The sequence below is a fragment of the Pholcus phalangioides genome, unplaced genomic scaffold, assembly GCF_987345545.1.
Source record: "Pholcus phalangioides strain wild (caught in Gottingen) unplaced genomic scaffold, Ppha-v1.0 ptg000001l_1, whole genome shotgun sequence".
In the NCBI taxonomy this organism is placed as follows: Eukaryota; Metazoa; Arthropoda; class Arachnida; order Araneae; family Pholcidae; genus Pholcus; species Pholcus phalangioides.
In genome coordinates this window covers 1,078,499-1,150,587 of record NW_028301594.1, presented here as the reverse complement: position 1 = coordinate 1,150,587, position 72,089 = coordinate 1,078,499, and the positions used below count along the sequence as shown (strand labels likewise).

Sequence of the window (72,089 nt, the reverse complement as noted above, 5' to 3'; positions counted from 1 at the left end):
AGGGGTCATTGAAGTATTACGTCAGCATCTAGGGGGAGGGGGATTTCGGATTTGCTGACTTTAGATTAAAGGGGGGGGGTTGGGTTTGAAGGTTACTCACGTCATCAACCACACCTTTTTGAAGATATGAAATATTTTAAGCTGCTGACGAAATTTTCCTGACAAGGGGGAGGGGGGTCAGTGTTTTGCTGACTTTTGCTGACAAGGGGGGGGGGGTCAAAAATGTCTGAAAATCTGCTTACGTAATACTTGAACGGCCCCTTATCCGAGGATGATGTCATTCTCCGCTTTCCATACAAAGATTTTTAACAGCTGGCTAATGCGAGGATATATTTTGGAAAGAGATAAAATCCAACTGCTCCTGTGGGGAATCGAACCCACATCCTTTCACTTTCCAGGTGCACTGACCACTGGGTTCCTAGATCACTAGTCACAATTGCTTACAATGCCAGATAGTGACCACTAGTCTAGTAGTCTTGGCGTTCACCAGGATAATAAAAGGACATGGGTTCGATTCCCCCTCAGGGACAGTTGAATTTTCTCTTTCCAAAACATATCTTCGCATTAGCCAGCTGTTAAAAACCTTTGTATGGATAGCGGAGAGCAGATAATCCCCTGGGAACAAGAGCGATCTGAATATAATCGAAAGCAAGAAAGATATAGCATTTTAATCCACCGCTGAAGGCTAGCAGATAGCAGTACATTTTACCATTGTCCTATTTATAAGTGTATGAAATACACCATTTAAGTGAATTTTTTTTCCGCAGATTATTTTTATCTATGTACGGTAACAAATGCGTATAAGTATAAAATACGGTAACTATCACCGACAAAAACACACGTAGTTTTCCTTTGTTCCAGTAATAAAATATTTTAGGTACAGCAATACTGGTTGAACTGGAAAAAAATGGGGCATTTTCATCAAAATAAAATACGTATAAAAAAAATTAATGTAACTCAAATTACGCTTCAAGCGATGTTGATACAACAGTATATCTTTAATCTTAATTTTTAAATTTCTAAGTGAGCGAAATTGTTGTTTATAGTTCCACCGCGACCATTTGAAGCCACTATCGTATACATAGGACGATGGTAAAATATGAGTAAAACCACCGTGTATTATCCTGGTTAATGAATGGTATCACGTTGACATAAATTCTATAAGATGGACTTTCTAGACGGTAAATTTTACACATGCACCACGGTTTTCCAAATAAATTATTACTTCTTTGGTTTTGGAAAGAACGAATTCCCCAAGAGAGAAATGAAGAAGAAACAGTAATTTCGTTGTTCCAAATCAAATAATTCCAATGGTATTAGCAAACATTGTTTTGAGAAGTCGTCTTTGTATGATTTCTTGTTTCTGTCTTGGGGATATAAAATAAAACATATCACCCTTTACGTACACACACGCATTACTCAAACAAAAAAGTTAAACATTGAAATACTTACAAAAGGGGGAAAACTATTCTTTTACTTCTTAGAACAAAAAAAAAGAACTCTTTTGAAAGACTCGCGTTCGACGTAATTAATCAATTTTTCAATTAAAGAAATGATTCTTGTGAGAAAGTATTCAAATTGAAAAGGATAAGTTTTCTTTTCGAGCTAAATCCCTTATCTTATAATTAACTTTATCTTCTAATTAACTGAAATTATTTTTCTTCTTTCGAGCTATTTAACTCCAAAATTAAGTATAAAAATGATACCTTTTCATGCAAGAAGTATAATTTATTAAATATTATTTTTCGTATTATTTTTCTTCGTTTTCATTCTTTTTCTCCCGTGATTTTTATGTAATTGATTTCATTTTGATATTATTATTAATTTGTTTTGAAAATATAATTTGAGTTTTAAAAGTTAAAAGTTATTAGTCAGTAGTTAAAAGTAATGAATCTCCGGTAATAAAATAAGGCCTTATTTTATTCAGCTTAGAATTCGCAGTCTGTAGGGAATTCATTTGATCCTTTTTTTTTACCAGATTAGTATTTTCATTGACACGGGGGAATTAGTCCGAGACCAACATACTATAGCCAGTTCCGAATGTCTTTTGTTGCTGTATGAACTCATAAAAGATAGATCCTTCCTGGCATGGGAATATTCAAATCGATCTCTAGTAGCCTAGAGAGCAAGAAACTGGTCGATTGAATGACTGGAAATGCTCTTCCCCCCATGACGCTGCTAAAATATTTCAAAACACAAGAGACTGAGCAAAAATGACACAGTTTTCAGTTCTTTACCTTCATACGATCAAAGTAATTTTCATCAACACAGACGAGACATTTATTAATGTATATTATGTCCATGAGAAGAAGCACGAAAGGTATCGTATCACCTAAATGTGAAACAGAGCACTACACAAATTGATATTTCAGAATCACGATACTCGAGTAGTGTGGAGACTAGCACCCGAAGTCGTTCGTCAACCGGTCACGTGGGTATTTTCGTTGCCAATACCCCCAATATCCTTAACTGAATGGTTCAATTGAAATATAGGTGTTGGATTGCCTAGATAATGAGTCTTATGGTATATGTTCGACTTCAGTGAGACTAGAATCTATGTGTTCTATACAACACGTGATTACAGTGGAACCACTTTATAACAGACACTCAAGGGATCGAATATTTTGTCCGTGAACAAAGGGTGTCCCTTAATACGTAGTGAATTATATTTGGGCGACCCAAATTAAGCCGTACTTCAAGGATTTAAAAGGTGTTCGTTAACGGAAGTGTAAAAGGAGGAGTGTTTGTTCCGCTGTACATCATAATATCATGCATTAACCTAAACCATTCATGCTGAACCCATCGTCGGGGGCCAAATGTGGACCTCGGAGTCATCTGATGTGCCCCGCGACAGGTAACCAACCCACTCAAGTGACCCGCAAAATATTATAAAATCACTTAAATGGCTCGTGCCACACTTCCAAATTGACTAAGTAGTACGCGGCACACTTCTAGATCATTTAAAGTGGCTCCAAGCACGTTTTCAAATCCCTTAAGCGACCCGCTGTACACCTCCAATTCACAAAAGTAACTCGTGGTACATTTGCAGATTATTTAAGTGGCTAGCGACACATTTCCAGATTACTGGAGTGGCCCGCGACGTACTTCCAGATCACTTTAGTGGCTCACAAAACATTCGCATATCACTCAAGCTGCCCGCGACACGTTTACATCTCACTTAAGAGGCCTGCGGTATTTTTGGACTATTTTGGTACTTCATGGTACATTTTTAGATAATGTATAAGAGCTGCTGTTAACATATTTCTAGATCACTCCAGTGATCCGTGACAAGTTCTCAAACCATACAAGAGAGTTTTGCGACATGTTTCCAAACCAAAGACGTGTGGGTGTGGCCGGCATTCCCTAACCTAACCAGGATTCTTTTCCATTTTTAAGCAGTTGATATTTAGAATTCACCGTTGGGACATGAGCTATTTTCATGTGAAATACTCGCACTATAATAATTCACAATTTCGCTCCAATTACACATTTTGTTGTGCAGCTGGAAATACGTACTACTACTACTGCGCCAAACACCAACTCTGGCCATATCACTATATTGCAGTTTACTGCGTCATTTGTTAATGAGTAGGGTTGGAAATGAAGGTGCCATCCATCAGTGGTCGTCTCAAGCTCATTAGAGAAAATATGTTGTCTATATTCTTTCCTCGAGGTTTGAACCTGAGACTGCGACGGAAACCTTCACGATGTTAGACGAGGATCTTGCCAACACGCCGCTCGGGCACAGCTGGAAATACCATAAATTTCTGTATTATCTGGGGCCCATGGGAGTTATTCAAATTAGTGAGTGAAATGTTATTTTTATAGGTTAATTATCATCCAATTTCGATGAGTCAGGATTTCGATTTTGCAGAGAATATCGTTTGGAATTCAATTAATATACCAGTTTCACAAAAAGAAGAGAAACGAGAGTGGAGAAACGTGCATTTCACGGAGTGCTGTAAAATTCGAAAAGAAATGGGGAATTCTTTCTATCCGTGAGTTTTTTTTTCCCAACCTCGAGCTCAACGGACTGAAATATTTCAAGGAAATACACTCGCGCGTTCCAAACATATATTGCTTCTAGAAAGTACTTCGGGGGAAAAAAAAAATGTTTTTCTTTTATTATTCTTCAGCGTAGCTAAGATTTTAGTCAGCGAGAAGATAAAAGTTTCATTTTTATCATGACATGTTATTTCCGGAAGAACATGAGAGTTTCATGTTATGCATAAAATTGCTTCACTTCAAAGAATGTTTCATATTTTTTTCACATCTTTCCGTCGAATGTATAGTTATAGAACTCGGAGGCAGATATGGGTTAGATTTAAGGCTCGGGGACAAGATTCCGGGAGCATTTTAATATTATTTTCTACCCTTTGACATTTTCGCACGGTTTATTTTGAGAATTTTCTTCTTTTTTTCCATTGGAGAATTTTCTAAATGTTTTTTTCTTAGTCTAATTCTTGATTTCCGCAATTGAAACATTTCCCTTGTATTAAATACTTATTTTTACCAATGTTTTTAAATATGAATGACGTGAAATAAAATAAAAATAAATTATGTCGTGGAAAAAATTCTTAATGGTTTTTGAAAACATTTTTCATGAAACATTCACCGGAATAATCAATAATTCAAAAAAAATGTATGTCTCTCGTTCGGAAAACTATAGCATATGTTTGGTTGTATTACTATTATTTTTTTCTTAAAAGTTGTATTGAAATTTTGGACTTTGCACATCATACGTTAATTTTGGTTAAGTATAAATATAGAATAGAAAATTTCTGAATTTATTATTATCTTTTTATGATGAAACTTCAATTATCATTACTCCGAATCACCTTTGAGGCATTCTGAAATTTCTGAATCGATATTGATAATTTTCAAAATATTGTGAAGGAATATTTGCTACATTCATAAGAAACATTGTTTTCTCAGTGGCATTTACGAGACATCTCGCCTCCTTAAAACCCTCTTATTTCGTCAATAGTGAGCACAAAGAACTTATCATTGCCTCACTAAAAGTTAATTGCATAGTTTGGTTCCATGTGCGCCATCCATTTTTGTCCTGTTAAGGTATTAAGATTTGGAAGATTTATTTTATATGTGTGAGTGCACAAAAAAAAACAATCAAGCTATATACCGCAATTCGGACTAACTTGAATGTTTAGTGAAAAAAAAGAAAAAACAAAATTATCGCTCCCAAATTGATTACACAGTTATTTTCCATCTTCAAGCCTTATGTTGACAACACGTCGCAAATACAGTATATAGTGAACTTTCTTTTAGCTTTCTTGTCCCTAATTATACAAACGTGTAAAAAGTGTGTTTAAGGTAATTTAAATGCAGAAAAAAAGCTATATATTCATGTAATTTTACAAAGAGCAAGTTTATAGATAACAAATTTAATGCAAATAGCTCTCTTTTACATGACTGCGCAAGTGGATATGTCGCTTAATCCTCTCAGCAGCAATGACGAGATATCTCGTCTAACTCGTTGCTTCGTATCTTGCCAATTACGAGATATTTCGCCTCCCTACAACCTTCTTATTTTGGCAATACCGAGCCTCGGGATCTTTGTAAAGCAGACTTTTTTTTTCACTAACATGTTTTCTATCCTCCCCCCCCCCCCAAACTGTCCTGTCAGCCTAATTACTAGTACGCGGAGCCAGCTTTTGTTCAAAATTTGACAACAGACTGAGAGAGACGGTTCCCTCCCCCTTCCCTTCAGGGGGTAGTATAGGAATATGCTTACAGTATAAATTATTGAATAATCCAGGGTAATTCTATTCCTCGGTTGTTTTTATTTATTTTTTATAATTCTCGGAATTGTGGGGAAATCCACATCATCTCCGCACAAAAATCGGGAAAAATATTTTTCTTGAAAAAAGATGTGGCATTTTACAGAAAAGGATTAGTGACTTCCACTGCAAAACTTACAATGCAGGTCAGCGAAATTCTGAAAACCGTCAGAGGGTCAGCTTTTTCAGACCCTGATGCTGCAAATACGTGGTTTTACGAAGGATTGCTTTTTCTCACTGTAGAGTTTTTCCCTTTGACATCCGGGAGTTTAGCGCTGACTTAAAATGTTGTGTAAGTTTTCGGTTAGAAATATATGATGAGTATGAACTTTGAGACCTTTCATCAGAAGTCAGCATTTAAAGTTGAACTTTAGGAGGTTTTCAAGATGGCTTCCGGGAGGAAGTGCCTCCACGAAAAGTGTGATTTACTACATAAAATTTAGGAATGAACTTCTGAAAATTATTGTGTGTGTGAAAACGAATATATTCTCCATCACCTTAAATGAAAAAAATTGGAACAAATGGATTATTACAAGATTCATCGAAACACAGGTTATTTGTGGAGATGAAGATTACAAGGAAGAAAATTCGTCACTGCCCCCACGGGGACTCGGACCCCGGTCTCTCGCTTGCCGGACGAGTGCTCTACCATCTAAGCTATGGAATCATATAGAATGTTTCAACCTTGGAGTGTATATATATGTTGAAAGGCGCCGTGAATGAACGGCGTCAACGCCAGTCTTTTCATGAATCATGTATTGACAGGTGGAGAGGAAATTTCTACATGCAAATGGATTATTTCTTCACAAAAAAATTGCGAATTTTTGAAAAAACTGAAAAAAATAAATATTTGCTGACATATTTATGTTATGTCAGCAATGACATAACATAATTGTATTTTTGTTTTTAATGCATTTTTCAAGTATCAAAAATGCAAAAAAATTTTGAAAATTCCCAAAAATTGAATCCTAAAATTAGATGCTTTTTACAAAGTCTGAATGGGTTATGTAATTTTTCTTTTTTTTTAATCACAGTGATCCCGGGTTCGAACCCCACCGTCGCTACAGTGGTGGTCAGCTGAAATTGGTTTTCTGTGATTCCCAACTTCAAATCGCGAATGCGAGCCGATCTCCCCTTTAAAAAGTCTCACCACAGAGAGTAACACACCTACAAACAGTACAAATGTTATTCAATCATAACGCATCACTGACTTCACATCTGAAATACAGATGGCGGCACTGAAAAATCAAACACAATACTACATACGCAGACTGTTAGGTACACACACCGTTACACTTCCGGCACAACTCACTAGGTAGTAAATCACCCATAGATGGTGATAGACCTCAGTTGTGCTCGGCTTAAAAGAAAGAAAAGATCGAACTCGTACTTTTCTACGCATTGAAAGCTTTCTCATTTTTATGATCCAGGAACCTTTCACAATATTCAAAGCACATTTATTTGATTGAATGAGAGTATTACTTAAAGTTTGCAAAACATATTCTAAGGCTTGACACAGAACACATTCTTTATATAACGAGAATAAATCGGTTTTTCTCCCAAAGCGAAAACTTTCATTTTCTGGACATTCTCTCAAGGAAAAGCGTAGAAAGTTTTTAGTCGAAATATTTATCATGTAGGAATTACTTGTTTGGAAATTCTTTGTGAACGAAACTGTTAATGGATTGCGCTTGGGGGTGGAAATATTTTACGTTAGTTCTCTATTCACGAAACGTTGAAATAATTCTTTACTCGGATATTTCGAACGGTTTTTTTTTACTTTCACGGTATAAAAAATATAGATGAGAAAGAACTTATTTACAGGTTCAACAACAAGAAAAATGGATTCCTTCGTTCTACATGAAATATGATGGAGAAATTCCACAGCGTAAGAGGTATACAGCGGAAACATTTCTGTTTAATAATGTATAAAATAATGTGAATAAATATTTTTGTATGTTTTCTTTTAAATGGAAGATTTAAAGCGAGAAGTTTTCTTCTGGCAATTTTATTTTTCTTAGTGATGCTTAGAATTTTTATCATTATTTAGATTTACAAAGCTTCCGTATTTAGTAACGACAATCTCAATTTTAAAAGTTCCCATCCGTGTCCGCATCGTATTTTTTTTTTAAATAAAGAAATTATTGTCCGTATTATTCAAAAACTGATATTTTCAAGCATAATGTCACTCCCCGCTACCCATATGAAGGTTTTCAACAACTGGCTGGTGCAAAGATGAATTCAGGAAAGAAAGAATAATTCAATTGTCTTTGCGGGGAATCGAACTTTGCGGAGAATCCACACGTCCTCTAACTTACCGGGTGGGAGCACTAGACTACAAAGGCAATGAATTTGAATCTTTCCTTTTATAGAGCTCGTGTACGCTCGCTGGACATGGACGTACCGTACATGGACGGACGGACCTACAACTCAAGAAAAAGTTCACAATTGCTGACACTGCCACCACATGGCGGCTTATCCAAGGATGTGTGTGATGTCACTCTGACAATTCCCCGCAAGGACAGCTGAATTTTCTTTCTTTCTTGAATTCATCTTCGCATTAGCCAATTGTTGACTATTTGATATTTTGTATGACACAAAGGGAAATGCGAAAATAGTGCTGTTGGGTTTTAACATATAGATTGGCCCTACGTTCTATTTTCTATTCCAGAATTGGTTATTTTCACTTTATTGTAAATTCAAGTACAGATAATGATACTTTTACTTTTTGTTGGGTGCCAAGTGGCTATGATGGTATATGTACCAGTTTTTTCTATGAAATATAGTCAGCCGTGGATCTTCGTACTTTGTTGATTGAAAATTTGTGGTAACTACACATTTTCTCGAAGTTGTTCAAGTGTGTAACATTGGATGGCCACGTTTCAATATTACGATCAGAAAACAAATATCACCAGCATTTGCCACATTTATTGCTTCTTTACTACCAGTGGTATGACAAAATTTAATTCTATCGCGTTCTCCATTGACACCGGGACAGATTCTTCAAACCTGAGAGAGAATTCATCCCTACAGCATCTATTCGGAACTTAAGGACTTTCAAGAAATTCATACAACATATACACAGATTTTTTTAAATGTCCGAAAAATAATTTACAGTCTATGGTCCATTGTATACCATGGTTAAAACACCGATTGTACCAATTTTTATTTTATTTTTTGTATTTCAGCTTTTAGTATCATTTCAGTACAAAATAAGGCTTCCTGCTTTTTTTTAAATCTACAAAGTGGTAATTCCGTGTCGGTGTTAATTTTTGAAAGTGTGTGTGTGTGTTAATTTGCTGTCCAAGGGTTCTTCACGCATTTTAATTTTCTGCCATGGATATTACTTACTCTCTCACACCCTTCTTTCGGTTAAGCGTAATTTTAGCTCTACTGAGGCCAAGTGGAAACCGGGTATACATTAAAAATGTCTATTTCGAGGTCAATAGCTGTGAAACATGTTTTCATTCTGCAACACTGAACCAACAGAAACATGGAAATACGCGTTTTTTTCGTGTATACAAACCCTTTAAAAATATAGTTACCCTACTTGAGATCTTAAAACGATTTTGTTACCGTACTAAAATGTAGTCAACCCCAGGGGCAATGTTCGTGGCTTTTAATTTCCTACAAAATAGCCTCACTCTTCGCAACTGCATTATTGCTGATGCGATATTTTCTGTTACAATGCTTTTTTAAATGTGCAAGCATTTTATTGGTTTTATTCTTGTTGAATATACTGTGCCACTGTCATCTCTAAAAATATGTTTTGTATATTGCCAGCTGGCTATGACCCTATGTATGGGTCAGCGCCATATTTATTTATGTAAAATATAAAAAAAATTATGCGTTCGTGCCTATGTGTTTTCTCTATGCGAATCTATAATTTTTCTAAATCACTCTAATGAATTGAATTGCTGTGTTGATGGTGTGTCAAGATTTAATATTTCAGTTAAAAATATGCCAGCGGCACCATTTACATTGGTATTTGTAAAACGAAACAAAAGATTACTAATGCTTTCTATATAGGAGCGAATTTATTTGAAATGTTTTCGATAACTTGAAAATATCAATTTCTGTAATAAAACGTATTTTTTTCGTAGTCAAGTTGAGATCTTCAATAGTCATCATCTAAATTTTAAAGGATTGATCATTTCACTAATGATCAAGAGAAGACTGAAAAGACATTCAGTAATTAGCTGCACGTACCAAAAGTTGAACGTGTGTACCCCGAAGTGATATTCGTTAAGTGGCAATCACCATGGTCGCCGTTGCGATCGTAAAAACTCATGAATATGCAATTAGCATAATGATTTTCGTGCTATATCATCAGCAGCGTTTCAGACACCACTAAATGTGTGTTTTCGTGCCTTGATCAGCCTCATCGTGATAATCGCATGTTATTAGTAATACCGTTAAGTCAATGGAAACGAAACGAGTGTGTTGTGTAAAATATCAATTGGGGTGGCGAAATTTATTTCTAAGACAATGGGAGACAAAAGTTGCTCTAAGCTAAAATATTTCAGACATGTGTTCAAAATTCGTTGCTAATGAAAGATCCTAATAATTGAATGGAAAATTTATATTAAAATGAGATTAAAAACACGCCCTATTTAATGAATGTCAATAACTAAAAAAATAACGTCTATCAACTTCCCCAAGATAGATTTACCCATTTAAAGTTATAGAATACGTCTAGGTCGTTTCCGCCCCGAGGCCTCTAATCATTCACTTTAACAGACCTGACTGTTTTTCCTCCCAGCATCAGCTATCCTGGGGGGAAACTTCGGAGGGAACCAGCTATATACTATGTAGATGGTCCGACTATTCTTTTGCCGCTATACCTAGGTTCGACGATCGATTTGCACGTCAGAGCCACTACTGTCCTCTGCCAGAGTTTCCTCTAGCTTCGGCCTGCCCAGGCATAGTTCACCATCTTTCGGGACCCAACGTGTACGCTCTGCTTCAAGGTCCCCAAAGAATTATGGGCAATCCAGGCCGTCGGTGCGCCCCGCCGTGTCCGACTGTTTATGCTCACTTTCGTTCTGCCCGTGGGCTTGATTGAGTCCCACTGATTCGCACGCATGTTAGACTCCTTGGTCCGGGTATTCAATAAGATAAATTTACCCGGTAACAAATTCAATAAACATTCACCGGCCTATCACAGATTGAAATTTATGAATTTTGTCATTATTATTTCTTTCCAAAGACTTGAAACGTTTTTTGAGACAGCCATTTTATCATGTAAAATGCTCAAAAATGAAGAATTGGAATCACCTGTTTTTAGATATTTTTCATATTTTATTTTTACTATTGACTGTTCTTTCAACACGACACTCATATATTAAGAAAAATCCAGACATCTGCCGTTTGCTTTCCAAAATATGGAAAACAGATGGCGGGCGCGGTAGCCCAGGTCGATAAGATGCTCGCCTAAAGTACCAAAGGATGTTTAGACGTATCACGAGTTCGATACCCGGTTCGTCCTTGTCAGAAAAATTTCCTGGCGCAGGGGTGCAACAAAAACGTCGACATGACCGCAGAAAAAAATTGCTACCGCAGGGAGTACTCCATCGAAGGATTAGCGCACCAACCACCTCAATGAGTATAAAATAAGCCTGCCGTTCGGAATCGACATTAAATTGCAGGTGCCGGTCTAATTAGCCCTCGTGTGCAGAAAATGACCGTAGTGCGACAGCGACAAAAATGATCAAATGAATAAGTGGTGGCAGCACCACCAGAACAGAAAAAAACATGAATCCTATAATTATGTTAGGGTAACATACACGCATAATACGCGTTCAACTAGACATCAACTGGCTGTACCAGCATTCACTAAAGCTAATATTGTGACAGGAATAAGAATACATATGTATAGGAAGTAGCAATTCTGGTAGTAGTTTTCAACAACTATTTTGGCCACGTCACTGGTCTTACATTAGAAAAAATCGTGAATCACACTCGAAATGTTGCCAATTCTGGATCAAAATGGTGTTTGGCCAAAACGTTTGAAGTCACTTTTCTTACAGTAAAAGGTTTTGTTCTCAAACTTTCGTCGCATGCGGCTCCCTTAAACTAGTCATAGTTCATGCACGGCTCCCCAGAATAGTCTAGTACACTGGTTTTCAAAGTTTCGTTACCAGTGGCGCCCTTGCTCAATTCATAATTCATCCACCGCCACCGGTAATAGTTTGGTACAGTAATTCTCAAACTTTCGTTCCCCTTAGCTCCTTCACAGTTCATGATTCTTCCGCGGCTCTCCAAAATTGTTTATAGTATATATTTTCTCTTATAAAGGAACCACCTCGAAGCATAAATACGCACACAAATCACCATCTTCAGCTCGGCTCGACGCTCCTAGGAGCCGTGACCAGGGCCCTCCACTCAAAATATTCGAAAAAGTAGGACGGGAGATAGTCCACCAAGACAACATAATCATAGTCTTATGAATGAAAAAATTCAACAATTTATTTAGTTTTTTTAATTTTATAACAATTTAAAAAAAAATTTTGATACTATTTCACTATCTTACAAGATTGACTCGAGCCATAACAAAATGAGTGAAAAGACTGAAACAAAAAATAATTTTGGGAATACAGCATACTAGCAGCCACATATGATTATTTTCTGTCTTCTCACAATACACTACTGTATTTTTTCGAGGATTCTTTCACAGTCCAGTCGGTCCACTCTCTTCCTCAATGCACATCAAGTTATGAAGACGACGTACGCTCTTTAAGAATGACACTTCTTCGAGACGACTTCCAAAAACACAGCGCAAAATGTGTGCGTAAGTTACAAGATACAATGTAAATAAGTCAAGATGATCCGGATCGTTTTACTACGCTGTCCATTCTTTTTTTTAAAACGATTTGTTTACATTTTACTGCTCAATGCCAGTAAGATCGTTTCTTAACAAATGAAACACTTTCATTTCTAGCTCTTTGCAGAGCTTTGTAAACATTGATCATGCCTCTGCGTGTCCTAAAAATACAGAAGACGATTGAAAGCTATTTGGTGGCAACGGAATCACGAAACTTAGAATAATCTTATGTATTGATCTGCTTTGTTATGCAAACTGTTGTTTCCCCCATTAAAAAAAAGTTACACAAATTTTGTTGACAAAATTTGATAAAATAGCAGAAAAGTAGGACATTGTACCAAAAAGCAGGAAAATAAGGCAAGTGGGAGCCCTGCGTGACGTACACATTGAGAACCACTGCAGTAGAGGAATATCAGGGAAGAGCTTCAATATTCATTATTTCGCGGAGAACAGTAGAGCGGGCACATCTTCCACACGATTCTTACCGAACATGAAAAATCAGGCATTCGATTTTCACTTTAAACTATGGAAGACAGGTGGAATTACCGCCCGAGTGGCATGGTGGTAAGATGCTCGTCTACCAACATGAAGGTTGTTCTCAGGGTCCCGGGTTTGAACCCAAGAGAGGATATAAATGAGATATTTTCCCAAACGAACTCGAGGCGACCACCGATAGACAGCACCTTCACTTCCAACCCATCTCTAATGGCGGTAAATTGCAATATAGCGATATGGCCAGTGTTGGTGTTTGGTGAAGTAGTTGGTGGAATCACCATTATAACACGAAACGGTCATTATTCTGATAACATGAATAGTTCAGCAGTCACGCATCCTGAGAATTATTTCCGGCGTTCCTGAGCGGTTAACTAGTAGTATCAACCGTGGAACTTTCATTTCATTAGGACTCTATTCGAGAAACATCCAGCAAAAGGCTTATAAGTGATTTTTATTCTTCTGGAATTAGAGAGAGGCGGAAAATTTTGAGATTTCTCCTGCTTGAGTGTCTACTATTGCAGCTCAGATATAAAGCCTCAATATTTGTTTGCCGTGAGCGTTTTCATATAGCATGAGTGACATCCTACGGGATTCTCTCAACGTCTTAACTGTACAAAAACGTCTTAAGTGTGCCAAGACTCTCGATACCATCAAGTCTTAGTTGTTCATGGTTTTGTGAAAGTAAATAGCCTCTTCCACTTCTATTTTTGTATTTTACTTCTTTTTAGTAGCACTAAAGTTTACTTTGATGATAGTTTTAGGAACATACTCGAACATTGTATTTGCGGCTTGACTTTGTTTACCGAAAAGAAGTCGGGAAAGTCCTTGATTTTTCAAGGATTTATCTCAGTCTGGAAAACGGGAAACCACAAACGTTGGAAAAACGCGGTGATGTTGAAATTCTGGAGACTAACATGAGATAAATGAAAAGTTTTTCAAAGAAATGATTTCGAATTTTTGAAATTTAATACGATGATAAGAAATTCACTCTATACATTTATGTAGAAAGGAAATCTATATATATAAAATTGATTTTCTGTGTGTCTGTGTGTCTGTGTGTGTGTATGTTCTCTATACAAATCTACAATTTTAGATCGATCGTCGCCAAATTTTGCATATATACCAAATTGTACCCGACTTGAACGATAGGCTACTTTAAAATTTCGTCAGACCAGGGCAAATGCCCCAAATGGGCAAAAAACTGTCCGGCAACAATGGTTTTTGGGCCTCAACAGTCACTTTCCGAACGTTTACTTTGGTTACCATGGTTCCCTAGCGATGAGTTTCAGACGCGTTTATGTCTTTACAATGGTTTGTCACTTCTTTAATGCTGCCAGTTATGTATAATAGTTTATGCCTTTGTAATGTTTTGCCACATTTTCAATACTCTCAGTAATGAGGCTTTTTGAATAGACGTCATAATCATTACCATCATCGCTTTGAGGGTCAGGAAAAGGGTGATCCTCATAGAAATCACTATTAAAATTGCCGATTTAACTGCATAAATACGGAAATTTAGTGGGGGGGGGGGGTTCCTGCCACATCAATAATTTTAAAAATTAAATTGAATTCTCGATTTTTGAAATATGGAATTCACTTGGAGATACGAAGCCCAGAAAATTAAAAATATGAATAATTTGCCGGATCTACTTTTGAGTTCGATATCCATGTAATAACATTGATTTCAACTTTTTATTTACATCTTCTCAAGCATGAAAATTAAGTTCTCCGTATTGTCTTTTGATATTTATTTGCATAAATTCATATAGTTTAGGATGTTTTTAAAATTAGTTATGGGCCCCGTAAAGTGCATCGAAAAAATTCCACAGCTTTAATTAAGCATTTTTGGAAGCTGAAACAGGCAGAAATAGATAACTTGAAGTTCAGGGGGAGGGAATCGAAATACCTAACACCCATAAAAAAAGGGGGGGGGGCTATTCATTTCTACGTTTCTTTAAATTTAGATTTATTTCTTTCATGAGTCGCGCAGGACGTCGCCATATTGGTTAACTTAGACACGGTTTGCATGTCCCTCAAAGAAAGAGGGAGATATCACATGTTTCTAACAGCCTCATTGAAGAAAACCCGGGCAGCGCCGGGTATTATAGCTAGTACATTAATATAGATAAAGAATAGTTTCTAATACCTTTTTAAATATATATAAGACTGAAATTTTCAAAAAATTTCCATATTTACAGGGTGGTTATAATCAAACTGTTCGTATTCAAAACCATCGGCAGTGCGATTTTTCTACTGGAATGACTAAAAATATTTGTATATGCAATAATAAACACATGGAAATAAATTCATTTCCGCGATCTCTGAGGCTTCAAAAATTAATTTTTTTTCGAAAATGACTTCGATTTATTTATTTTTTTAGTAAATTGCGTATCAAATGCAAAAAAAATTGTTTCAATCCATTAACTGATATTTTTAAAATAAGTGAAAGAAGAAAAAGAATAACAGTGTTGTCTGAAGTATCTTAAAACAAACTGAAGATATACTTTTCTCTCATCGAATTTCTGAAGCAAATTCAACCGTAAATTTAAAAAATAATAATAATGTACCAAAAAAATTCTGAAATTTTGAATGAATATTTATACACATTGTCAGTATGAAGAATTTCCGAATTAACATTGCCCGATGTGAAATTGTTTTTAAGAAATTCAGGTGTTTTTTTTTTAAATTCATCTTTATTTTCGTTTTTAAGGTACATAAAATTCTAAAAAAAATGGTCCAATAATCACATTCTTGTCATTTTAATCACACATGTCGTGTTAAAATTCCTACAAAATTTTATCAAGAGTTTTGTGCAATACCTTTGTTTGTGTTTATCTAGTCTTACGGATGAGCAGTGGAAAATCAACCCCGAATAAAAACACTTTCCGAATTTGTTACCTGGATATTTGACACTATATCTCGGTTCTTTATTTTATTGTATTTTTAAAACAACCAATTAACCGATTGACATATTTTTTTCTTTTTTGCATTTGACATGCAATCAAAGAAATTATTTCATAAAGTCATCAAAAATCGGCATTTTGAATACTCAGAGGTTCTGAAACCCCGAAAAGTATCACTATTCAAAGTACTGCGATTGAGCAACTGGGATGGCAAAAAAGTTCGTATGAGAACTAATGAAAAAAAATTCGCAAATAAAACAAATAGTACAACAGACGAAATATGCCAACCCTTTGCTATGTTTTAAGACTAGTAATACACAAAAAAATAAGTTAAAACGCACGAAACTGAAGGAAAACATCAGCTGCCATTCCGGAACTGTACACGAAATTCTTTACAGTCGACTGTAACATTTCTGAAGGAATGTCCATCGTAACCGGTCTAAAATTATCTTTTACGGTTGCTAAGTTCGAGACACGACCAAGATAGAACTGGGATTTCCTAAGCCCTACAGTGAAAAGCTAAATGAGTTTACATCCGGGGAGTGAAGAAACTACTGATGACTCGTTGGTAACTATATAGCTCAATGAAACACATACTTTCTGGATTTCATGCTACTTCAACACCTCATGTCATAGTGCGTGAAATAAGAAAGGCAGAGTCGCGTCTCCAGTTCTGTAGATGGTATCATGCTTTCCCGGTATGCAAGAGGGCCTTGGTTCGAGTCCCGGCTGAGACCGGATGACTTTTTTTTTCGGAGTTCACCTCCTGGTAGAATCCAAAAAATATATGTTTCTTTGATATATTAGGCTGAGAAAAAGCTCCGCGTCTATTTATCGATATAGTGTTTCCCAACCTTTGTGATGACGCTTAGCCCCTTCAGCGAAATTCAATGCATCGCGGACCCCCGAGAGTAAATGCCAACTTTCCGCGGACCCCCATAATAAAAGTAAATAACACCCTGCAGCGAAGTCAAGTCAATTTGGAGCACTCCCCCCCCCCCCCATAAAATCCAAAATGTATCATTTTGTGTAAATTTGCATATATCATAAAATATCGATGTATTATAGATAGATAGAACCGCTCACATCCCCGGACTGATGCAAAGCAACTTCTTCCATTACCTCAGAAGAGGCAGGGTTGAGTCGGAAAAATTAGCAAAGATTAACAGCAGTGCACCCCCCTCCCCAACCTGCTAACAAGTATCTAATCACTCGCGTCGTTCTCCCCATGAAGACAGCTGTCAAGTCGATGTAACGTACAAGTCATTTGACTAAATATGGATAGCTGAACCCAATAACCAGGGAGAAAAATTGCACGTGCGCCCAGTGGCACATAAGAGCTGGAGCCCGCATCTTGAGATTTCAAAAGAAGTGAGGAGAAGACTTGTGGGGCAAGTAAGAAGATGAAGTTGGCATGGTGAGGTGGAAAATTCGAGAATAATGCATGCAACGCCTCCAGTGTGATGGGAAACAAAGCCTCCGTACACAGTGCTGAGCAGTTTTGCTTCCCTTTCTTTTTACAGAATACGCAATACACACACAGGTGAAAACATGCAGATCCTCCACTTCAACGGAAATAATCAACCAGAGCCTTCGTTCACAGTGCTGGGCATTCACATTTGAATTACTCACATATATTATTTACATAAAGTTTATTTACTAAGTTTCCTTTTTTACATAATTGGGAACGCACATAAACATTACTATAAATACAATACATACTGAGAGCAAATACAATATCATGTTCTCATCCAAATAGTCGTGGTTCCAAAATTATAATCATTCTATGTCAGTGTATATACTAAAACATTAGTATCATTCTTCCGGTTGTGTACGACAGGGTCGCTGAGTGTGCTGTTTTTAAAATAGGGTGTGTGCAGACACTAATTCTTACTTTCAAAAATTGCTCTTACACAGATGTCTCCTCGATTCCAAACGATTGACATATTATGGTGTAGGAACCTAAGTTGGTCCATTTAACTTGAGTCTGTTTCTATTTCAGATTCTGCTTCCAAATTACTAGTAGTTGGTTCACTGTTTCCAGTTGAATTATCAAAACAGTTTCTGTACTATTCACCTGATAGTTCAAGACTTGTAGTAGTTTTCTCGTTGCAGATCTTTATAAAATAATTTTCCGTTTCCTTAAGATCTCTCGTCCGTTTGGTGGTGCTTCTAAATGGTATACCTTTGTGTACTCACACTGTGCACATAGTGTATCACGCTTCCCGAATGGCCGCATCTACACGTGCTGGTCTGGCTGGTTTTGAACCTTTGCATGTATTCACCGAATGGACCGTGTTCTCTGAGGAACATTACTATTTCTCTTGGCATAACTTCTTTCATTTTACCCACATTTGGTATTACGTCGAAGACCTTTCTTCCAGTTGTGCATATTTGCCAATGGTGTTGCCATTGCTCTGACGCTTCTTGCGAGAGCAGATTTTTAATGTAGGATGCCGGTAATTTCGTTAGGTGTTTTCATGTTGATGTTTTGTGTCCTCTTTTGCTAATTTGACAGCCATTTCATTCCCCTCAATGACTACATGAGCTTTCACTCAGCGCGTTGTAATCTTCCTGTTGTCCATTAGGATTTTTCTAATGTTTTTCCTAATGTCATGCACTATGCTATGAGAGTTTGACGTCCCGTATTGCATGTATACTAGGCATGCTGTCGGTCTTTATAGTTGATTTTTCTGAATTTTTTTTGCATAATTGACCACCATCCAGATTGCGTATAACTGTGCTTGGAATGCAGTGTTGTTATTGAGCAATCTGTGTAGGCTGCTCCTACGCCATCCACGGTCTTGGAACCATCTGTGAAAATAATTCGATTTGGTCATTCTTCTTGTAATAAACTATAATTTCACAGCAGTTAATGTGTCCTTCATGCAATGGTAGTGAATCAAAATGATACCGCGGATCCCTTACAAATTACTCATGGACCCCTCAGACGTTCGGGGACAGCGGGTTTGGAAACACTGCTACAGTTGATTCGACGTTGCTCCATTTTGCGTAAAACTTACCTCATCAACGCCTAATCAATAATTCGCATTTCAAAGCAATGAGCTGCCTTTTATGAAAATTTTCTGCCACGTACATGTCCCTATCCGCAAATTTCGAAATTATTTTTGTTGTGGAGTCCTTTGTCGAACGTCTTTGTTAATCTCTAAACGAAGTTTTGTGCCCTTCTGGTTATTATATAAAACTACAGACGGCTCAGTATCAGTTTAATTATGGCCACCCTGTACATTACGGAATGAAAACCAGGATTTATTTCTCAGCATCATAAACAGACCATCGCTCCCTTCTTCAGAAATTAAATTCTCAGGGGATACCTGGGCCCCCATACGTTTTACTTTCAACAGCAGAACTGAGATATTCAATTGTGTGAAGTTGAAAAAAATAATATTCATAAGTTACTTAAAAATAAAAACTATGATTAAATTAATGCTTAAAATTACAGTTATATTTTACCTAGATTGTAATAGTAATATTCTTACGATTTGACAAATAATTGTATCGCTTGAGACAACTCTAGATACGGGTATGCTAGGTTGTTTTAGTTATTTTGCAGTCCAGTAGATAGCATTGCTATTGCATCACATGTTACTAGCACTGGATGGAATGTCCTCCATTATTTGAAAACTTTCTCGCTGATAGATGGCTACTTCTGCTACACCACACAAGCACCTCGTCCATATTCTTCTGCGGAACTTCTAACGAATTGTGCGTGTCCGTGTTATGAATCTAACGTGGAGCTTGTTTCTGTGTAATGCTTGTTATAGTGCTGCCATCTGCCACCTATTTTTCGAACTATTAATGGCGTGTAATTATTGAAGATTTTACCGTTGTAGGCCTGCTGTGCTCTCTCTCTCTCTGTGGCGAGCTGATAGATGGCTGTAATTTAAGACTGATGCTATAAATTGGGCGGGGTCCATGGCAGACGCCAAAATATTTTGGTTGGGGGTTCATCGACTAAAAGTATTTGGAAATCACTGGTATATACGAAAAATATCTTTGATTCCCAGCCTCTGGTTTTCTTCAATTGCTTTATTGGAAGAATCTATCTAAAAGAGTTCGGAGGCGGAAAACTAATTTAAAGCCTCTAACGTTGTATGAGAAGAGGGGGGGGGGGGGGGAAGTCCAATAAATATGTCAGACCAACGCTATCAAAAATTACTTTCTGAAAGACTGGAAAAGAAAAAGGAGTAAGATATAGAGAGATATACTACTTGTTTTTCTTCCAGGCACCGAGCACTTATAAATCGTGAAAGCGATACTCTTCACCGATTCTTGGCAATTCAATTATCCAATGATTTAGAAATGCAGTAAACGTCAATTCCCTGTTCGATAGAACATGATTCAGAATTGGTAAATCATAAGCATGTTTAGGAAAAGAACCATTGTTGAAAGAACATTTTTATTCAAGCTGCTGCGTGTGAATTGGTATAGCAGTGACTATTTCTGCAGCTATTCTTTTTAGAAAATGCACACTCGCAATTACAAAATATTTTCAAATGGCACGCAAATAATGAAAACTTGTGTACGTAAAAAAATGTTTTATTTAAAATTACATTTTTTCATGTAGACCCTGCGTGACAAAAATTGCAGTTATCGAATTAATTTATTTATTGCCATCCCAATTCGAGGCCTAATCTAAATGTTTTTATTAGCATAATGTTCATCGAAATATGTAAGATACAAAATTCTAGCTTTTTTAGTGACATTGTTCCGATGGCAAGATCATAATAGCTTGAAAATCACCATGTTTAGACTGTAAAGAGATGGAATAGAATAATGATGGTCAAAATATATACGGTCATACAGTGAAACCTCAACTAACGAACGCCTCGCCTTACGAATTTCGTAGACTAAAGCTTGTGTTGTTCGTGTATATAGGAAAACGATCTTCATTATCTCACCTTCCTGGTAGATTCTCATTTACTCCCATTTTTTAAGCTGTTCATTCTCGCCTTCAGTAAGTTTTGGTCGTTTTTATAGTATTTCTCGGTGTTTTAAAAAACTTTTCAAATTTTGGGCTGTTTCTGGAGTGATTTAAATTATTTTCCATAGAAATCTATGGGAAATAAATTCATGTTTCGGCTAACGAACGTGATTTCTATGGCCCGTCGCTCTGTCTCAATGAAGCAGTCTTGCCAACAGTCATAAAAATTTCCCCACCTGGATTCTTCATCGAAAACAACTAGAAACCTAAGCCTAGTTAGGCTTAACCAAACAGAATTAATTTTACTCGTTATTTAGATGACCATACGTCCCGTAATTCCTCGGGACATTCCCATATTTTTACGCAATTTAATAATAGACTACTACTACTACTACACAGGAAATTTTTTGTATAAAATACTAGATAAACAACTAGCAAAACAACAAGAAAAACAACTAGATTGGATTTTTTTCCAACTAAATGGTCAAAATAACACCAGATCTAGTTATAAAATCACTGAGTTGGCAACACTGCAATGAAGAGATTTTAGCAGGTGGTCGAAGAAGACTTGGGCCATGCTGGAAGCTTTACATGTATGTGTTGCGAACCTAACGTGAAACTGTTTCTGTGTAATGCCTGTTATGTGTAGTGCTGCTATCTGCCGTCAATTTTTTTCTGACGAACGTGATTCCGGAACGAATCATCTTCGTTAGTCAAGGTGTGTATCACTGTATTCTTCTTTCTGAGAAGTCAATATATCTCGGTATTCTTATTCACCTACACACATTATTCACTCATTAATTCATTATAGTCTTTGTGCTGATACAATTACTTAAAACAGATTTTACACACATATATATATATATACTGAATATTTGATGAGGAAACAAGTATTTTGAAGTGGAATTCCGAAAAATTTATTAACTTCATAACGAGTACAAAAGAAAAAAAACCATTAAAATTTGATTATTACCAGCCGCAAATAAATTTGATAGAAAATGATGGAACTCACATAAATATAATTACATCATTAATATACTTCTAATTTCAAGAAATATATGAAGTATAATCTTGGAAAAATTTGTTTCACGAAAAAAAAACTCGAATTTTTCAATTAACCTCTAATGCAGAAAATATCAATTGAAATAAAGAATTATTTTTAATATTAATTGGAAAAAAACACAAAATTGACGAAATGGAAATCGCATCGTTTCTGGATTCTGTCGTAAGATATGATTGTTATTGATTTTTCTTTACTATAGTGCATTTCAAATCTAATTAAAGGATTTTTTGTATTCATTTTAATACGATATAAGAGATAACTTTTATACAGAGTTCATAACAAACCTCGTTTTGGAAACGAATGTTAACATAAAAATACAGTTCCAGATTTTATTTCCAAAATCGGAGGCATAAAATGATAAAACTACGATACATATGGCAAAATGTTTATCCGTTTTGGAGAAAAAGCTTCTCTTCCGCAGAAACGGCTATGGGAACGATGCAATATTTGAAATCCAAGAAAGGTCTATGATTTTGCTCCGAGTTTATGAGTCCCAGCGGTGACATCTCGGAAGCAAGAAAATGGTGCTCACAGAAAGGTTCCAAACAAACAATGAATCGCAGCTCACGGTATTTCTAAATAAACGTTACAAAGAGGATTGCATAAATTTTCATCAAAAAACAGTGTTTTGTCTCGAGGAATTTTAACATTCCTACTTTTTTCTGCAGTTTCACTTTGTATACCAGGGGAATCCTTAACCTATGGGTCGCAAGGCTTCCGAGATGGGTCGTTCAAATCCATTAACAGCCGGGAGGCATTTGAGCTATAAATCCTATTCAAACTTGATTCGCAAGGCTTCCGAAATGGGTAGTACATTACAACTCGGAATGCTTGAGCTGTGGGCCACAACCGGAGCTTGATCCACAAGGTTTCCGAAATGGGTCGAACAAATCCTCTTATAGGGATTCTTGAGCTATGGTTCGCAAGCAGAGCTTAATTCGCAGGGCAGCCCGAGATGGGTCGTTCTTTGCAGTCCTTTTATAAATGCACTTATTGCGTTACTGGTTTCGCTAATTTCGCAAAAATCAAACAGTTCCATGGCTCGCGAAGCTGATCTTGTTGTTTATTTTGGGTCGTGAAAGAAAAAAAAAAGGTTAAGAACCCCTGATCTATACTTTACACCAAGGAAGCACAACCTTTTAAATCAGCGGGCTAAATATGCAATATTGCTACCGTTCGTGGATCAGAACATGAGGTATGTAAGGTGACTATATTACCCACATTTTAATGAATTCTTATTGAATTTTTCCTTAATTTTAGCTATCTTGATTTTCTTTTGTGAAATTTTCCTCCTTCTTCCCTGTATTTTGAACGAAATTTACTTGAAAATCACAGGGTGTCCCATCAATTCGTAAATAATTTAAAAATTCACAAAAATGGAAGAATGTGGTATGTTTGAATGCAGTTTGCAAGGAAAAAGTTATTCTCGCGGAGGAGTATTTGTAAAGCGGGTAAAGCACTGCATGCAAATTTGTTTTACTTCAGTCACGAATCACCGGCTAAAGCTTTGCGAACGCTCCGGCAAAGTAGAGATTGAAGTTGTTCAGGTCCACTCTCTCCTACCGGAATGACATGTAGCAACCCTTATCCACAAAATTTAAACTAATTTTTTTTCTGCACCAAAAAAAATCCCCCGAGAATAACTGTTTCGCAAACTTCATTCACACAAATATACTAATTCCCTTAAATCTTTATGAATTTTTTAAATTATTTACGAATAAAATGGGACACTCTGTAATAAATAAAATTGTAAATATATATGTCTCTCTCTCTCTTACATATTTGTCAGCTAAACTCTTACTTGATGAATTGCATTCTAGGTCACTGTGATTTACATTAGTGCTTCAGTTCCGTTTATACTTAATTTTTCAGTGATTTCATTGATAAATGGCAACTTTGCTTTCTTTTGGTGGCTTCCAATGTCATCCTTCGATATTTTCCGATGTCGTACTTTCATGTAAGGCACTGGTTCCCAAAGTGTGTATGAAGTCGATGAGCTAGATGGGTCACGAGTTAATCTACAAAATAAAAGTGACCAAATAAGAAATTCATTTTTGTTTTAAAAATATCTAAAAACTAAAAAAAATGTCTTTACTCAGTTGAGCTAATGACCATGTATTATGCATACAATATAATTTTATCAAATTCTACTTTCACAATAATCAATGCAACAAGTAAATACTTTTACAGGGTGACTCAAAGAGAATTACCCAATTACAAAATTGTGTTCTTCTTAAAAATCAAAAACACAGGATGTAATAAGTAGATCCCGGAAGCTCAGGCACAATGCCATAAATGCTTTTTTTTTTTTTTTTTTGCCTACTTTCAAACCTTTTTTGTAAAAATGCTTTTTTGAATTTTTCTTGCCATAATGTCCCATTTTGGAGTATTGTAGAATTCCCCTGATAACAACTGCTCCCCAAACCTCATTCAAATATACCAATTCCCTCAAATTTTATGAATTTTCAAACTATTTACGAACTTATAGTATTTGTCAGCTAAACGCTTATTTCATAAATTACATTTTAATCCACTGTGATTTACATTAGCGACTTCATTTGCGTTTATACCTAATTTGTTATAATTTGTTTTAATATGTTTATTCATGAACTTTAGACGCCATATTCGGTAGAACTAGCAATTGAGAACTTCAAAAGATTCGGGATTTTTTTTTTAGTTCTGAATCCTTAGTATTAAGTTACTCGGTCGATTTCCCTCTAGATAGAAGGGTTTGAATTTTAAACTTAAACGAATTCTCGCAACAAGTCGGTTGCCCCCCCCCCCAAAGTCTGATTTTCTTCATTGTAGGTAATGGAATGGAGAGACCAATTTTGAAATTTTTCAAAAATTTTATTCGAATAACCAGTAATTATATGTAAAAATTATGTGCAAGTTGGTTAAGAAATTGAAAAGAGTTATCACATAAAAATGTGTTAAATCGCCTGACAGAAGAAAACGGGTTTTTAGTAGTGTCCTCTACTGTCGTTTTAGAACATTAATTTTTGAATTAATAAATATTAAAAGAATATGGTTGTCCTGTTTTTTATCCGGGTCAATTTACAACGGGGTAATTGGGTAATTCGTAAACTGACTAATTTCACGCTTTTGCAAAAGCATATGCAATCATTAATCGAATATGAAATGATGAATCTGTAATAAAATCATAATCTAAGTATGAAATTCTAATTAGAGAAAAAAAAAAGATATTAAATAAATATATATATCTGTATATATAAAATTGATTTTCTGTGTGTGTGTGTGTGTGTGTGTGTGTGTGTGTGTGTGTGTGTGTGTGTGTGTGTGTGGATGGATTTGTATACCAAATGGGACCCGACAGTTCGTCAGAGCAGGGCAAATGCCCCAAATAGGCAAAAAACTGTCAACAATGGTTTTTCGGCCTCAACAATCACTTTCCGAACGTTTACTTTGGTTACCGTGGTTCCCTAGCAATGCGTGTAAGACGTGCATATGCCTTTACAATGGTTTGTCATTTCTTCAACGCTGTCAGTATATTAACAATAGTGTATGCCTTTGTAATGGTTTGCCACATTTTCAATACTCCCAGTAATGAGGTTTTTTGAATGACGTCATAATCATCATCAGCATCGCTTTGACGGTCAGGAAAAGGATGATCCTCATAGAAATCAGTGTTAAAATTGCCGATTTTAATGTAGAAATGCGGAAATTTAGTGGAGTTTTCCGCCACATCAATAATTTTAAAAATTTCATTGAATTCTAGATTTTTGAAATATTCAGTTCGCTTAGAGATATACGAAGCCCAAGAGATTAAATAGGAAATAATTTGCCCCGGACCTACCGTTGGGTTGGATATCCATGCAATAACATTGATTTCAACTTTTTATTTTCTTCTCAAGCATGAAAACTAATGTCTCCGCGTATTATCTTTCAATATTCAACTGCCTAAATTCATGTAGTTTAGGATGTTTTAAAATTAATTATGGGCCCATAAAGTACATCGAAGAAATTCCACAGCTTTAACTAAGCATTTTTGAAAGCTGGAATAGGCAGATGGATAACTTGAAGTTCAAAAGGAGGGGGGGTCGAAATACTTGACGCCGTTAAAAAAATTTTAAAAAAATATTCGTTTCTATGTTTCTTTAAATCTAGATTTGTTTATTTCATGAAGTCGCTCAGGAAGTCGTCATATTGGTTAACTTAGACACGGTTTGCATGTCCCTCAAAGAAAGAGGGAGATATCGCATGATCCAAAAAGCCTCATTCAAAAAAAACCCGGGTATTATAGCTACTATATATATAAAATATAAAACCATAATCTGAGAGTCGTCTTAAATTTGTTCATTTCAAATTTTTTTAGTTCCTTTTTCCGCAGACATTTACTGTTCTTATTAAACTTTGCACAAATTCCGATTACCATGGACGATTTCTTTGCTTGCACCTTCTTGAACACTTATATAATAAATATATTTAAATGATATTTCCAAAAAGCTCTCTTTTTTTTAGAAAATTTTGTTCATGGGCATATAAAAAAAAGTTTCTGCAATTAGAAGTTCCAAAGTTAATGAAAAAATTAAATCTGACAAAGAAGTAATAGAATGAATGAGTTGAAATTAATACCAATTTATAAGCATTTGATCCAAATTTTTTGAATGGAATTTCTGAATAATTAATTTATTTTGCCCACGCACCAGCTGCGTTTCGGTATATAAGAGAATTCCGACGTATTATAAAGCTTTTGAACGCCATTAATGGGGATGGATGACAAAATCAGAGCTGAAATTTATGCGTTAAGCGCATTAATTTTCACGTCGAGTAAGAAATCAGAACAAAAGATTGTAATTGGGAATGGCTAGAATTTTCAATCAATTAAAGATTGTTTCTTCGAGAAAAGCCGAGAATCGAGTTTTCCTCTCTTCGAGTTCATCACGTCCTGAAATTGAGGAGCTTGACATTTAAAAAAATTTTCATAAGTTTGCGACAACACAGTCCATTAATCCTTATTTGCATAACGGTCTATTGTGCGCTCGGCTTTAATTAGATTCTCTTGAAACCAAGTTTTAAGATCGTTTTATGATTATTTTCGTTGCGTAAAATTATGGGAAAAGTTTTCAAAAGTCGCTTGAGCAACATTTGATAACTCAAAATGTTCTAATCTATTATGCCAAGGAATTTTTGCAACAGTTTCTGTAGGTACAGGGATTCCCATAAATTCGTAAATAGCGAAAAAGTGCATAAAAATTGAAGGAATTGGTATATTTTTTGAATGCGGCTTGTGCAAAAATTTTATTCTCGCGAAGGGAGATTTTTGTGGCACAGGAAAAAGGATTAGTTCAAATTTTTGTGACAAATTCGCACAAAAACGCTGCACAAAAGGAAATCACACAATTCTGGACCTGTTAACCTTTCTTCAGTCTATTTTGTGCCCAGAACGTCCTTAAAGCCTCAGCCGGCGTTCCCAATGGATTTGCCGCAGCAATATGCCGTATATTTATGACTCCCCCGTTTTTTTCTTCTCAATCAGATATGGTCACTCCAATTATTATAAAACAATGATCCCATGTACAGCATTTGATTGCAGCTGATTTAATTTTTCATGAAAAAAAAGGTCTTTGGTAAAGTTAACCCCTAGGTTATAATGAAAAAATTTCACAGAATCTTCGATCTCGTTATAACAGAGTTTTATAGTACACAACATAAATGCATATGTATGTGTATTACGTTATAATGTGATAAATGCAGTTGTTATACATAATAACCGGTTATTATGCATAATCGCCGAGCATCGTGGTAAGTTTTTAAAATTTCCCCTAAATTACTCACTTTTACCGGTGAATATGCATAATATCCATAATATGTGGTGGCATCACGAAACAAAAAAGGCTTTCGTGGCCATCGTATAAATTAGAATTAAGCTTAAACGTTTTTTTGACCGACGTGAAGTACAACTTTTGTCTTTCGACGTTTCGTAATGATTTCTTGAAAATGTTCGCCACGAACGTTTGCGATCGAAACGTCGAAAGACAAAAAATTGTACTTCACGTCGGCCAAAAAAACTTTTAAGCTTAATTCTAATGTGGCATTATGTTGGTAAACATGATAAATCTCGCGCTATATATGGTAATTCATACATGTATTGGTATTATTATATATGGGTTCGACTATATATTCATCTATCGCACATACTAGATACATCATTTGGATTTTTTTTCCATACTTGTCAAATTTATCAGTTACTCTAGGATATTATGCGTAATCATATATATAAAGGCGATAAATTTCAAGTATTTATCAAATTTACCAACTACACTTGGTTAATTATGCATATTCGCAGGTAAAAGTGGTAAATTTATAAAACTTGTCAAAACGATTAGTAATTATGCTTAATAACCGGTTATTATGTATAACCAGTGACGTAACTAACCATTCCTGTTCCCTGTACAAGAATTTGCATTTAGGGCACAGAATGGCTCATTTAGGCCCCTTCTGTGCCGCCCTTCCAAGTGGGCCCTGTGTGGGTGCATCTGTTGCATCTGTCTAATTATGGCAGTGTGTATGATAACTGATTTATAACATTTACCGTAATATATCAATTTCTAAATAAAAATAAATATTTCCACCATGAAATCTTATAATAAATAAATATATTTTCTCTCAAATTATACTGATAAAACGTTAATTTCACTTTCGTGAAAAAATCGTTCTGGCTATCTGGCAAAAATGCACATCTTCTCAAATGACATCGAACAGGGTTTCCGTGGGTGTGAAAACCCATTTTGCACGGGATATATATTTATCGGAATCCAATAATTTAGCAAACCTTCATTATAGACGGTTGGAGAATATCAGATCCACGCCTCCGTAGACTATAATTTAGCTTTTAACTTTCTCATATAAACAGGAGAAACTTCTATAAATTTTGGAACATTATTTGTCAAACTTTTTATTTCCCAAGTCGTTTTTCTTTCTGTAAAATTTCACTAAATTCATTTTTAGTATCTATATACTATACGAGCCATCGAGTGATATTTAAATTACCTTTCTGTTTTACGTATAACCGTGAGATACAGTATAGGGAGATAATATGAATTTACAAGTGGGCTAAAATATTACAAGGCACGCTTGAATTGAGGTCTTGACAACAAAAAAATACAAATATTACTAGAAAAATAATATAATTTTAGTATAAGTGGTATATTGAAATGAAAAATACAAAAACAATGACACAAATAATATGCGGTTACTCATATACAAGGTGATTCAGAAAAGATGGGAAACACTTTAAGAGGAGATAGTGCACATCAATACAAACAATATGTCACCAAAGAATGGATGGTCTAACACGCACCAGCGTGTTTCGAAACGAAAGCTCCGTAAACGTTAAAACGGCATTCCTGTTGAAATTTATCGGGAGGAAAGGAACACCATGCATGCAAATGAAAGGGAAGAAGTAGAAACCGTATGCAAATCTGAGTCGAAGTGAATAAAAGGCGCGGACGCCAGCCTTGTGAAGTTATCCCAGCGTGCAACCGTTCTAATAGTTGTAACGCACGGGATAATGGCGCACTTTAGTAATACTGAAAAAAAAGCAGACATGCATTTCATTTACGGAGCTGTAAACGGAAGTACCACAGAGGCAGTACGAATGTGCGGTGAGCTTTTTCCCCACGGGCAGTTGCCCAATCCACCTGTGAGACTAAACTCCACAGGGCTGGCGTCGGCGCGTTTTATTCACTGTGACGCAGATTTGAATACGGTTTCTTCTTTACCCCAGGTTACATTTTCATGCGTGGTGTTCTTTTTCTCCCGATAAATTTCAACAGGAATGCCGTTTTAACGCTTGCGGAGCGGCCGTTTCGAAACGCGCTCCGCTTTTGTGTTTTATGTTAGACCATGCATTTTCTGATTACAATTGTTTGTACCATTACCTATTAAAGTTTCCCCATCTTTTCTGAATCACCCTGTATATGTTACGGTACGTGTGAAAAATTTAGAGCAGACCTTCATCCAACCGTGGATGGAAAATTGTTCTTGTTGATGATAATGATGATGATGATGAAATGTGATAAATGTACCAAGTATGCATACTTACCAAGTATTTTGGTAAGTTTGATAAATCTCTCTAAATTTATCACGTTTACCAGCCATTATGCATAGTGACGCGTCGTTGGTAATTATGATAAATCGTACTACAGTCGAATCCCGTTTTAACGAATACTGTTATAGCGAAAAAAATCTCGTTTTAACGAATACATTTCTATAATCCCCCAGATAAGTTTACATAAGAACAATGGAAAAACCTGAAATTCATTTATAACGAAGCGATTTCTCCGGTCGCTTGGAGTTCGCTCGTTATAACGGGATTCGACTGGATATGATATACTTTACATGATAATTGATACATTTATTGTGTCATTATATCACGGGTATGATCGTAAATAATGTTATCATCATATCGGGTTCCCACTATATTCATCACACATACCAGACGCATCTGTAATTTTTTTCTTCACACTTATCAAATTCATCAATTACACTATGGTGTTTATTATGCATAATCACAGACAAACGCGATAAATTTCAAGTAGTTAACATATTTACCTACAACGCTTACGTGGGATTCTGCATATTCACCGGTAAAAGTGATAAATTTTTCAAACTTACCAAGACGATTGGTAAGTATGCATATAGTAACCGAGTTATCACATTTACACACAAACGTAACAATAATGCAGTTAGGATCATATTTATGTAAATGAAATGCATAATTATTCTACATCATACGCGTAGAAAGGAAAAGTAAATACTTTTAACGCTTTTAGTTTCTTTGGTGATTGCATTAGCGATACAATATCCGTAACATTTGCTATATCTGATGAACAATAAATTATTTTCTCACCTCTCCTCCTGAGGAAATTTCCTTGGCAAAAGCTTTTGTTGAACGCATCCCACACTATGTACTTTAGGCTTTTTTTACCAAGAGATAACCAAAGATAAATAGAAGAGAAGATGTACTAATGAGAAGATGAATGTACCTAAAATTTTTATCGGAAGAAGTACAGAACTAAAATTTAAAACATAAATTGTGTTTTAAAACAACAGAAAAAGATATAAAAATTAGTGTAGGTTAAGTATGTCGGAATAGGAAAAATGTTTATACCGTTCCGATGTACACGATATTTGTTATTCCTAGATACGTGATGTTCCACCATTTGTGAAAAATATTGATTACTTCATTTACAGTGCTTGGCATGATTGAACACTTGTTACGGTTCATCATGAAACTACAGAGATTGCAATTATACTAAATTTAGTTCATCAAATTTTTACAATGTTGAGAAGAAACACAGCAAGTGAGTGAGTGACCTAGTGAGTATGTGAGTGAGTAACCTAGTGAGTATGTGAGTGAGTAACCTAGTGAGTGTGTGAGTGAGTGACCTAGTGAGTATGTGAGTGAGTGACCTAGTGAGTATGTGAGTCAGTAACCTAGTGAGTATGTGAGTGAGTGAGTGACCTAGTGAGTGACCTAGTGAGTATGTGAGTTGTGAGTGACCTAGTGAGTATGTGAGTGAGTGAGTGACCTAGTGAGTGACCTAGTGAGTATGTGAGTTGTGAGTGACCTAGTGAGTATGTGAGTGAGTGAGTGACCTAGTGAGTAAGTGAGTGAGGGAGTGAGTGAATTAGTCTTAACCTAATAGTGTCACAAATGATTAAAAAATCTATTATTATATAAATTAAAACTTATTCACTCATCCACTCAGTAGCTCACTCATCCACTCAGTAGCTCACTCACTCACTTACTCACTAGATCACTCATCCACTCAGTAGCTCACTCACTCACTGATTCAATAGCTCACTCACTCACTGATTCAATAGCTCACTCACTCACTGATTCAATAGCTCACTCACTCACTGAGTAACTCAATCGCTCGCTCACTCAATCACTCTCACTCGCTCAATCCCTCGCTCATTGACTCAGTAACTCAATCGCTCACTCCCTCTCATCGAACTGTTGTCGGTGAATTTTCCTAGCGATGAATTTTCCGGCGGTGAATTTTCCCCGCGGCGAATTTTCCTAGCGGTGAATTGTTGGCGGTGAATTTTCCGTAACCCAACCAACTTACAATACCTCTATCAAGAGTCAAAGAGCTGAAACAACATTAAGTTGTGAGGTAATGTATTTCTAATCTGTTTTTCTTCAAAATCACTTCAGCTACAATGCTACTAAAACTATTTTCAAGTGTTTCAAGGTTTACTGTGCTCAAAAGATATAACAGTTTTCCCTACTCCACATGGTATTCTTTGTATTTTATAGGAAAATCTCTAATGCAGTGATTCCCGATCTTTTTACGTTCTCGTCACCCTTGAGAATCAAAACTTCAAAGAACTCGAGGCAATTTAGCACTTCACAGATTGCATGGCACACACACTCGTTGAGAATCACTATCCTGATTGAAATTCTTAATATAATTTACTCTGAAAGTATCTCGCGGCACCCCTGAGTTTCTCTGTTCATAAGTTGGCATTTTTTTTGAAAATATACATTTTTATCTATATCTATATTGTTTTATTTTGAAACATCGTTGATCACAAATAAATTTGATTTTTTTTAATCCAAGTAATATGAAAAGAAATTATTTTAGCATTTTTGACATTTTTGAAGTTTTAAAAATGGCACGTGTTATATTATCATTCAATATTTTCTCAATAGAAATGTCTCCAAACTCGTATAGTTTTGTAAGTGATCAGCTGCTTCTCCCATGATTTTCAATGGCCAACTCGGAATAATTCCCGGTTCCGGGGTTTCAATATCTAAATCATATTTTCTGGGGATAATTAATATTTTCGGGTAAACATATTCTCCCAACAACTTCAATGCATCTGATATTCATTATATCTTCTAATTTAAACAAACAATAACTGATTTGTTACATTCTTTTAAAGAATTTCAAATATACGAGACAATTTCGAAATTAAAGCTACTGATTTAAAAGTTTCCTAATTCCCAGTTCAAACTCTAATTTTCGACGATGTCGTTGTATCTAATTGGTTTCGTCTCTGAACTTTATTCGTTACACGATGATATCAGTAAATGTTTACACAATCTGATTTGAAATCTACAAACAACTTGTTTGATATGAATATCAGGCAACTTCATTTTATTTTTATATAGATATACAATCGGCCTCGCTTATTTGGATTAAATTCACTGCACCGAAATTTCTCACATAGAAACAACGTTAAAGTTCCCCGCTTAATTGAATAAATCCAGTAACTCCCTCCCCCCCCCCATCGAATGTTTTAATTGACACGACAACTATTAATACTCATCAATCACTATGCATATAGTATTTTTATTGGATAAAACATTTGTAATTAATAGCAAAAAGGTTCCACGTTAAGACTAAAAAAAACCTAGACTTGAGAGTGAGTACTGAAATCAAAATTTCTAAGTTGTCTTCAGTACGTAAATGAATTATAATTTTATTTTTGTTCATTGCTGAATCCCATACAGGACATTAACTTTTACAATGAAAAGTAGAAATATCATGTGTAAACTCGTATAATTCAATATAATTCACACTTATTCCAGAATCTTTATTATTCATCAGTATTCAGCATACACTATGCTAAAGGTGTTGGACAGCAACAACTAAGGGCCTAATCACCGCATTTTGATGCTCAAAAACAATATTCATGTTTTGCAGATATTTCGCAATTGTAAAAAAACAAAACAAAAAACTTCCATTTCAGTTTTGCAATTACCCATTTCTAATTTTGAGAGTATAGATTGAAGAAACAACTTATTTTTCTCGAAGTTCCACAAATATCCCGAGAAACTTCCTTACGCTTCGTTTATTACGTGTGACTTTTCACATTGTTTGCTACATGCCACATGCATTCTAGAAACTTCGACATGCATTACCTAAATTGAAATATATCAACTATATCTTTTAGAAAAGATATTTCTCTCCATAAAATTGTCATGAAATTCGGGTAAGTATGATATTAATTTTAATCCAATTTAAGACATAATTTAATGATTAAAAAATTCCCGGTGAAAGCTGTGAGCGAGCAAGTGCACTTTTAATGAGGAACCTCCTTTGAAATTTACTCTTTTTCTGATAAACGTACCTCATTAAAATTTCTACTGAAAATTTTTAGGTACTCAAAAACTTTCTCTCTCTCCATACATCAGAATGTCATAAAATATAAACTAAAGATCGCTCAATACATGTGCACGATGAGGCTAAACGACCCTATTATCCGGCATGTCCGGTGAATGTAAAACTTTTGACCAGGCATGTATTTTTTTTTCAACCACGTGTCTGACACTAGCATATAAAATGCTTATTCGGGCAACTACATTTTTGGATATTTGTCTAGTCCTGGTGCATACTACCATAAAATGCAGATATTGAAAATGTTTTATGTAATTCAAAATTGGCATTCACAACACATTTCACACACGGATTATTTTTGCAATGTTCGAAAAATTTTTGAGTACGAAGAAAATATATTGAAAGTTTGCGATTTATCATAATGTATTTTTAGCCTTGTATGGCATATATTCACCTAATACATTCTGAACTTCTCGAATACGAGATATTCATATTATATTTGATCTAAGAAACATGAGGTGAAGAATTTGGGCATTTCCAAAGTACCACCAGTTTCAATGAAACGCCATCATAGCACCGACAATAGCTTTTATTCAAAGCTAATCATCAAATTTGAGGATTACGAATTCGAACACTTTACTTTTATATCAAGCTAATAATACATTGAAATCACACAACTAATATTTATATTAACGCATATTTTATGATCAATACCGTGATGATTCATGCTGAATTCGGATGTACTTTGACACTATTCAAATAATTTTCATCATCTAATGAGCATATGTTGAGTCTCATCGTATGCCTGACGAATTTGAATGAATTTCACATATTCAGCAAGTTAGATAACCGAGAGTTATGTTCCTCGTTTCGTTTTCTTTTTTTTTAAATCTATTTCCTGATAGAGTTTGATTCAAGCTATTCATATGAGAACCTCACGATAAGCTCCTTCACATCCGATCATCCGATTCATATTTCTCTATTCATAACCACACTGTATAGATACTTCATGTGAAGTTGAGAAATTTACATGAATACTGTGAAATCTCTATAAGCATTCTACAACATGCATATAACTCATTCTTTTGTCAGAAAAACGTGGTTTTCTCCGACTCTTTCATCTTCGGTTTTTGAGAACATGGCGCCCGTGTAAAAGTTACATTTTGATTTTATATTTTGATAACTATGCAATCCCTTGCAATATGAATCACGCATCCGAGGAAAACATATTATTTGGAATCTTTTCCTAATTGGAAGTATGCCTCTAGAATGAATGGTTCGCCAGTAAAACGTGGCCTGGGAACTTTCCTTACTGCACTGTATATGTATGTATGTACAATATCTGAACTTTTAAGGTATCTTTCACTTTAAAATCAATCTAATACTTTCAGTAAATTAATTTATATATAGATCAGAAAAAAAAAACACTTTAAAAAGAATGTTCTCTCATTCCAATTTCTTAGCTTTTCTATTAATAAAAAGTTTTTGGTCCGGTTTCTGGTTAGAGTTTATTTCGTTTCTTCTTATTGGGGGAATTTTTTCAATCCTCAAATACATCAAGTTCAGCGGAGGCAAAAGGGAACGTGTAATAAATAATGCGTACCGAGATAAATAAAATGAAAGAAAAACAACCGTAAATTTATGAGGTAGATCGAATTAAGCCATAAATATTGAAAGCTTTTTGGATTCTTAAGGCTTTTACGAATGATCGTTTCTTCTTGAACGACAAACTGTGTTCTACGTGGAATTTTATATGTTTGCTCTCTGTTATGTCTTGAAAGTCCACATTTTCGAGAAGATTTCTCCGCCCATAGCCTTGCGTAGAAAAGCGTTTTTCAAACAAACAAAAATGTCCAAGTTTCAGGTGGGTGTGTGTTTTTTTTTCTTAAATAAAATTTACGGTATGCATGATGTATCTGTTACGCTAAATGTAGTAAATCGGTGATTATCAATAATCGCTAGTTATTATGCATAATCAAAAATCGTTCGCATAAGTTTGATTAATTTTCTACATTTATCACTTTTACCGGTGATTATCATACACGCATAGCCGATTTTGTAAGCATATTTTTTCCCCGCAGCCCTTGTTTTAAACTCTATATGCATATATATATATATATATATATATATGTATATTTTTCGATACTTTAGTCCTATCATATTCAAAAATATATTGTATTAATCTCCAAACTCCCTCAGAATATTCTCGATGTATTCACATTGTTGACTGAAACCGTTGCTCACCCTTCTTACTTTGTGTAGTTTTGAGACTCTCACGCGTATGTCTTGTATTATCTCCTGAAACTATATCAAGAGACCACAATATTCACACCCCGCTTATTCCTCTATAATTACTGACGGACTAGGAAATGCATAACACTTCCCCTAGCTGTTTGCGTATTACATATAGTTTGTAATTTGATTGTTTATTTATTTGCGTATCTTTTATACAAATACAACGCCACAACAGGCAAGATGCCTAACGAGGTGGCTGAGAAAAAGATGCCCATAACAAATATGGATCCATATTTGTAATGGTGTCCATATTTCTTTGACTTGTGTACGTCAGCGGCACCTATCGGCTGTTTTTGAGTTTTTCTCCCGTCAAAAAAAATTTCCGTGACCTAGCGATTCTAACCCTGCAAACCGTTTTTTATTTCGGTTATTTTTCCGGTTTTTATGAGTTTTTAAAGTTTCTACGGACTTTTTGCCCAAAAGTTTGCAGCAAAATCAATTCTCACAGCAAATATTAATACAGTCGACGCTCGTTTTAATGACCTCACGTCACTGTAACCATTTCATTACAATAACCGGTAGGATAAGTCAAATGTTTTCATATAACGAATAACCTATGTTTTTTCCATTCGCGCGATGTAACGACCTTCCAGTATAACGTCGATTTTCGCCGTGACGATGGGGAGTCATTATAACGAACATCAACCGTACATAGCAACCGTTATTTTAACGCTCATTATTTACAGCGGCATGCAGCATAACCATTAAAAAAATTAAAGTTTCAAACCACATATTGATTCATTAATGCTAAACATTTAAAACCATTTTAACCCTTTTATTTTAAGAATTAGAGCAGATAATACTTTTGTTTTTATTTGCTAAATGGTCGCAAAAGACCTATCACAAATTTTTTTCTATTTCAATCAGTATTTGATAAACAAATCCGCATTTCTCTTCTGTACAAAAATGATCGCTGTGGTATTTTGAACAATGATGAATCCGCGAACTCATTCATCAATGTTCAAATGGCAACTTAATTCATCCTTTTTAACACACACATATGTTTAGGATAAATCTATAACAAAGTATGTATCTTTCGTCTCTGTATCGTAATGATCTGCAAGTTGCACATTTTATCCGAATTTGGGGTCGTCCATCTCCCTGGAAACCGGTCTGGCCTAGGATGAATCTCTCTCTCTCTCTCGTAATATTATTTTTTACCAAAAGAGTTAATTTCACTAAAGAGTTTACATTAACCGAGAAATTTTAGAAAAAAAGCATGTGAAATATACTGACCTTGGAATCCGCCAAAAAATTCCAGCCTATGAAGCCCGATTGCAGTATAGGAGGGCCCTTGACTACCCCTTGTTGCTAAATATTAGGACTGCAAAAATATATTCAAATACGTTGACTACACGTTTGCATCATTGGCTGCCAAAGAATTCATTTCTATAAAATTTCTTCATGTTCGTAGAAACACTTGCATTATCTTCGCTGGAAAAATTTAAAAAAACCATTGTTCAATTTTTTTTTCTTTCTAAGCGTTCAACCAATATTTATGAGTGTTTCTCTTCAGTACAAAAGTTATCGGTACGAGAAAGCGTAGCGCCCCCTACAATATTCGTAACCATCTCCATTTTTCTTCTTAAAAATAACTTGATTTCATCGAGTCTTCGATTGGTGGAGAAAAAATCGGGACGGACAGCTGTCCGGAAAGCATTTTTCGGGACAATGCATTTATTGGTCAGAAATCGGGACTGTTCCTGGAAACCGGGACGTCTGACAACTCTAGTCTAGGATAAATCTCATTATTATTTTTACCGAATGTATTAAATCAACTAAAGGGTTAAAATTAGTAGAGAAATTTTATAGAAAGAACCGTAAAAATTCTGTTCCCGGTACCCGCAAAAGATTCCAGCCTGTGAGCGCAGTTTCATTATGAGTGGCCATCACCACACTGCTGCTTTATATTAGGACCGTAAAAATAGACCAAAACACATTGACTAGGAGCCATTCAAGTATTTCGTTAGCAGATTTTTAGCCCTTTTTGCACCACCCCCCCTCCCCCGTCAGCAAAAGTTGGCAAAACACTGACAACCTTCCCCCACCCCCGTCAGCAAAATTTCGTCACCAGTTTAGAATATTTCATATCTTCAAAAAAGGTGGTTGATGACGTAAGCAACCTTCAAAACCCTCCGTCACCAAAAGTCAGCAAATACGAACCCCCCCCCCCCGATGCTGATGTAATACTTGAATGACCCCCCTACCCGTTTGCATCAAAGCTGACAAAGAGAGCATTTCCATGGAATTTCACGCACATGCATAGAAATACTTGCATCATCATCATCATCGCGAAAATTTTTTAAAAGCCAAAAGAAAATTTAATTTTTTTTATGTATACAACGAAAAAAAAATGCATACCCGGTTGAAATTTTTACATGCACCAGGCATGTCGAGTAATAAATTTATCCGGCCCTAATATTTTGTACTGTGTGGTAAATGTGATAAATTCTCAAAGTTTATAAAACTCACCAAAATGGTCAGTGACTGTCATAATAACCGCTGATTATGCATAATCTCCGTATTTATCACATTTACCGTAACATATCGATTGTTCAAAATTAGCTCAAAATATACGTAACTTGATTGAATTTACTTGAGATATTTTTGCTCAATTTTTATTCAGGTCTCATCTGAAATTTTTATTCAGATTTTCATCTAAAACTTATATCCAGTTTTTATCAGAAATTTTTACCAAATCTTAACTCAATATTTACTAAATTTGTAATCCATTTTAATTCGAAATTTTCATTTTATTTCCAATTCTAATTCCTACTCAATTTCCATTTGAAATTTGTACTCAATTTTAATTTGAATCTTACTTTATTATAAATTAGCTTGTACGTTCATCATTGCATCATCCAATGCTGTGTAACTTGTCTAGTTAAATTATATTATCATCTCCCAAATGCTAATTTTCACACCCACGAATACTGATTGATCAAATTTATTCATATTTTTATTCTCGAAAACAAACCAAAAGCAATGAGAAAACAAAGTTTACCAAATTTAGTTTCATCCATAAAAATTTCTCCAAACATTTTTAAATCTCACGTACGTACAAGCAACGTTAAATAAATACAGGTTTTTAATAAAATATTTCAGATATGTAAATAAATTTAATCTATCTAATATCATAATCATGAAGAACGCACTCATTATAATTATTCATCATTCATTATTCATGGAAGAAACTAATGGATAGAGACTCATAAAATGAATAGATGTAATCTTTTCTATCTAATATATAGGAGTGTATATTCACTGATAATATTTCACGTTTATTCATTAGAAGCATCTGACATGTCATGTATACATATTTACATTCTTTAAGCTAATTAAATAATTATTTCTTTATCATATTCATGAAGAAAATAATTAAATAACGATTTTTGCCTTTTTTCCTGCTTCTTACATTCAAAGATTAGCTCTCAAAATTTATATTAATGAGGAATGTGTCATATCCTATTATAACATGAATGGAAAGTCATAAATAATTGTGTTTGTTAATTCAAAATTATACATAAACACACCTTTGATGGTATTGACATTATCACTGTCCTTATTATAATCAATAGAATAAAAATATTTCAAAAATAAATTTGAATTCAATTATTTTATTAATTCAATATTTATATTAATAGGCGGAAGCTCACCGATTTCGACATATAAATAATTATTTTTAAGGGTTGTAAACATCATTATATAAAATAAAGAGGAAACTTTTTCTTTAACGTGGTAAAAATAATGAGGTTAGGAAATTTCATTATTTCATCAATCCGAATAATGAAGAAATGGGATGATATTATTTAATAATGTCGTTAGCTAATTAATGAAATCCCTTCATTTTAACTTTAGGAGCTGTTAAATGATTTTTGTTGTCATATAAGTCATAGTAATAGCTTCTACAATGTTGATTGATTTTGAGAAAAAGTCATTAAATAATTCATTTGATATTATATTTGTATTGATCAAATTTTATATTTTTTTAAATTTCGTATAAATTTATAACAAGCTCGATATCATTAGTCAATAACTATGCTGCATTGCCGTATCATCAAAGAGTGTTGAAATTTTTCATTAGCGAATTCAAGCTTAAGGCCGGCATTACAATGTAAAAGTTTTGTAAAAGTGCTTTTATAAAACTTAAAATATACAACCAATAAAGTGTGTGTGATCGGTTTCATTGGCTCGAATGTAACCAATCAGCTTATTCGTTGTATTTTTCAAGTTTTATAAAAGCTCTTTTACAAAACTTTTATATTGTAATCCAAGTCTAAGACATTCAAATTTGAATCAGCTTCCATGTTTGTCTTGTTTCAATACGTGAATATGATAAATTCAAGAATATATTTTTAATGGGAAGTTAAATTTATGTTTAATAATTTGCTAAATGGTGTTAAATATGAGTGAACTCATAGTTGTTTTATATTATTATGGTATTCGTGCCGCCTTCTCTGCCTGCCGTAGAAATAAAGTCGAATGAAATTTATTCATGAGAGGGCAGTAAATATAGGTTTCGTGGTCATAAAATAACTGCCGATATACGGGCCCTCAGTGGCCTCAAAAATCAACGAATGCGAATAAATTCAACAAAAAGGTGTTTCAAAGTGGGGGGTTGAGAACAAGAAGAAAAACAATTTAATAGCTATGTTTTATCTCGAATGTTTCGACAGATGGCTGGTTGTAAAGATAAGTCCAGAAAAGAAAATCCAACTGCCTTGGCGAGGAATCGAACTCTCATCGTCTCACTTTCCGGGTGAGCGCTATAGACCACTAGACTACCGCCGAAGTGGAGCAGTAGTGAGAGGATTGTCTTCAAATACAAATACAACGCCACAACAGGCAAATTGCCCAACGAGGTGGCTGACTTAAGAACATCATGGATCCCCGAGCACCTACCTAATACTGCTACACCACACATGCACCCCCCCCCCGCGGAACCCCCCAACGAATTGATACATGCGGGAATGTGCGTGTACGTGTAGTGCAACCTGACGTAAATTTTGTTTCTGTGTAATGCTTGTTATGTGTAGTGCTGTCATCTGCCCCCAGTTTTACTAACTATGAGTGAAGTGTTATGGTTGAATGATTTTACTGTTGTAGGACTGTTGCTCTCTGTGGCGAGACTTTTTAACGGGGAGATCGTCTCGCATTTGCGCCTTGAAGTTGGGAACCACAGAAAACCAACTTCAGCCGACCACCACTGTGGGGTTCGAACCCGGATCCTCGCATCACGAGTCCGGCATTATAACCACTCGACCACCACAGCGGCAAACTTCCACTGCCAAGGTTACCGTCAAAATTCAAGGGTTCGAATCGAGGTCAGAAACAACTTCTTTTCCTACCGCCGGGTGTAGCCAACACCAATGTCTTCGCACGAAGCTTGTGACGTCAATGAAGAAGACCATTTCTCCTATTGCCGTTGGATAAATTAACCACTACACCAACTGCGGTTGGTGTAGTGGTTAACGTAAGGGGCCTCTAACACCGTAGATTAAGGATTCGAATCCCACTCAGGTCGGCTGGCAATTTTTCCCCCTTCCCTTCCATCTTCATTTCTTGATCACTTAAATTAATTTTAATTGCTCTGGTTCTGAACTTTCTAGTGAAAATTTGAATTTCGGAACGTTTCCGGCCGTGGTATAGTATTACCCGCTGCCGGTTTTTGAAAAATTCTATTTGAACTTATCAGAATGAAACAAAGAACCATTGATATTTAACTCAAAACTGTATACATTTTGTACCACTCGTCTTGCAAATAACACAGAGAACTTACTCTAGCCTAGTTTTATAAGTTCAAAATTGATATTAAAGTAGGCCTATAGTTTAGGATAAAAGTCAAACATTTTCTTTAGCTACAGAGCTGAGGCCCGTTATTTTTTTGCCGCTAAATCTCGCAAACATTTCAGTCAGTAACCGGACAGCATCACTTTCTTCTTGTTCTTACCACTTCATAGCCGTCTCGAGGCAGTGAATTTGCCGAGTAGAACGCTTAACCGATGCTTCTGTTGACCTTTATTCGAATAATTGACACTCTACTGTACATATAGTATGTCTCTGACATAAAAAGCAATTACCACAAAATATATTAAGCACATGTATTTTTAGGAGAAGGCTTGAATATAAACTTTGTTTATAAGTACTGTAGTTGACCAGTTTCCAAGCCCAATCATACATTTAATTATGTATTTCATTCAGTTTAAAACTTCCTTGATTAATCTAAATGACTTTCTAAAATACGAAGAGAAATTTTGGTCATTTTCTTTCACTTGTGAAAAATGAACAACTGTAATTATCTGTAATATTAGACTTATACGGATATTTCGATAAAGTGTATTGCATAAAACGTCACGATTCCAATCAGTTTCATTTCCAATGAAAAATATTAATGTAACAAATTGATTTCTTTAAACACATAAAATTAGAATTCACGAGTTTTAATCCATTTTTATAAATTATAATAACCCCAAATGGTATGGCACAAAGAACAACTTTAAGCTCTCATTTAAAGTGTCCAACTTTAAATGAGAGCTTAAAGTTAGAACGGAATGTATATATACTATTTTCTCTAATGTAACTTGCTTTAATTCAGGAAGTGTTTTGCGGTTGAAATTTCATACAGGAACAAACAGGTGGTATACCAGAGCAAAAATGCTAATGCGACTGCGCGAAATCCCGTTTCTGATTGATTCAGGAAAAAAGAAAACCGAGTGGAATTCTCGGCAAAATTCAGTATCAAGTCTTCCTTCAGATAAAGGAACAACATGATATTATCCTGAGTTCCCTGTGGACAAAAAGAGTCACAGAAATTTCTATTAGTTTTAAAAAAGATTTTTGCTCATTCTATGTGGTATGTTCGTGGAAATTCCAAGTCTCAAGTAAGTTCAATCAAACTTTTTTTAACATTTCTAACTTTAAAAAGATTTACTTTTCCGGAAAATATATTGACACGTTTCATGCCTTCAATAGAAACGTTTCTAAAGGCATGTTTAAATTTTAGTTACATATAGAAATTTATTATTACCATCTGTGTGGGAGCATTATAATATTGTATATACATATTAATTATACACTTTGAGAAGTAAAATTTTAGAAAACTTGTTGAATATACAGTAAAACCTCGATAAGTCGTCACCTCAAGTTATCGAAAAATTATGACGGCTTAAGTGGAGTGACGACTTAAGAAGAGTTCCGTCAGTTTTAATGTGCAATGTTATGAAAATCGTACAAATTTAAAGTAATATAACATTTATTAAAGTATGAATCAAAATAATAATATTAATATAATTTATAGATTGCGAAAGCAAAAATAGCAATTTTTTATCTTTTTTGTCTTATTACTTAAATTATTGTGGTGAAATGTACTGTACACTTTGATTTAAACTAGTAATTTTTAATTTATAGACTAACAGAGCAACTGTTTGAATAAGTAGCTTTTCTTCATAACAGAACTCTCTATTGCACATTAATTTTACATATACATCAAATTCAAAATTTTAGTGTTTTAATTCTTCATCAGCAGTTCATGATGCAACTACAAAGTAATCTCGAACACTTTTGACTTGGTGGAGGGGCCCTGGGCAGGGAAAAGTAAACAAAAGACCTCAACTTGGGAAAGAATGTCAAATTTTTTTCAACAAAGATATTTTGTTTAAATTTCAAGACCTAAATCAGTAGAGTCCGTGCTTCCTATGATTATTTATTATCCGCGCCCGCGTTGCACTTTGACTTTGACTTGATTAGTTTGTTTCTTTGATTTACGTAATTTGATTTCATTTATGTAATCTTTGACATATCAATAAATTTTGGTTCTGCCGGAGATGCCTGGTCCCCCCCCCGGGGGGGGGGGCGAAGTGCTTACGTTGCTTCTTGCGACAGAGCCTGGGTGTCTCGCGTTTTGTCCAGTTTCTCCAATCTCCATTGGAGAAACTGGACAACAGTTTAGGAGCCCAGGCAGAAATGAGATCTAGCTGGAACAGTCCCCAACGTTCCAAAAACCTTATAAGGCAAATGAACTTCCCCAGCGTAACTTTCGTTACTTAAACTGTTCCGTTTGGGTATATAGGATTTTATGGTCACTTTTAAGCATATGGCAATGATGTTAACAAGCTCTTTTTTTAATGGGAGCCATGAAAATAGTCTGTTCCTCTTTCTCAAACTTTTTGACGAGTTAACCGAAATTAGCGACGAGTAAACGAGGGTTTAACAACATTGCGGTCTATGAGAGCTGGAAGGGTCTGAAGAAAAATGACGACTTAACCGGAGTGACGACTTATCAAGGTGACGACTTAACGAGGTTTTACTGTAGTTTTTATATATATTGGAAACAATAATATTTTGATTATTTTATGTTGTTTCGATAAAGTTTTGATATTTTTGAATATGTAAATATTTCGAACACATTCAAAGTGAAACGATTAACATTGGGAAAACTCTTGATTCGAAAGTTTCACTGAAAGTTCCTCTGTAAAGCACCGGTGAATAATTAATAAAAAAAATTTGAGATTGAAATTATCTCTTCACTGTATACAAATCGCATTTTCTCTTGAATTTGCGGTTCATTTAAGTTGCCGTCATCGTTGATGTTTCAACGTTCAATTGAATTTCAATTGGGAAAGTGAATTTAACACTCATTGTGGCTCATGTAAGTGAGCTGAGCATGGAAATGGCATCGACTAACATTTTACTTAATTAAATTAAGATTATTCCACACCTTTGAAGTATTTTTATTCATTTTTTAAGTGCATGATCTTGGCTTCTCGTATTTTCCTATGGGAAAATATTCTTCCTTTAAGGAACACTTAAAATTTTTCTGTTCACTTTGAATTTTTTTTTCTCAAATACTATAGATAGATAGATAGAACCACTCACAACCCCGGACTGATGCAAGGCAACTTATTTCCGTTACCTCAAAACAGGTAGGGTTGTGTCGGAAAAATTAGCAAAAATTAAAAGTAGTGCCCTCACCGCCCCCCCCCCTTGCCCCGTGCTCGCAAGCACAGTTGAATCCCGTTTTAACGAATACCGTTATAGCGAAAATCTCGTTTTAACGAACATTTTTCTAATCTCCCAAATACGTTTATATAGGAACAATGCTAGCTAACCTGGAATTCCTTTATAACGAAATTTCGTTTTAACGAAGTTATTCCTCCGGTCTCTTAGCATTCGTTATAACGGGATTCGACTGTATCAAATCGCTCGTGTCGTTCTCCCTATGAAGACAGCTATCAAGTCGATGTAATATACAAGTCATTTGGCTAAAACTGATAGCTGAACCGGATGACCAGGGAGAAAAAATATTGCACGTGTGTCCAGTGGCACATAAGAGCTGGAGACCGCCTTGGGATTTAAAAAAAAGTGAGGAGAAGACTTGTGGGACAAGTAAGAAGATGAAGTTGGCATGGTGAGGTGGAAGATTCGAATGATCTAAATACACAATACATACAAAATATATACAACACCTAAATTATCAAAAACAGTTTCTTTATTATTCACCAGATAGTTCAAGACTTGTAGATTTCTCGTTGCAGATCTTTATAAAATACTTATACAAATACAACACCACAACAGGCAAATTGCCCAACGAGGTGGCTGACTTAAGAACATCATGGATCCCCGAGCCCTACCTACTACTGCTACACCACACATGCACCCGCCCACAACCCCCCGCGGAACCCCCAACGAATCGATACATGCGGGAATGTGCGTGTACGTGTAGTGAAACCTGACGTGAAGTTCTATGTTTCTCTGTAATGCTTGTTATGTGTAGTGCTGCCATCTGCCACCAGTTTTTCAAACTATGAGTGAAGTGTTATGATTGAATGAGTTTTCGTTGTAGGACTGTTGCTCTCTGTGGCGAGACTTTTTAACGGGGAGATCGGCTCGCATTTGCGCCTTGAAGTTGGGAACCACAGAAAACCAACTTCAACCGACCACCACTGTGGGGTTCGAACCCGGATCCTCGCATCACGAGTCCGGCACTATAACCACTCGACCACCACAGCGTTTCCATAAAATCTCTCGTCCGTTTGGTGGTGCTTCTAAATGGTATCCTTTTTTGTATCTCACAAATACTATAGATATTTTTATACAATTTAACAAGATCATTTAGGAGTTTAATTGTTGGTTATTTTTTACTCGAATTTTACTTTATAACGCGCAGCTTTTTCAAAAATTGCCGAAATTTTTAATCCTACTTTGTGCCATAGAATTTCTTTAAATCATTTCAATAAGAAATCCTCTCGTTAAAATATGTAACACCTTAGTGTTGAGGCACACAAAGTTTCAAGACACTTAAACATGTGGTGTTTGAAAAAAGTGTTATCCAACTAAAAAAAAACCAAGTTTTCTGAAAAGAGCATTTTTGTGGAAAAGGTGGATAACATTAGCACACATGACCGTGACCGTTACACAGCGCGCCGAGCTCAAAACAACCCGACTCTTCTTCACCTTGGAGTAACACAACATTACACTGGCATAAAATGATAATATTTGAAGGGAAAAAAATAAGAAGAGAAAATATTTTGTTGCAGAAAATTGCCTTATCTACCAGTTCGTCACACATTTGATGACTTTGTTCGTGAGACTGTAAGAAGACTCATTGCCTTGAAAAAAGAACTAATGAATGTTTGAATGTGTTTACAGGGGATATTTGCCATTTTACTAGCGAACCGTTGATCCTAGAGGCATTCTTCTAATTAGAAAAAGTTTCTAAATAAAGTTGTAGCAGTCAGCTAGGCCATTGATGTTTCAAGGGGTTGAGCAGTTATTAAAATAAAAAAAATAACTTTCTGTACAGTCCTCGTGTGCCCTGAAACACAGAAAGTTGTTGTCTTGTCTCTCCTGAGGTGCCAAAAAAATTCCATGTTCCTAAGTGCAATATTCACTGAGATGCTCGAATCCGGAAAACGGGGGGAAATTTGGGATAGCTGAAAGAGAACCGCGTTAAATGCGGAAAAACTGTTTTACCCGCATTTAACGCTGTTCATTCCCAAATTTCTTCCATTTTTCGAATTCCATCACACATATATGTATGTACACAAGCGCACAAAAATCTTTCAAAATTCGGACACATATTTTGCATGGAGTATGTTTTTAGGCCTTAGATGTTTCTCAGAAATTCACGAGCATCTCATGATTGGATATCTCTCTCTCTCTCTCTCTCAGATGTTGGTGACACGACCTTTCTTGTTAATCGAAGTACTTTCGAGCAAGTTTCTTGATGTGGGGAATACGTGGACACCTTCGAGACAAATTTTGGCGCTCTAAGTGAAGCTCGCATTAACTTTTAAAAGGTTGGTTCAGATGAATTTTCAATTGTAAAGCTTGTCAACAATCTATAATAAAATACTTAAAAAACATTTTTAATAAAGGTTTAACAGATTCTCGAACATGTTAAATGCAGAAAATTTTATAGTTTTTTTAAAGTTACACAGAGCAACAGAGAGAGTCTTATAATGATACAATTACTCAATCATTAAACTTTACTCGTAATTAAAAAAATGTGTATTAAATGACAGCACCATAAATAACAAGTATTACACAGAAACAAACTTCATGTTACGTTCACTACATGTACACACATTCCAACGTGTACCAATTAGTCAGAAATCACTCAAAAAAAATATGGACGAGGTTCATGCGTGCTTTAATAGTAGTAGTATTTGAAAATTGAGAACTTTGAGAACGTGTGTTTTTTTAGAAAATTTGCGTGCACCAACCCCCTTAATTATGTGTAGATTATAAAATTTGAAATTCCATATCCGTATGGTATTCGTCTTACTGTAATCCCATTTTCTTCGTTAATTCCTGAAACCATTTCAATCGTTTTGTATCGAAATAATTTAATCATTGACTTAATCTACAAAATCACTAACAGTAAGAAGATTTTTATTAATGTGGAAATCATTCACTTTTTATAAGGCCGATCTTCTCGATTTTACCATACTCCAATGTAGATTTATAATGAAAAACACCATTCCAATTTGAAATGAAATAAGCGGATATTTAGACATAAAGTAGAACTAAAAGAGTAGGTTTTATCTCCCTTCCCACCCTGAGAGTAAATCCTTTCGCATATGTTAAATGAAAACTTTCTAAACTGTCACCTATGGTTAATGCCTATCTAGTGAAAAAAAATTATCTTTTTATAATGGCTTTCGTATCTTAAAAATACCAGATGTATTTTTTGTTTTATTCTCGTCTATGAATTGAGAATTTAGGCAATTCTCATTATTTACGTATTTATAGGAAACATATCGTCAATTATGAGTTTTAAAAGAGTAAAAAATGTTTCTTTTGAGCGAGTGGTTAGCATAAAAGTCTCCGATTTGACATGTCTGGAAATTAATCTCACTAATGACAAGGAAGAATGTTCTTTAGTGACTGGTTTTAAACTGTTATTAATAACTAAGTTTGATAAAACGTGGTGTGTTTGACAAAATGATTAACCTGGGAGCACGCACGGCTACAGTAAAGAACGCGAGAGCGCGCAAGGTGGTTCTTCGCACCCCACTACATAATTTCTTCTGAAACACGTTTTTTGTATTCAAATTTTAGTAAGTATATATCTTGAAAACAACATTTAATTGAAATGGAAATAATTATGAGAGAATACCAGCATTTATTTGATATGAAAACTTATGTAATTATACTGTTATTCCACACACTCTGCGTGAACACAGATAATGTATTCCAGTCAAATATTCTTGCTGTATTCGGAGCACCTCGTTTTTGTTTTTGTCTTTTTCTCGCGCACACAAAAAACAACGTTTGTATTAATGCATTAACCTTTTCCGCAAATGGTTTGGAAGCTGGAAAATTTTTCAGAATCTTTCTTTTAGTTGGAATGCAGACTCTTTTGCTATTTGGGATTTGATTAGTTAAAGGGCTAGAGTCTTTCTAGATGAAAGAGAACCTTCTTTTCTTGAATTCATATGGCAGTTCTTTCGTTGATAACAAGAGCACCCTTGCATTGATTGCAGCGATGTTGAGCAATGTAAAAAGCATTATCATAGGCCATCTATTTGAAATTTTAGCAATAGAATATGAAACGCCCATTTCATCTACAACATCCACGACATCTTCACAAAATCTTTCTTAGATCTTAAGGCATATACAATCTGACTCATTATTTATTGATTTTTCATCCGTAGAAACATCTTCAAAACTTTCTGTAAGCATTTAATCTCATCTTTTCGTAACTCAAATTAAAAGGCATTTTCATGCAAGTAAAGTAACACCAACACGCGCAAGGGAGGTGTTCAACACCTCAGTAGCTGCATTCAAGTGAACAAAAGAGAAAATTTTGCTTCTGACACGTTCCTCTACTAAATGATATCCCTAGAGACAGCTACATTAGGTTATACCACAGCCTAGACAGACACTAGCAGGTTTTAGTTATGCCCATTTTAAAAATAGCAAAGGTGGAAAATTAGTGATATGTATTCCGGTGATGCGCAAAACACACCCTTCCAGGGGTTAAAAAAGAAATAAAATCTTAAGTTACATATTCTGGGTTTGAATCAATGATGTTCAATACGTGAATAAACAGGCGATTTCAAACTAAATGAAGTAAGTTACTCACTAATGTTTTTAATACTCGTTCTATACAGGGTGTTTCCTATCCTCAGTTTCCCTCCCCACATTTTACTGGCAAACCGTTGATTGTAGAAACATACTTCCGATTAGAAAAGGTATCCATAAATGTGTAGAACTCGATACATCACTCATGTTGCAAGGGGTTGTGCAGTCATTTAAAAAAAATTAAAAAAAATATTTTTTTTTATTTATTCACCTTGTCCTAGAAAACCAAAGCAGAAAAATGTTGCCCTGCTTCTAATATTCGCTGAAATATTTAGATTCAAAAATCGCTGAAAATGAGGGAATGAACAGCATGAACTAACAGATAAGCTCAATCTCACCTTTATATACTGTCCTATACCTCATTTTCAGCGATTTTTGAATTAAAATGCAGTTTAATTCCGTTTTAACGAATGCCGTTATAGCGGAAAAAAATCTCGTTTTAACGAAAACTTTTTTCATCCCCCCGCATAAGTTTACATAGGAACAATGCAAAAACCTGGAATTTCTTTATAACGAAGTGATTTCTCCGGTCTCCTTGAGTTTGTTATGGCAGGATTCGACTGTATATAAGCGAATATTGCACATGGAAACGTGGAATTTTTTTTTTACAGTAGTTGGCCTCAGAAGAAACACGGCAACAACCACTTGATTATGTTTTTTTGGACAGGGTGAACAAATAAAATCTTTTCACACCACCCTATATATTTTTGTCGCTAAAAAAGTAGAAGAGTACGATTAATTTTGCATTGCTTGGGAAAAAACATTCGTATTTTATATGTGGCTCAAAATACAGTGCGTTTCGATGCGATAAATTTTTTCTTCCGTCTAGTAATAAAATTTTTTTTTACACTGCTGGTTGTGAAAGTATTATTGTAAGTTGAAGGGTACAAATTAGGATTGAAATTGAAAACTATTTATTAACACTTACGACTTTTTTTTCCTATTTTTATCCTTCGTTTCAAAGTTATAGGTTCACTTTCATCATTCACAGTGATAGTTGGAGTATTCGTACAAATTTTATATGAATCATGTGATATAATAACGTTGATTTAAAACTTCGTTTGTTCAAAACTTCGTTATTTTGGAGCAAATCAGAGGTGAAATAGCGATGTGGGAAATGGTAAGGCACCTATAAAGGATAGCGGGCTCGTCCTCTATTTTTGAGCAGAAAACTTCTTTGCCGCACGTCTAAGGCAGTGCAAATATTGAGGTACGGGAGTGTACAATAGAGATTAGCGACGAAAACAGTTGTATTGTTTTGTACTACCACGCACGTACTAGATGGACGAGACAACTTCACGAGGTGAGCAAATTTGAGCAAACAAATTAGTTTTTGCTTCGATCCACATTTGATTGGTCCACATTTTCTCCCTTTCCTTCTCTATAAAAGGAGCTTCTACGGAGGGATCATTTATCATCACACTCTTTTACGTTTCATAACTTCTTTGGTCATTTCCTCTTTCCTCCTGACTATGGGCGGACATCCCTTCCTCCAACCCTGTACGATTTTTTTTTTCTTCTTAGTCAGAAATCCGGTATACCACGTATCTCTTCGTCCCACTGTGTGTGTGTGGTCTAAGGCCTGTCGTCCACTGGAAATGACAATACGTGGTGAGAAACGCGAACGACAACAGTCGACATTGAGTAAGACGACTAGGGGTGTTTGATGTCGGCCACTGGAAGCGGGATCCGGAACTTTCGCCCCCGACATTTCGTCCCCGACAGTTTGTCCCCGACATCTTGCCCCTGGAACGTTTCGTCCCCGTTGCATTTGACCCCCGGAAATTTCGCCCCTGACATTTCGCCCCTGCCGCGTTTGGCCCCGAAAAATTCACACCTGACATTTCACTTGCCCTGAACGTATGAGTGACCGTATGAGTGATTGACTGTGAGAGTGACCGTGTGAGTGATCGAGTGACCGTATGAGTGACCAAGTGAGTGTGAAATGGACTGTAGGAGTGCGTTAGTGACCGTACAAATGACTAATCGAGTTTCAGAATGACTCACCACGTGAGTGACCGTATCAACTAGTGTGCAATTGACTTTATGAGTGAATGACCGTATGAGTGACCACGTGACTGACCGAATGGCCGTATGAGTGACCAAATGAATGACCTCATGAGCGACCAAGTGATTAACTGTATGAGCGATCAAGTGAGTGATCGAGGGATTGATCGTGTGAGTGATCGAGTGACCGTATGAGTGACCAAGTGAGTGTGAAATGGACTGTAGGAGTGCGTTAGTGACCGTACAAATGACTAATCGAGTTGCAGAATGACTCACCACGTGAGTGACCGTATCAACTAGTGTGCAATTGACTTTATGAGTGAATGACCGTAGGACTGACCGAGTGACTGACCGAATGGACGTATGAGTGACCAAGTGAATGACTGCATGAGCGACCAAGTGATTAACTGTATGAGTGATCAAGTGAGTGATCGAGGGATTGACCGTGTCAGTGATAAAGGGAGTTACTGAGTGATGAAACGTTTGAGTGAATGAGTGCCCAAGAGTGAGTGACCGATTAAATCTTGTGTAAGTTTCCAAGTGAGTGACTGAGTGATTGAGCATATGAGTGACCAAAGGAGAGACTGAGTGATTGAGCATATGAGTGACCAAAGGAGAGACTGAGTAATTAACCTTATGAGTGAGTGACCGAGTGACTGACCGCATGAGTGACCGAGTGGTTAACTGCATGAGTGACCAGGTGAGTGACGGTATATGTGACCAGGTGAGTGACGGTACGAGTGTTCAAGTGAGTGACTGTATATGTGACCAGGTGAGTGACGGTACGAGTGTTCATGTGAGTGATCAAGGGACTGACCGTGTGAGGGACCAAGGGAGTTACTGAGTGATGGAACGCATAAGTGAATGTGTGACCAAGTGAGTGACTGCATGAGTGACCGAAAGATTGATAAAGTGAATGACCGTATGATTGACCCAGTGAGCGATTGAGTGATTGACAAAGTGAGCGATTGAGTGATTGACAGAGTGAGCGATTGAGTGATTGGCAAAGTGCGAGGGTGGAGTGTCTGCAAAGATGATCCTCCTCATCCCCTCCCTTTTTATAGGTGGTTACGTAGCACTGAAAGACCAAGTGACTCACACTTTAATGGATTCTAAGAATTTGGAATTTTCAGTTTAAGCATAAAATATTTTTCCCAAATTTACGACTCATACCGGTGTGGTCACTCACACTATCATTCATATATTCACTCATACGGTCACGCGTACGGTCAAGGTAGGCAAAATGAAGGGGGTCAATTTCCGATTCACTTGATTACTCACTGAGTAATTCATATGATCACTCACTGGGTCACTCATATGGTCAGGGCAGGTGAAATGTCCGGGAATAAATTTTCAATTCACTCGATCACTCATGTATTCATTCACTTGGTCACTCATGCGATCAGGGGAAGCAAAATGTCACGAGTAAATGACCAACTCACTTGATCACTGATGTGGTCACTCACTTGGTCACTTGTACCATCATTCATATGTTCACTCATACAGTCACGCGTACGATAAGGGCTGGCGAAATATCAGATAAATTTCCGATTTACTTGATTACTTACTGAGTCACTCATATGGTCACTCACGGGGTAACTCATATGGTCACTCACTGGGTCACTGATATGGTCACTCACTGGGTCACTGATATGGTCACTCACTGGGTCACTGATATGGTCACTCACTGAGTCACTCATATGGTCACTCACTGGGTCACTCATATGGTCAGGGCAGGCGAAAGGTCAGGACGAAATTCCCGGTGTGAAATGTCCGGGGGCTAAATGTACCGGGGTGAGATGTCAGGGGCGAAATTTCCGGGGACCAAATGTACTGGGGACGAAACGTGCCAGGGGCGAGATGTCGGGGACGAAATGTCGGAGGCGAAATATCGGGGGCAAAGGTTCCGTGAACCCTGGAAGCGACCTTTACACGCTACTGCACTCTGCGCAGACGAGCGGATTCGTTAAAAATCCTAGCGAAATATTGAAAAACTGAAATTTTCAGAAATAGATCCAGAGTACCTATACTTATTAACTTTTTAATGAAACTTCTGGTGATGACATCTGTCTTCCTATTTTGAAGTGAAAATGACAAGTGCCTGAATTTTTATGTTATGTAAGTATCGTGTTGATGGTCTGCCCGCCCTCTGGGGAGAGAGACTTTTTCAAAAGGGAGACCGGCTCGCATCCGCGACTCGAAGTTAGAAAATCGTTCGAAACGATGTTCAGCCGAAAGTGTAGCGAATTCCACTTTTGAATGGTTTTTGGACTAGACAATGGTATTCATGTTTCTGACTGGCCATCTTGGACAATTTATGCACTTCATGCACAAGATGTAAAACTAAACTGGAACCCTATACTTTAAAGCTGATTGTAAACTGTGTTTCTTTGTGTCACGGAAATGTTTCAGCGGAAAATATCTCATCGCCATCTTTCTCTTACAATAGAAAAAATTTTGACAAGAACTGAGCATGTTGTGAATTAGTGTATTTTCACGAGTCCTCATAGTGTTTATCAATACATTAGATGGATGCTTTATCAACCTACGTAACCGCACTCGAAGTAGCTGAAAACGTATATTGGAGTCGCCAAGATATCTAAGTTTCCCCTGATATCGATTTCCAATACTTTTTTTTTGACTTGATTCTATTTTTTTAAATTTAAGAAATTCATTCGATAAAGTCTGAAATGTTTTTCTGAACTAACGTTGGAAAATTAACTTTTTTCCACAAGTTCTACTTTAATGATATGTGACTATCGCCTATAAAGAAAAGTTTCTTGAAACTAACTCATGAAAGTTTCATCCTTGAGCTCGAAAGGAAAAAAAAAGAAAGTCCGAAGGAAAAATCTCCACCGGTTCTTTTGAATGATGTAAATTTTCCCGGAAAATAGGTTTTTTTTCCAGAATTTCTTAAAATTCTTTAGAAAGTGTTGCTGCTGTTGATGAGCTCGTTGAAGCCGAAAATTCAGAGAATCCGATGTATTTTGCCCGATTTATCTTCTGCTTTTACTTCAGACGCAAATAAAGTCGGGAATTCCCCTTAGATACTTACACCAAGAAATGTACAAATAAAATATTAAAAAAAAAAGCATAAAGTGGGAAAACCGTTTTGCCCTGTCTTAATACTTTTCGCATCGGAAATATCAACGCAATTTCAAAACATTTGTTGCGTTTGAACTTTGTTAGAATATAAATGGCCTGTTTTTTGTCCGATGCGTCCATCTTCCGTCAAGAATGTCAACTCGTATAAGAAAATAGAAAAATAACCTTCTTGAAAACAAGTATTTCTCTAGGGAAAATGGCTTTTTTTCTTTCAGTCATTTTACGGTCTGCAAATGCTTTTGGATTTTCTTATTGGACTCACATCTTGAATATAACATCTGCCGTGAAAAGAAGCTTCCCACGAGGTGCTTTGTAGGACTTAGAGGAGCTTCTTATGCTCGAATACAGAATTTTCAACATTCTATACTTCAGTACACACTAGGAATATGTAAGAAACTTGCGTACTACCGCTACCATACGAAGGTTTTTAACAATTGGCTGTTGTGAAGATGAATTTTAGGAAAGAGAGAAAATTCAACTGCCTTTACGGGGAATCGAACACACTTTCCGGGTGAACGCCCTAGACCACTATACTACAAAGGCAACGAGTCTCTCAATCTTCCCTTGGAGCTGGTGTGCACCGAAAGGGACCGTACATGGACGGCCGGACCTGACGAAATTGCGAAATTATTTCGCTCATTGATTTACAAGTTACTTTTTTCACTAATTCTGGAATTTTGTGTTTCAAAAATTATAAAAATAAATTCTTCCATCAATTTTAGAATTTTTTTCTTTTATCAATGATAAAGTTCTTTTTATTCAATGTTTTCATCTATTTTCTGGAAATGATCGATGAGCCACGATAAAAAGGTCTGAGGGTCAAATGTAGCCCGCGGGGACATGCTTTGAAGACCCTTACCCTAGTTAATCTGTATACAGGGTGTCCTGTAAGTGATAATGCGGCTTTCATCTCATCCCGTTTGTCGTAGAGGTATGGTTTGAATTTGAAAAAAAAAAGAAGCTCAACAGGCGTTCAAAAATTGCCCTGTACTAGTTTTGAGAGTGAAATACAGTGAGTAACAAAATAGAAAATCTAAATTTTTTTATGGTTCCATCCCCCCCCCCCCCCCCATTCTCTAACTTCCAATTTGAAAGTTGTGACACCGTATCTTCTGAGGCCAACAAAAAAAGTTCCAAGTTTCTCAGTGCAATACTCGTCGAGATATTTTAATTCAAAAATCGAAGAAAAATTATGAAAGAACAGCAAAAACTAACATAACGGACAGCGCTCCTTTCCCTCATTTGTGCTGTCTTTTAAAAAGTTTTCTCAGATTTTTCATTTCGAATAGCTCTGCGAATATTGCAATTTGAAAATTGGATTTTTATTTGTTGGCCTCGGGAGAGACAGGGCGACAACTGTCTGTTTGGAAGTTGGAGCACAGGGGGACCGTATGAAAATGTAATATTTTTTTTATTTTGTTACTCCCTTTATTTTCACTCTCAAAACTGGTACGGGGTAATTTTTGAACGCCTATTGAGGGCTCTTTTTAAGTTCAAACCATAGCTCTACGATAAACAGTTGATGAGATTAATGCCACATTAGCACATACAGCACACCTTGTGTATATATATGTATATAGTATATGCGCACAGTAAACATACAGAGTATTTCTCTCTTCCTTGGTTTTTCCCTCTGGTATTCTCGGAGTTTCGGTTGAAGCTCTATCAACTACACATAATCATAGATAAGTCTTTCCTAGAAAACGATGTGGCACCTTACAAAGAGTTTTAATATTTCCACTGTGCCATTTATAATACGGGTTAGGAAAATTTATAAAATCGCTTAAAAGGTTAGTGCTCAGCTCTGTGGTCATGTTGTATTGTACTGGTCCCGCATCACAAAAACCAACGTTCAATTTCCGCTGACAACAAAGTGGTGATCGGATGATAGGTGTTGCCCCAGGCCCGTCATTTAGGGGGCTTGGCTTTCGATATATATATACACACATACAAATATATATATACACACACATTGAGTACATGTGCTTCCCCCCCCCCTCCGGAAAAGGTTTGCCCCCTCCCCCTGGAAAAAGTTGAAATGACGGCCCTGTGTTGCCCCATCTCTTCTGAAACCAATAAAAAAATTCACGTTTCCGAGTGTAATATTCACTATGATATTTGAATTTCAAAAATAGGAGAAAAATTAGGAAACAGGATACCGTATAAAAATTTAGATTTTTTTTATTTTGTAGCACACTGTATTGTCGCTCTTGAAACTACTGGTACTAAACCATAAATGCATCTCCTCCATATTCCTCTGCGGAACTTCTGACGAACTGGTAGATATTGGGAACTACTCCCGAAACTAATAGAGAGTGATTTTGAAAGCCTTTTAAGCATTTTTTTAAATCAGAACCACACCTCTACAACGAATGGTTGATGAGATAAAGGACAAATTAAGACTTATAGGACACCCTGTATATACAATACGTAATATAATTTATAAAGATAAGAAATTAAATTGATAAATTTTCTATTACTTTTTGAATATTTACGGCGCAGAATGATTTTGCTGAACATTTTCTCTCTCGCTTATTTCCTGGGGGAGGAAAAAAATCTAGCAGCTCGCTCAGGAGACAATCAACAACATGAATTGGAGAAATTTGGTCAGAAAATCTTCGTTCTCTCAGGAAACACATTTTTCTGTGAAACATGATTTCTGACTTTGCCGCGTGTGAAATTTTTATCATTAAAACCCTGTCGTGATTGCAATTTCCGCAGAAAGATGCTGCATCCATCGTCATTTTTCCCCCGAGGGTAAAGACAAATCACTTTCTCGAACTGGACGACTTGTTTTCGTTGGATGTGCATGATCCCTGTTGTAAGAAGATAAATTATTATCATAGAACTTATACAGAACGAGTTCGGGTGACAGCATAATACTCGGTGAATTGGATTCGTTTGGTATTAGCTGTATAAATGGCATTGTACGTATATATATACACACACACAAAAGGCAAAAAAAACCCACAGTCTATCAATATCTTATATACCAACGACAATAAATCAACTTGATGAATAGTTGTTTGTACAGATGAATCTGTACGAGCGGCTAATTCGGTCTTGAATGTGGAGACTCCACCAGGGAATAAAGCGGATTATTTCCTGGCTTAAGAAAACCAAAGCCTTCAGTATGTGTTCTCGATTGACCTGTTATTCTTCTTCACAGGGTTTGGCGCACGATCTTGGCTTCCCGTGCTTTCCTATGTGAAAAAATCTCCTTTCTTTGAGTAACATAAAAAAATTTTCTATGTACTTTAGGCACTAAATTTTGTTTTTTCAAATACTATGGATTTAAGCTATTTAACAACAGCATTTAGGATTTTAGTTGTTGGTTAGTTTTTTCCCATGAATTTTAACTTCGACAACGTACAACTTTTTTCAAATATCACCAAAATTCACTCATATTTTATGCCATAAATTATAAATTTTTTTATGAAATTTTAAAAACAAATCCTCGTTTTAAAGTATATAACACCACAGTGTTGAGAGACAAAATTTCAAGACATTTGAGCGAGTGACTTTTGAAAAAATGTTCCTTATCTAAAAAAAACTTAGTTTTGAGAAAAGAACATTTTAGTGGAAAAAAATAGCATATACAATGTCTGCCAGCAGTTTATATTAAAATACTTCTGGCACAAGTAGAACAAAATTGACCACAGTTAGACGCAGAAAATTTTATAGTATTTGAAAATTGAAAAATGCAGAAATATGTTCTTTGAAAAATTTTCGTACACAAACCCCGTTAACCGATATAGCTTCCAAAATTATGTTCATTATCTTACTTGATTCCATTAGTTACGTCTGGTTATCTCTATGTTTTCAACGAAATTCTTCGACAGTCTGATACATGGTGAATACCATAAAATTAATCACATATCAAGTATAATTGTTTCTGTCATCCATAGCTTAGATTAGTGATGGGCAAACTACGGCTCACTAAGGGCCGTATTCACCGACATGGTTTAAACTGTAGTTACAATTTCTGAGTAAGAGATCAATGTAGATTGGTTCAAAACCGGAATTTAACCAATCCGTGTCGATCTCTTATCAAAAAATTGTGACTATAGTTTGAACTATGTCGGTGAATACTGCCCTTAGAGGTTCAACCCGGCCCGCCGGAGATTTAAAAATAATAATATAGATATATTTTCGATTTCAGTGATTTAAAGAAATCCATTTAAGTGATGTTTCATTTTCTGCATACGCCAAATTAGAGCTGTTAGAGTTTAAATAGAAAATGATTTTTATAAAACGTTTGCATACGAGATACTTTCCCCGGCCTGTCGAATATGACTTGCAAATGAAATTTTAGTTTTATTTTCACACAAAAAAATTACAGAGCATTATAAAACTGGCATGATTGTAGATACGAATAAGAGCATTAAACAGTATAATATAAATTGTACGTACAGTCTAACCACTGAGAAAATATCTCAAAATGGGCACAAATGCCCTAACGAGATATGGGGCCAATAAGAAGGGTTCGCAAAAACAGTCAGGAAAATGAAATAAATGAGCCGGGAAAAAAAAACATCATCAATTGATGCTGTTACAATAAGAAAAAATGAAATGTACTAAATCTCGTTTCGGCTTTTGTGTTAAATAGATTTTTAGATGGGCCTTAAACTTGCGTAAGCCATTGATCTCTCTAAGGCGGCAGGTAACATATTCCAGCAGCGTGGGCCCGTAGTATTAATGTTGTTGAAAAGCACATTGGTGCGAGCTGCAGCGGGGTAAAGTACATTACGCGTACGGGTATTATATTCGTGGTTAATGAAGTCAGTTGTATAATGTCTGTGAACATGTGTAATTTTATTGCCTTGAACATAAAAATTGAGCAGTGTGGAAAGAAGTGTGGTGGCGTCTCTGGATGATGGCTAGGTAATTTAGGTTTTCGGGCGATGGTGACCCCAAATCAAGTGACAGTAAGTGAGTGTATTAAGTGTAAGAGCATTGTAAAGTAATTAAAGTAAAATAAAGTAAGAGTTTAATTTTTAACGGAATGACAGTAGATAACTTAGCAATGACGCCTGTTGCCTGTCTGCAAAATAATAGAACACGCACTAACAAACACCAAGTTTTTCAATGTACTTTACTTATTTATTTTCACAATTTGTAAAAGCTAAACCATTGTGCCTCATTTGCCATAAAACCGTCTTTGAAGCAGTCTTCAAATTATACAACGCATCCCCCACTTCACTTGTAAGCATACAAATTCCAGTCGTGAATCAATGTCCGAATGTGTCCGGTCCACCAAATTCTTTTTTGACCCGCTGCTAAAAAAAATTGCCTGTCACTGGTTTAAATAACTAAAAATGCCATTTTTACGAGGTGAATCCGGTAAATACCAGGACCAACTTAATTTCTATACAGCTATCGATTATAAAATTGTTTGTAAATTTCTTTGACGCTGAAACACTTTTTCCTCCTTAATTAAGAACCTACTAGTATAGTGATTATGCGATCTGTTCATAATTTGATTGCATGTTACATTTGAATAGTCTGCATCTACATTATTTTTAAAACAGAACAGAACTTAATTTATTCCGTCGTTTTATAGCCTAGTGATTCCACAATTCCCATAATTTGTAGATAAGCAATTTCACTCATATAATAAAACTCAATTATGAGCTGTTAAAGGATAAGTTTTTGACGAAATATTTAAATTTGTAAATAAATTTAAAAATATATAAAAATATAAAAAATCAGTAAATAAGGAATTTTGTTTTTAAGAATGTTATTCTCACACAAATGAGAGGAGGAGAATCGGTACAAATTTTTGTCGATAGATAATGCTGCACGAAACAAATCACTGAAAATAAGCAAATCGCAATCCTGTAAAATGCAAGGTGTTACGATTAACGGCTCAATTTTCCTCGTTGACCTTTGTTAATTTATCAGTGAGTTTTTGTTATGTCCTGGTTTTTATCAGGATTTGAGCCGGTCTCTCGGTCACATGATCTGGCCATCTTATACTGCGCCTGCTCGTGTCCGGTCCCGTACCGTAAATCGTCTATGATTCTACAAGCGAGGTGAATTTAACTTGAGTTCTTTTCCGACGCCAACAGCACGGAAAATTGATTGGTGGTTTGACCCAATTTTTGATCATTCCTTTTGAATTTTCCTTTCTTTCAACACATCCATTGAAAATTATGTATATCACTTTTGATACTTTTCATGCAAATAAACCAATTCGTTTCTAAAATTTTTTCAAGTAAACCCCCATGTTAATATTTTTCGGGCATCAATTGTTTTAAGTTATATGACCATTAGAGATTTGTCTAGCTCTGCTGCACGTTCGCTTAAGTAGTAGTATTAAATGATAATGTCGCCTCTCTATGGGGTGATAGATCAGAACTGTGTATGTTTAGTGATCTGAATATGCTAAAGCCTTCTATTCAATCGACTTAAATAATTAACTTCTTAAAAAAAACCGACTCGCCAATTTACTAGGCATAGTTTTAATAGAGCGGATCAATCGCAAATGCCATCTTGGTGCTCACATTAATACGTTCCGGAATGATAAAAAATTCATCGACGTCAGTATCGATCGCTATTTTGATTGATAGTCACACGAGGGATATTAAATAAGTCTACAATGTCTAAAATACTCTGACTTTGAACAATAGAAAAATTTTAAATTTGCAAAAAAAATCAATTATTTTCCACAGTCTTAAGGATCAAAAACATAATGAAATAGTGCAAAATTTAAAATATATAAAAATAAACACAATTTTGCGTAAACGTAATAATTAATGCCCGAAACTGATGGCGATGAAACAAAAATAATTATACCTTCATTATAATGAAATATCAATTAGAAAGTTGCTAAATTCGAAATGCGTTTGCTAATTACCTCGTATGCTTACGCAAGCGCGTAACACGGCTCATTAACTTACATTGTAACAAAACTCGTACTAATTAAAGAATAATTATTTATTTACTTACTATCAGAATGATATTTCTCATCAGCAGAAACTTGAGAGTTAATTTTTAAAACGATGAATATTAATTCCTCATTACCTTACTTCATGTTGATGAATATCGCTTAATAAATTGGTTTTTTTTAATTAATCGATTGCGTAACAATTCCATTCCGATAAATAATCAGAAGAATTTATCAGACGTTCGTTGTTTAAAAGTTTCGTAATAGGAACTTGAAATGATTAAATTCTTGAGAAATAGTTTTGTTGTTAAAAAAACAAGAAAAAACTTTATAATAGCGATAATTTCCAAGTGAAACTTCGTCCAATCATCGGAGAAAAATATCATGTTGCGAAGAATTCTCTTCGGTCTGCCATCAGATATTTTAATTATACGCTTCGTTATGGCACTTTCTCTTTTTCTTTCTTATCTTTTGTAAAACAGTTTTAATTATTTAGATATCCGATATGAAAAAATAATTGGATGATTTTCGGATTGATTATTATTATCGTGAAACTGAGATTTGAGGATAATTTCACTCTATTATGAACTTGAGTTATAAATTGTTTTAATAAATTTTGTATGGATTTTTTTTATTATTATTATCATTATACACTGCGTTGCTCATAAAACACAGTCGTGGATATTTTATTTTAGGGGTTAACATTTCCTGTTCTACGGACCCTTATACCGCGGTGTCAATAACATGAAGTTCGCAGACCGTTTTACAAAATAATATTCTTAATCAATTAAAGCAATATTTAGCAAATCAATTAATATTTTTATCATCAAAGCTCATGAAGTCGCCAAAATCTTTCAAAGAACCTCCAAGGGCCCCATGGACCCCTTGGATAGGACCATAGACTTAAGATATAAATAGACCGCGCACGCTATTCATAAAACTTGTCGAACGTGAAGAAAAGATGAGCAGTATTGTCGGGGAAAGAACAGGTTCTGCGCTATTACATTTGGCGCGTTTTCGCAGAAGCTAGGATGTTGCTGTAACGAAATTTGACTCAATTCGATCAAGTTGATGAAAACTTTCCTTCATTTTTTCAATGAATTTCACTCATTTTTATGTGAAATATTTAGGGAGTATCAGATTTGAAAAAATAAATTCTATAAAATAAAAAAATATTGGAAAACGGAACAACGTATATGTTGTAAAGCCTAATTCATTTATATTTTTAAATATTCTCTTCATTCACTTTGTCGCTTTTAATTTCGAAAATTTATTTATACTAGGAGTTATTAAAACAAAAATATATCTTTCCAGAACATTACAATTACTCTATATACTCATAATTAATGTATAATTAATTATAATGCATCATATTATGTTATGTAATGTAACACATTCACACTCATACCATATTCAGTCATGAAATAATATTCAAACAATAAGAAAAAGTTTCATTTCTAACATTCCTGAAAAACCTTTTATAACCTCATCACACAAAACTGTAAACACTTACATAATATTTCAGGATTAAAATAGATTTTACTCAAGAAAATTACAGAATCTCATCATCAATTTCTCTAAATTATAAGAATTAAAATTCCATGTAGAGTATAATGTAATAATTTAAAGTGTGTGTATATATATATAATATTTTAGGATATAATATTTCATATATATAATATAATATTTACACATGTAATATATATATATATATATATATATATATATATATATATATATATATATATATATATATATATATATATGTGTGACATATGTAATCTCTTCGCTCCAAAAGTATGCATATGTTAATCTTAATTTAAGGTATTAAATCGTTTTTAGAATGATTCTTTTTCAAGATAACATCTGAAGTACACAATATATGACTTCAGGTCTTAGTACAGATATTGACTCAAAAAATCAATTGAATAATTAATTTTCTTGTTTGAAGCGGCAATTTCACATACAACAAACATAAATTAATGAATAAAAAAATTTCTTTTCTGTAATAGTTTTATCTCAGGTGTGAAGAGGGGTAAAAATACTATTATTTTTAGAGGTTGTTATGCATTTTTATGCAAAACTGCAATTGTCTAGAGGAGGGGGGGGGGAGTTTTCCTCACATTCTATTTAAATAGAATATTTTTCATAAATTTCTCCTTCTGAAAAGCATATTTTCTTCCAAGTTGAGCGAAACTCGAATGAACTCACTAGCTCGCCAAATCTCGCCAAATCTTGCGGAGACGTATATTTCAGTTAAAACTTCATAAAACTCACAATTTCAATCATTTATTGCCAAAAATTCTATTAAAACATTTAATAATGATTCATGACATTTGAATTTTACCAAAACTTGGAACTTTAATTGAATTAAATCCAAAATGGAATCGTTAAAAACTGAGATTACGTCAGAAATCCATTGCATCATCAATTTAATATTCCAATTTTTAATTTATAAGAAGAGGAATAAGCAAAAAAGTATTCCCTTGTGAAAGGATACTGGTCCCCCTTTTCTAAACCGCTCAGAACATCCGAAAGCTGCGCAAATGTTGGCCATTCTAATCAAAAATAAGACAGCGCGTGTAGATCGTCATACGAGTAGCCATAAGGAAAGCATTGCCAGCGAGATTCTCTGACCAGCCTTTCGACCGGAGTCACGTGACTCCGGATCTTTGCTTCACATTGTAACCCCTCGCGCGCACTCTATAGTATTATTACTCTGTGGATAGGACCCTGTTTTATCGTGTTAAAAGTGTTATGATCTTTTGATTGTTTCTGTATTTCTCAACTAGGGTCAAAAAGTCAGAAACACTGTGTGCAGTATACATCCAATAACCATCTTTATCCATTTAATGAGCATTTTCTTATCTGAAGATGACCCTTGGTGTCACCTTCACAGAGTGGCACCTCTCTAGAACCGAGTCTCGCTGGTTATTGATTCGAGGCCTTTGTGCCATTTCGTGTAAAGCCGGATCCACACCCGCAGCGGTACGCAGGCTAAACCAGCGGAAAACCCGGCAGCCGCTTTTATCTCGCAAGCAGCGCTAAATCCACTCGTATAAGCTTTTTTAACAAAGAAACACCGTATTTTCGAGTACTAAAAAAATGAAAAATATAAATATTGCTTGAAATCACTAAATATCACTTATTTTGAACCCCCCCCCCCGCCCCTGCTGCCATCTATGAAATAAAATCAAAACTATTTATTATGAATTCTTCAAGTAAAATTGACTGTTAGTTTTAAACTGATTGACAGCATGAAAACGAACAACATGTGATATGATGCCATACTTTTCATTTTCATGCAGCGTACCAATGTAACTCTTATGCACCATACAACACCGGTTACTATATTTTTATGTTTGCCGCAAAATTAATTTTGGCATATTAACTTGATGACCGGTATTATGGTGCTTGGAATTTAAACCAATGTTAGCGTGAAAATAAATAAAAATATGAGGTATATCATACCTCGTACTATTTATTTTCAATCAGCACACCGGTTTGAAACTACCAACCAATTTTACTTGAAGACTTTATAGCAATTAGTTTGCTTTTGTTTAATAGTTAGCAGCAGATGGCCCCAAATTAAATTAATTTTTATGCTGTGTGAGCTAAAAATGTCTGCATAAAAACATAGTAACCGCATACATATGGCTCATAAAATCTTTTATAAGCAAAGTTCATAAGTATGTTAAAGCAAAGTTCATAAGAATGTTAAAGCAAAGTTGAATGTTAAAGCAAAGTTGAATGTTAAAGCAAAGTTCATAAGAATGTTAAAGCAAAGTTCATAAGAATGTTAAAGCAAAGTTCATAAGAATGTTAAAGCAAAGTTCATAAGAATGTTAAAGCAAAGTTCATAAGAATGTTAAAGCAAAGTTCATAAGAATGTTAAAGCAAAGTTCATAAGAATGTTAAAGCAAAGTTCATAAGAATGTTAAAGCAAAGTTCATAAGAATGTTAAAGCAAAGTTCATAAGAATGTTAAAGCAAAGTTCATAAGAATGTTAAAGCAAAGTTCATAAGAATGTTAAAGCAAAGTTCATAAGAATGTTAAAGCAAAGTTCATAAGAATGTTAAAGCAAAGTTCATAAGAATGTTAAAGCAAAGTTCATAAGAATGTTAAAGCAAAGTTCATAAGAATGTTAAAGCAAAGTTCATAAGAATGTTAAAGCAAAGTTCATAAGAATGTTAAAGCAAAGTTCATAAGAATGTTAAAGCAAAGTTCATAAGAATGTTAAAGCAAAGTTCATAAGAATGTTAAAGCAAAGTTGAATGTTAAAGCAAAGTTGAATGTTAAAGCAAAGTTGAATGTTAAAGCAAAGTTCATAAGAATGTTAAAGCAAAGTTCATAAGAATGTTAAAGCAAAGTTCATAAGAATGTTAAAGCAAAGTTCATAAGAATGTTAAAGCAAAGTTCATAAGAATGTTAAAGCAAAGTTCATAAGAATGTTAAAGCAAAGTTCATAAGAATGTTAAAGCAAAGTTTAACATTCTGTGAATATAAATAGTTGTCTGATGTTTAGCGTGTGGCAGTTTGTTTTTCTATTATTTTCATTTTTGGTTTGTGATGGCATAGCTCTTACCTTGTTATACGTGTTACTTAGTTTCCATTTTTATTTGAATGATTTTATTAAATTATTGAACTGCAATAATTAATTCAATCATCAATTTCTTTTACAGAGTCTGGAGATGGCTTTCCCTGATTCGCTGTCTTCTACCGAACTGTGTAGTTTGAAGACCAAGTGGGACGCTTACGTTACTCGAGTGATTCAGCCAGTGCTGTACTGAACATACATCAGTGGTTATGTCTGGGATCGGAAGTTTCGTGATACAAGACTTCACTAATTTCACCGATGAAGCGACGCGATCATTGAACAACACTCAAGGCTCGGACTCAAACGGAACCGACTACTATTGGTTCACGGATTTTGATTCAGTCAATTTCTCCATGAACTCGTCTCATTTGCAGAACGCTTTCGCGTCGCATTCGCCAAGACCTTATTATGGCGACAAATTCATGAGTTTTCGTTTGAGTTACCTTTTGTTCCATGGCTATATAGCGATAACTGTTTGCATCTTCGGGATTTTTGCTAACGTCTTGAATATAATTGTACTTACCCGAAAGGACATGATCTCTCCAACGAACGCTATACTGACCGGTCTTGCAGTCGCGGATATGTTCGTGATGGCTTCTTACCTACCGCACTGCATACATAACTACATCCATCTGAACCAGACGTACGAAGAAAAGTTCTCATACGGATGGGCTGTCTTCACTTTGTTCCACGCTCACTTCACCGTCGCTTGCCACACGATATCGATATGGCTGACGGTGACTCTTGCTATATGGAGGTTCGTCTCAGTCAGTTTTCCCGTCGCCAGTAAGACCTGGTGCAGTATGCCGAGGGCAAAGTACGCGATAGTAGCCACTTACCTGAACTGCGTTCTCTTCTGTCTGCCTTCGTACCTGACCTTCACGATAAACAGACGGGAATTTGACGATAAAATCCTGTACCAAGTGGGATTCAGCGACATTGCTCAACAGAACGATCTCGCTTTAGAGAAAATCAACTTTTGGATGTTCAGTGTCCTCACTAAGCTCATACCTTGCTTCCTGTTGACTGGGCTAAGCTTTGCCCTTATACGAGTGTTGTACGAAGCAAACCTTAGGAAGCAGAGGCTCAAGAACCGCTCAGAAAACGACAACAAGGCTCACGATCGGACGACCAGAATGCTTCTGGCAATTCTCTTGCTGTTTCTCATCACGGAATTTCCTTCCGGTATCCTCGCACTCATGAGCGGAATCCTAGGCAAAGTCTTCTTCACTCAGGTGTATTTGAATTTCGGAGAACTCATAGACCTTCTGGCACTGGTTAACAGCGCAATAAACTTCATCCTATACTGCTCTATGAGCCGGCAATTCCGAGACACTTTCTCGAGCTTGTTCGCGCCGAAAATCCTTTCGAAATGGATGTCTGTCGTCGCTAATGAGCCAATCACCGCTGACACAACATGCGTCTAATTTCCATCGGTCACTTCCCCACAAGTTTGTGTTTCCATACCAAACATATTTCAAATATATTTTTGAATGTCACGGAGACTTTCAAAAATTACCAAGGTTTCAAGTAAAGCCACTTATAATATTAGTAATGTATTACTCATATATCAAGAGCAGTATGTCTAAAATTACTCTCATACAATAAATACCATTTTCATACATGTATGGCGGGAACACGACGAGTATTTTTTTTAGTATTTCTAGTAACGAGTCTGTGTTTAAGCTCCGGTGATTCTGTTCTGGACGATGTCCTTAACTGAAATCACGTGTTTGATTGCATTGCACATGTTACTGCCGAAGCGTGAAGTTGGCCACTTTAGCGACCAGACCAGTCTATCAGGCCAATGTCCGAAATTCGGGCTTTGGCCCGTCCTTATATGTAGATCCCTATACATCCTTATATACGTACCACTAACCTGTCGATATTCAGATTCCATTGATCATTAGGGTCAACATAGCTAACCATAATTATAATGGTTAGCTATGGTTAATTATAAATATCCATGAATGAACGCCAGAACTTTGCCACTGGACTTATCCCGTTGCCGAGATCTCTTCCAGCCCAGCTTCGTGGCAGTGTCCGGAACATTTTATTTTTTGTCAAAAAAAAAAACATACAAACTTTTTACAACATATTTTCCCCGGACAATTGGGTACTGTCGCCATAATTATTACAAATTTTATATAAAATAGCCAAATATTATAATAAATAGCCATAATTATTACAAAAAAAAAATACGCCAACGCTGCGATGACCCCGGATCATAGGGGCCGGCTAAATCCCAGCGAAAGTCCGAATTTCGAACATTGGCCGGGTCAACTGGACTGACCATCTTCGGACTTTGGCAGTAACATACATATACATTTTACTCTTTTCTTTGTGCAGCGTTTTTGTATTTTATTTGTATTTTTTGGTAAATTTTTATTACTGCAAGCTACAAATAAATTTAGTTATATTACCATATCGCGCGTTCATTTTAATGCTGCACACCGGTTAAGAACCAACTACAAACAATTCCAACAGTAGTTTTATCCGAGGCTTTCATGGCAGGTGTTCAATGACTTGCAAGCGGTTTCCGGGCTATTAGGCCATGTTCTAAGGGTCTGTTAGGAAGAAAACCCCTTAGACTCAGGTCTAATAGCCTCGAAACCGCTCGCAAATCATACAACAGTATTTCTTTGCAGTTGCACATATAGTTTTGTTTTTTATTGCATAGGTGACAGCAGAGGATTTCAGCTCGACGCTGTTTCTTACGTGAAAAATAATGGAACACAGCATGTATTTTAAATCCGAAAGTCTCAAAATATTTTTTCTCATCATTTTTGTTCGTTTTTTTTTTTTTTTTTTGTCGGTTCAAAAATTACTTACCCCGTTTACACCGGTCCGTGAATTCTGCTCTTAATTTCTCCAGTCAACAACAAATACAAAAGGGTTCAAGAGTACACACATAGAGCACGAGTACCATCCATCGTATTCCGTTCAAAATAAGAAAAATGAAGTAAATCACATTATATACCATCCAGGAGTCTTATACCGAATCCATTTTCAATAAGGCTCATCTTTAAAAAGAATTTAAGCCGCTGATATCGGGAGGATAAGCTCAAAAGGAATAAGTGAGTTTAATGGATTTCGGAATAATCTATTTTTCCATTTCATACACAGTATACTTTCAACATTTTCTTCCTATATACAGTATATATTCAGCATTCCTTTCTTACCTTGAACTGATATTCATAAGTAATCCCATGAATTTTTTTTTTTTTTTTTCTGCCGAACATCTGAATCTGGGAGTGTGAAACTGTCGACATTCGAGGTGACTTCAAAGAACATCCCGATCCTTCTGATCTCTTTCTAGGAAGAGTCTGCCAAGCACAAACGTAGTATACGTATATCGAGAAGTTGGTGAGCGTCTCGTTATTAAACGTCTGCCTGTCAACATGAGAATTTCATGAACATGCGTATCATTGAAGTTTCCACTTTCGTCCTGAGAAATAAAAACTGTTATATATGTACATATGAACTTCTCCGATCTTGATTCTTTTTTTCTTTTTTTTTTAAATTTAAATTTCGAAGGGAGAGCTGTTTCAGATATCTGAGAGTTTTCCGTAGGAAAAAACACTTTTCAAAAACAAAAAATTTCAATAAAATACCATCGTTTTTTCTTTATTATTTTCTGTATCTCCGTCCGACATTTTCTGATTTTTCACTTCTATAAAATTCAAATCGTTATATCCTTTGAAATCGGAGAACATGTACAGAGCTTCCCATAAATTTTTAAACAGTTAAAAAATTCATAAATGTTGAAGAAATGGGTACATATTTGAATGCGTTTTGCGAAAAATTTATCCTCCGAATTTTTTTTTTTTTTTTTTTTTTTTTTGGTGAGAAAAAATAGAAGTATTAGAAAATAGTTTGCATTTTTTGTCGATAGAGAGTTTTTCCCGAAAAAGCAAATCCCTGGAATTATGCAATCCAGAGCCGTGTGAAATGCAGGGTGTATGATCAACATCTCATTTCTGAATTCCATTGCGATTTTCTCACTGGCGCTTAGGGGCCGTTCAAGTATTACATAAGCAAATTTTTATCCATTTTTGACTCCCTCCCCCCCCCCCGTCAGCAAAATTTCGTCATCAGCTCTGTCCCTCTGAATCCTAACTCATATTTCCATAAAGGATGGTTGATGACGTAAGCAATATCCAAACCCCCCTTCCCCCTTGTCATCAAAAGTCAGCAAATCGGAACCCCGCCCCCCATCGATGATGACGTAATACTCGAACAGCCCCCTACGTAAGGTTTTCATTGTGATGTTGACATTGGTGGATAAAGCGCTGCTGGTGAAGTTGTTTTACTTCAGCCACGGATTGCTGGCTGAAGCTTTACGAATGTTTCAGGCACAGAAGAGATTGAAGAAAGGTCCGGGTTCAATCATGTCGACAGAAGGCGCTAGTAGCATTCTGTATCGACAAAATTTTAACTAATTTTTTTTTCTGTACCGAAAAAAAAAATCCTCTTTCGTGAGAATTATTTTTTTTCACAAACCACATTCAGTTATACCAGTTCCTTCAATTCTTATGAATTTTTATACCATTCACGAATTTATGGGACACTTTGTGTAATTCAAGTATGCATTATATTATGGGTGAGCTTTTTTGTATTTTTTTAATGTTTTAAATATAAAAATATATTGTATTTTTTTCTTTAATCTGCCTGAGATATTATATTGTCCTCATTATTATATTGCTATATATATTGTTCCGATCACTGACTTATTTATTTAAGAACACAAAGCAACAGACTAAATTTATTTTTAGCTTGCAGGAATAAAATGATAAAAATTTACCCAAAATGCAAATAAAATACAAAAACGCTACACAAAGAAAACAATAAAATATATATGTATGTTACTGCCAAAGTCCGAAGTTGGCCAGCTCAGTTGACCCGGCCAATGTCCGAAATTCGGACTTTCCCTTGGGTTTAGCCGGCCCCTATATATCGACCCCTATGATCCGGGGTCATCGCAGCGTTGGCGTATTTTTTTGTGATAATTATGGCTATTTATAATTAACCATAGCTAACCATAATTATAATGGTTAGCTATGGCGACCCTAACGATCAAAGGTATCTAAATATCGACAGCTTAGTGATATGTGTATAAGGATGTATAAAGATAAATACATAAGGGCCGGCGAAAGCCCGAATTTCGGACATTGGCATGATCAACTGATCTGGTCGCTAAAGTGGCCAACTTCAGGCTTCGGCAGTAACATATATGCAATGCAATTACAATAAAAACCTGCAGTTTTGCACGTTTTTTTTTTATTTTGACTATTTTGGTTTTTTTTTCTTTCCTATATGAAACAGATAAAGTTTATTTGATTTTATTTGAAATCCGTAATATATGAATTTAAAATATCAAGATGTCAGGGAAGCTCATTATGAAATTCAGAAAATCTATTTTTAGCACAGTATTCGCCAATATCAGTATTGTAGAACTTGACGACAATAAAGCAATTTGATCTG

The 72,089-nt window shown here is 35.5% G+C and overlaps 1 protein-coding gene across 2 annotated transcripts; it reads left to right on the top strand.

Annotated features, from left to right (window-relative positions):
• Positions 1 to 43,182: 43,182 nt before the first annotated feature.
• On the top strand, positions 43,183 to 68,181 carry LOC149089637 (G protein-coupled receptor dmsr-1-like). Of its 2 annotated transcripts, XM_089235285.1 has the most exons (3): positions 43,183 to 43,301; positions 47,590 to 47,717; positions 66,691 to 68,181. In XM_089235285.1, the coding sequence occupies exon 3, from the start codon at positions 66,815 to 66,817 to the stop codon at positions 68,030 to 68,032; it is 1,218 nt and encodes a 405-aa protein (XP_089091411.1). In that variant the 5' UTR covers positions 43,183 to 43,301; positions 47,590 to 47,717; positions 66,691 to 66,814; the 3' UTR covers positions 68,033 to 68,181. The 2 variants fall into 2 exon arrangements, with proteins under 2 accessions (XP_089091411.1, XP_089091415.1); XM_089235289.1 differs by lacking the exon at positions 47,590 to 47,717.
• The last annotated feature ends 3,908 nt before the right edge of the window (positions 68,182 to 72,089 follow it).

What these genes read in the sequence shown, in the direction of transcription:
- LOC149089637 (XM_089235289.1), top strand. Translation starts at nt 66,815, where the DNA reads ATGTCTGGGATCGGAAGTTTCGTGATACAAGACTTCACTAATTTCACC.